Source organism: Dipodomys spectabilis, unplaced genomic scaffold (genome assembly GCF_019054845.1).
Source record: "Dipodomys spectabilis isolate Male_0828 unplaced genomic scaffold, ASM1905484v1 ptg000050l, whole genome shotgun sequence".
In the NCBI taxonomy this organism is placed as follows: domain Eukaryota; kingdom Metazoa; phylum Chordata; class Mammalia; order Rodentia; family Heteromyidae; genus Dipodomys; species Dipodomys spectabilis.
This window is the reverse complement of record NW_024870727.1, coordinates 8664092-8736180: the sequence shown is the minus strand read 5'-3', so window position 1 is coordinate 8736180 and position 72089 is coordinate 8664092. Positions and strand designations below refer to the sequence as shown.

Genomic DNA, 72089 nt, shown 5'->3' with positions numbered 1-72089 from the left:
TATGCATGAAATGATTGAATGATACTTCCATCCTCAAACCCCTTCCCAATATGCATAACTGAGGCTGGCATCCAGGCTAGTGAGCTTGGCTGAGTGTGGACTTCTATCATACATGTAACAGCATCCTTGAACGACCATGTGCCCCTCCAGAGTGCAGCCAGTGCACGGTGTAGCCCCGGAACAACGGCTTCTGTTTCTTGTGTGCTTGCTTGGTGAGAGGGCTCAAGGTGACTCCAGGTTTGTCACTCAGGACATGGCCAATACTTACCAAGTCCTTTATGACATAGGAAATGAAGATTAATCACATCTTATTTCTGGTAATAAAAATAAGTGTTTGGGAGAAAAATTAGAAGAAAAGAGAAAAATACAAAGAAGAAAATGCACAAACCATCCCAAATCAAGTATGATCTCAGAGGAACTAATAGTTGACATTTTATATAATTTCTTAAGTATTTATTTATTTATTATTTACTGTTAGTTGTGGGGTTTGAACTCAGGGCCTGGGCACTGTCCCTGAGCTAACTGCTCAAGGCTAGTGTTCCTCCATTTTGAGCCACAACTCCACTTCCAGTTTTCAGGTGGCTACTTGGAGCTAAGAATCTCATGGACTTTTCTGCCTGGGCTGGCTTTGAACCTCGATCCTCATATCTCAGACTCCTAAGCAGCTAGGATTACAGCGTGAGCCATCAGCCCAGTTAGTATTTATTTTTTCTCTATAAAAACACATACATTTTCATATCTAAAGGATACAATCTTTATCCTTTTTTTTTTTTAACAACTTAGTATAACTAATAAGGACTTTTGCTGTTAAACATTTTTGAACATACTTTTACCTGGCTGCACAGGGTAGACGGTATCTAACAGGACTTAAACACCTATTCTTTTGGTATCCTTGAGTGGATTCTTGAAAGCAAACCTCCATTGCTATTGAGGGAAGACTGTTGGGTTATTCTGTGGCACTATAATTAATTTACATAACTTCCATTTGGAGGCATCAGGTTGATTTTTAATTTTTTTATATTTTCCCCCATGATCATAAATATATCCTTGGCATAAATCTTTAACGATATCTCTGATTATTTATTTTCTTAGGGTCAATTTCTACAAGTGGGCTCAAAGGAGCTGACTTTTGTCAGAGAGGTGAACAGTTGAATATTTAAATAGAGTGGTAGAAATTGTGTTCTATTTTGGCAAAAACACAGGGAGGGCCTCGGGTTGATGAAGGAAAAATGGAACTTCTATTTATTCAATCCTTCAGCAAATATTTATTAAATCCGTCTTGCTTCTCAGGCTGGGCAATGGGGAACAGGAGGGAGCGGGAGAGACACATTCCCTGAGCTCTTGGCTGGGCCCCAGGACGTTAGAAATCATGAGTCAACTTGATGAAGGATGGGGAAACAAAAGCAATGGCTTGTCAGAGTTTCTGTGGCCATTGCTGGAGAACTGGATCCAAGCCTCTCCGCAACAGACCAGCCATCTCCCTGGTACAATGATCTTGGGTCTTCACTTTGGGGCAGGTTTGTGGTGTCTTTCAGCTACTACTGTATTTAGGTTTAGCTGTGCAAAGGACTCTTAAGTGAATGGGGTTCCAAGTATGTCTTTGGTACCCTGGCTTGTCCCTTCCGTCCCTTTCTGGAAATCCCCACCTCTCCCAGGCACCCTGGAACCGCACAATCTTTTCTCATGACACATGAGAACCTGCTTTCTGAGCAGGAGCTAATAGGCTCAGTCCTTCATATCTCACAGGGGATAAGTAAAGACATTGTGTTCCTTCTTCCATGGGAGTTAGAGTCCTTCTCCCTGAAGAATGCCAGGCTATGTTTCCAATGGAGCAATTCCAGTCTTTCAGGATACAGATAAGGCACAGATGCTTTTTCTCTGCTGCCCTCAAAGCCCACAGCTTGCTGTGGGAGAATCACTGGCAAACATCTCTCCTTTTCTGCCCTTTCGTCCACCAGGGTTGGCTGATCGGATCTCCATCTTCTTGCGTGATACACAAGACTGAGTGGGAGGCAAAGTCAAGGACATTGGAACTGGTCTTGAATACATTTAATCGGATTCTGTTAACCAGGGTTGTTTTGGAAATAGAGATTCTCAAACTGGGAATTCCCACTGCCAGGAATACCCCTCCTGGATACACCCCCTCCACCACACCCCCAGGTACAAGGGACCCCACAGTCTTTTTCTCATGACATAGGACAACCTGTTCTTTGAGAAGGGGATTCATTAATTAACTTCTCTTTTTTTTTTCCACACCCCACCCTGCTGGAAGGAAATTCAATCACAGTCTTTTCACCACCAGAATTGAATCTGGACGAACTGTTTCCTCTTTGCCTTCAGTTCCAAATTGCATTCTTGTCTTGGCGTTTGATGTTAATTAGAGTCACAAATCATTTATATTTCCCATTTCTGGAAGACGGCCTGCCACCATGCTTATCTCATTGAGATAATTGACTCACAGAAGGCTGATTCCTTCCTGAAAACACTTTAAATGGCTCTGATGGGTAAGTACCAGGCTTGCCCACATATGTAATGGAAGCTGGGAGAATTTGACATTTTTGGATGGCAGAAACAGGGGCACTTGGTTGCCACCCTGGATTTGATGGAGGCCAACATGCATAACAGAAGGATCTACCCATGGGTGTGACAGGAAGGGCATGTGGGCAAAGAAGAAGAAGGGAATTTAGCTCAAGGAAGACTACCAGCCGGCCATCTTCAGAGAGAAAATGTGGGAGAACTGTAAATTTAATGTTTGGGTGATGGGATGGCTTAAGTCGCTAATGGGATATTTAACTTTAAGAAGAGTTTTGTTGTTGTTGTTTTAGGTTATGGCCTAAGGAAAAATGTTTTTTTTTGTCGGTCGTGGGGCTTGAACTCTGGGCCTGGGCGCTGTCCCTCAGCTCTTCAGCTCAAGGCGAGCACTCTACCACTTAAGCTACAGCACCACTTCCAGGAAAAATGTTTTAAAAGTAGTCTTGATGTCTAATTTTTTTCACTGATGCTCTACTACTTGAGCCACATCTCCACTTCCAGCTTTTTGTTAGTTAATTGGAGATAAGACACTCAGATTTCTTGGCCGCAACTGGGTTTGTACTAAGATCCTCACATCTCAGCCCTCCTGAGTAGCTAGGATTATGTGTGTGATACGCTGACATAACCTTTTAATTTTTTTCCCGCCTTTTAAGATTATGATAAATATCCGTGGCATACACTTTGCCATCTTAGCCAACCATTAAATGCACAGTTGAGTGGTGTTAAGTACACTCACGTTGTCTTGTGACTATGACCACTACCCTGTCCTCAACTTCATCTTCAAAAACAAAACTCTGTTCCCCTAAACAACAATTTCTTCTTGTCCTTCTGAGCCCTTGGCAATCACCATGTTCTGTCTCTAGATCTCTAGGTTTCCTTTTCAATTCTCCTTCATTCCTTCTCCCCCTCTCCCTCCCTCCCTGTCTCCGTCTCCCTGCCCCCTCTCCTTTGCCCTTCCTTACCTTTCCCTCCCCTCCCTCCTCATTTTTTGCAATATGGGGTTTGAACTTAGGAGTTTGTACTTTATAAGCACTTGAGCCACATTCTCAGCTACAGTCTCTTGATTTTTATCTGCAGTGTCACTTAAGCGGACAGCTTTTGCATCTGTTTTTGTAATTGGTGTGTTTCACTTAGCATAATATCCTGTTGTGGTGTGTGTCAGTATTTCCTTCTTTTATAATGTGGAATATTCCATTGTATGTATTACTACCTTTTGTTTATCCATTAGTCCATTGATGGACAATTGGGTTGTATCCAAATTTTAGTTCTGTGAGTAATGCTGCTATGAATATGGGCGTATAAACATTTGAGACTTTGATTTCAATTCTTTTGGATCTATCTATCTATCTATCTACCTACCAGTTTTCTATATTAATAGATCATATGATGATTCCACTGTAGATTTTCTGAGGTTCACCCTATTATTGGCCACATTTGGAGGCACCATTGTAGTTCTCATCTGTACCTATAAACTCTGTCTTATGAGATTGTGTCAGGACCGTTCCCAGACACCATTTTGGAGACTAGTGACATGGATGAGAGAAAATACAGATGACTGAGAATTTATCTCAACTATCTAAATGATGCAAAATGGAAACTCAATTGTGAGTCTGTAAAGCTGACCCATTTAAAGTTTGTTTTCCCTAGGTAGGCAGCCTTTCACAAGGGAGACCAGTGTATGAGTTGTAGGAAATAAAGGTGTGATAAAGGTGTGCATTTCACTTGGAGTAGAAAATGCATGGCCCTGCCATACCCTCTACCTTTCCTCCAGATATCAACTTGGAGCAACAAAAGATAAAAAAAAATTAAGTCATCATTAGTGGAACAGTATTGGGTTTGGGACTTAGGCAGATCATGTGTTTCTAGTTTGTACTTTAAAAGAATGGTAACAAGTCATTGAATGTTCTGTCTTAACTGTGAGATGGTGCTGAGGATGAAGAGGGCCTGTGGCTTACTTATTTAGGAGTCGGCACCAGGAAGTGATTAGGTCACAAGGCAGCTCTAGTCCCAGTGAGAAGAAAATGGCCAGAGGGCCACGGAACCACGCCAGCTTCTCCCAGTCATCCACGAAAGTGTAACTCTGTGTCATCCTCCCAGAAGTGAAGTAAGTTTACACAGCTCAGATGTCACTGACTTCCTTCAAATTTAAGTTTTATTTAGCCCATGAGCTGTGCTTTTTAAAAAATATTTTTATTCTGAAAAGGAATTTTCCACAATAATGCCAAGTGAACGCATTCATCTGCTTTTTTTTTTTTTTTTTACAAAGGATAATCGAAACTCTTAAGGCAGGATTCACTTACATATCTCTTTTTCAGCATGGAAAAGAAACAGGCTGCAGGTGCTGGGTAAAGGTCAACATAATGTGGGAAACCTCTGTCTGTCTGTCTGTGTCTTTCTCACAAAAGCTTTACATCACTACGGATATTTTATACTAAGACACTTTGCTCTTGTCTTACTTCATTAAGCCTTTTTTGAATAAAAGTTAAAGGCACACAGTAAAGCTTTATGCATTTATTAAAATATACACATTTTGGTAAATTTATAATTTTCCTTTAGTGTTTTGATAAATCAATATATTGTCAACACCACAGTCATTTGAAAATAAAACACACTCCATAATACATCGGCATATTGTTTCTTTCTTCATGGTACATTACAACACCCCATTGTACAGTGCACCAATGGGAATTTAAAAGTCACGAAACGAACACACTGTTAACAAATACAGCAATTTCATACAAAAGAAAACCGCAGAGAGCAACAACACCAGAAATTACCGTCTGCCAAAATGCAAGTTGTACTTCTTAAGGACCAAACAGAAATGAAACAAGTTAGTGAGATCTACAAGCCATATTTATAACTTTGGCTACGAATTAGACACTTAACAGTTCTGTTCCACAGTGAGAAAAACTAGGATGCAGGTTTGTGTTGTCAGATGGGTGTGATGACATGGAATGAGGGCAGTAGCTGCTCTCTTTATAACCTGCAGCTCCTTCTCTTAGCCCAGACAGTTGAGGTATTTATGTGCCTTCACCACATTGTCACTGCTTTGGAACGTGGGGGGTCCTGATTTCCAGCGTAAATTCTCAACCTCAGGACAAGGGTATCAGCAACTACCAAGCCCAATCAACTGACAGGCCTACAACACAGTCTGCACTTCCTGAAAAATCCACATGCCCCAAAATTTCCTTTAGCAAAGATGGTTGGGGTCAATAGCAGGAAAGCATAATAGGAAACAAAAAAAACCCAAACCTAACCTCCTGCTCCCCAGGAAATCCCTAGCATAAAATCGAGGTTGCCTTTAATCCCCAGTTCCCATAGAAAGCCTTAGGAAGGGTGAGCGAATGCAATCACCATATTCAATGTATATATGTGAAAGTGGAATCAGGCAAGTGGAGGGGCAAAGATGGCGTTGGGAGAGATGGGAGCAAATGATGGAAGGGGTGTCAAGGATCAAGATGCATTGCACTCAAAAACTGACACGTTGAACTAAAACCCTTCCACACAACTATTGAAGGATAATAAATAAATAAATAAATAAATAAATATATAAATAAATAAAAATCAGAGCAAAAGAAAAAAAGAGAAGAAAGCAATTTTTTCTTCTAAGTAGGCCAATATGTATGGAATGTTCTGAAAAAAGTAAGAAATCAGAGCTGTCAAAAGATTTCAAGCCCAGGGCTGCTTCAATGTAGCTCCATGCATGCATCAAGAGTGCTGTTGAATGATTTCTACACTATGCTAGTTGACACTGAAGAATGCATATTCACTTCTGATGGGCTTTCAAAAAAAGAGCGAACATTCTTTATTTCCTCAAGAAATCATTTTGGCAAAAGGCAACTGCCTAGGTATTTCAGAATGAGATGTGTGTTGAGGCAGCACAGCAAGACTAGAGAGCTAAAACAAAGCATTTTAGAAAGGAAGATGCTCTCCAGGAGAAAATAAATATATGAAACAGCATCTCCTCTGAAGTCTTAGAGAAAATCAAAGTAGGGCCAGGACTAAGAAGATGTACAGGCAAAAGGGAATTTGTGTGCTCATCACAACCCAACTGAGAAATACATCAGCTTCTGAGGGGAACAGACTTTGGGTCCCTACTTATTGTAGGTTCTGTGGATTGTTTTGACTATCATAAATAGGGGCTCTTTCATAGCCAGACCACCACTGGCTGACTGCTGGAGCCTCACTCTTAGGGTCTCCAAAGGGCCTGTCTAGACAAATGGGTCCTTAGGATTTTTAGAGGTACATGGAAACAGGGGAAGGGGATGCTGGGTAAAAACTGATGGGGACATGTCCACTGGAAACTTCTTGCTTCAGTCTCTATGGAAATGGAGAGTGCTCATACTTCTCTTCTACTGGGTAGCAGTGGCCAGCTCGGTCACACACTTCCTCTGCTCTCTTCTCCCATAAGCCCTTCAGGCTATCTCAAGACTGTTCACCTGTGTCTGAATCTATCACATTGTCTCCCTGGGACCCCGAGTGTGTCTCTGGCTTCAGAGATATTTCTTGATTCCTGACTTCACACCACCAATCATTCTAGTGTGAGCGACAACATTAGTGAACCTGCCCTGGGTTCTCTGGGAATTCCCACTGATATCTCAGGCCCCTTGTATAATTGGGTGGCAAAAGAGGCAGTGATTTCCTCTAGGCTTCTTGGTGGATTTCTCCATTGGCTTTAATTAGTTAATTAATTAGCTTCTTCTCTTTTTTTTTTAGGTCCAAGACCAAGACTTGGACTCAGTACTTGATGTTTTCACTCATTGGCTAGCACTCTACTAATGGAGCCACACTTCCAACCACTTTTAGCTTTAATTAATTAAAAGAAATTTTTTTTTGTTGGTTACTGGGGCTTGAACTCAAGGCCTTGGTATTATACTTTAGCTCTTTTGCTCAAGGCTGACACTCTACCACTTGAGCCACCCATGCCTCTCCTTTTGGGCTTTTGGTGATTAACTGGAGAGGAAAGTCTCAGAGATTTTCCTGCCTAGGCTGGCTTTGAAATACAATCCTCAGATCTCAGCCTCTTGAATGGCTAGGATTACAACTATGAGCCAACCAGACATGTTGCTTCAATTTATGGTACAAGGGAAAAGAACAGACTTCAACAAGCACAGATGAAAGGATAGCAAGTTTGCAAGACATTTCTTGGTGTTTTGCCTTCTAAAAATTACCAGATCTATGTCCTGACCAGTCCTGAAGGATGGATTGTTAAATCCAGCAACTTTATACACAGGTGCATGATGAGCACAATAGAGATGCGTGACAGTTTACTAGCTATTTACATTACTAAGAAGTAGAACAGGATTCTTTACCTACTTCTATCATTCAAGGTTCTTTTCTTAGTTCAAAATAGCCTAGCACTCAAGTTGAGAGAAACTGAGAGCTAAGGTGTAACCATTTAGAGTAAATAGTTCCAAAAAATGGCTAGGTTTGGTCGTTGAAACTTACTAAAAAATTTAAAGTGGCTGTGAATATCTTTTTGGTGTATTTATGTTTAAAGACTATCCCTCAGTCCTGTTAACTATGAAATCCAAGACAGTAGTCAAAGGAAAAAATCATACATTGCTTTAAGATGGATGCCTTTCCATCCACTTGAGTCTGCATGTGCTTTGTTAGCTCCTTGCCTAGATAATGAAGCCACTGCCCAACTGTCTTCAAGTCTATCCTTCATGGATTCATATTTCCATCACTTCTCAAATAATTTTCCACCCAAACAGAGCCAACCGGCTTGACATTTGTGTTTGTATGTGGGTCTTTTCCTACCTTTCTGGTGGCATTTAGTGTTCTTCAACCTGTAAATCAACCATGAATTTCAATCTCCAGTCAGACTAGCTCTTTGCTTCCCCTTGACGGAGGCAGAGCGCCATGTGTAAGTCAGAGAGCAGGTTGCCCACTGTCTATGTCTTCCCCATTCTCATCTAACCTGTAACCTTCAATATTGTTCTGTATATATGCCATTTCCTCTACTTTCTAAGAGCTGAACGTCTATTTTATTTATATCACTTTATTATATTACTCTATGCCGTGGCACAGAATAGGCACTCTGCAAATAAGTGATGGATATTTCACTTTCATCCATTCATCCATACAATCATTACATACTATACACCAGGCACATGTAGCTGGTAGAAATCTAGCTTTAAATGTATCTCTGGATATTAGTGGTCTGTGCTATTTTTATCCTCTACCCTCATCATGGAAAGCTTTGTTCTTATCATGAAAAGGTACTTCTGGCCATTATTACCAATTCTAGCATCTTTTAAAGATGCCCCTTCACTGGGCAAATTTAGTTAGAGTACATTAAGGTTCTGCATTTGTGCACTAAACACACTTTTCATTTTGCATTGTCCTGTTTTTGTTGAATTCCTTACTTAAATACTTTTGGTATAGTATAGAGTATCAACAAATAAAGGGAATAAAAATTGAAAAATCAAATAATTGGCTTCAAATCATAAATCCTCACACTGGAACCTCACAGGAAGAGCTCTTGCTGTGAGGAAATGTTTGATAAAATAAAAGTCTCTTTGACATCCAATCAAGAGGTCTAAGTTTTAAGATACTTATTATAAGACGATCTTACTTTTTTATTTTTTGTGCCAGTACTGGGACTTGAACTCAGGCCCTTACACACTCACTTGGTTGTTTTGCTCAAGGCTGTTGCTCTACAACTTGAGCCATACCTCCACTTCCAGTATTTGCTGGTTAATTGGATAGGAGTCCTGGATCCTCAGCCCTCAGCCTCCTGAGAGGCTAGCATTACAGGCATGAGTCATTAGCACCCAGCCGTAACCTTAATTTTTAATGTCGTCTCACAAACATAGTGTTTAGATATTGGTTAGGAAGACCCTTATTCTGTCCATCTGGTGGTTGATAGCATTTGACAACTGCTTTGGAAAATCTGGGACTATATCACAGGAGCCAGGAAATATGAGGGAAACCACATTTACCTAGCTTAGAAAGCTTTTCCTGCCAGGTTGAGTTGTGTTGAGCTGAGATTTCTAGAAAAATGACCCATCAGTTTTAGAAAACTAAAGAGAGCAAAGCTTGAAACATATAAGGATACTCTGAGGGTGGGCAGAGGCAGGAGAATGGCTTTGGAGATGAGTGTGGGTCATAGGACATGCAGGAATCAACTAACTAAAGCAAGTGTTCTCCATTCCTAGGTTACCAGAATCACACACACCAGACACCAGGTTACTGCTCACTAGTGACAGGATTAAAAAAACAACAACGTTTTGTCCCTTGGTATCCACTTTTCTTTTGAATTCATTTAAGAAGACACGGGGGCTGGGAAGGTGGCTCAGTGGTAGAGCGCTTGCCTTGCATGCTCGAGGCCCTGGGTTCGATTCCTCAGCACCACATAAGCAAAAAGAAAAAAGCCGGAAGTGGTGCTGTGGCTCAAGTTCTAGAGTGCTAGCCTTGAGCTGAAGAGCTGAGGGACAGTGCCTAGGCCCAGAGTTCAGGCCCCACGACTGGACCAAAAAAAAAAAAAGAAGACACGGATCTTCCCTCTATCTACATACATAACAAACCCGATAGATGGCAAAGCAGGCAGCGCTCTTGAGTCCTGAAGCCAGTTTAAAATTTTGCTTTCCCCCAAACAGTGAATAATTAGCTTTACAATTAAATCCCCAAGGATACAGGTCAAAAACTAGGCACTGAAACTCGGTGGTTAAACTTTAGGGAAAAGTTCCAACCAATGATTATAAAGGAATAAAAAAAAAGAACTCTAAGAAAACTGTGGTTCTTTGAACTTCATTGTATGCATTAGTTAGGAGTATGATAGGGAATTTGTTTTAAATCCTGTTTTATGACAGCTAATTTCAGATGATTTTTTTTAATGTTAGGTTACATGCAGCTCAGGGCCTCAGTTATGCTGGCTTGTTAAGTTTGGTAGTTTTATCTGTCATTATCTGGTATCAGGGGGGCTCCTCTTTGAACTGCTGGGGCCCCTGGGTAGATTCTGTATTTCTCAGGCCTGCCACTAGCATGTGGCTTTTTCTCAGTCACTGTTAGTGAATGGAAACATTGGACTTCTGCCTCCTCTTTGGGACCCTACAGCATGCCAAGAAGGCACAAGTTTCAAACTTGAAGAAAGTATAGACTTCAATGTTCTGGAAAACCTTTAGCAGGCTGATAAACTGAAGGAGAGAGAGAGAGAGAGAGAGAGAGAGAGAGAGGGATTTGCTGTGCCCTCCTCCCTTTCAGATAACTTTCATAGATATTTTAGTATGGCCAAATTGTCTTCAGTTACATTGAGATGCACACAGGGTAATCATCCAAGAATAGAATTCCTGTGGTTTTCCTGCTATAAATGTGCCTATCCATCCAGTTTCTAGAAAGTTCCTTTAAGAACCCTTCTTCTAGCCCCAACTCAACTCTTCTCAGGTAGTTTTATCTCTAGGCTTCAGTGATCTGACCTAGCTTTGGGAAATAGCAGGAAAAATACTCTAAAGGTAAGATAGCACCCTTTCTTTCCCCAGGGACAAGGTCCAGAATTGAAATATGAGCTCATGGAATGTTATTACTTAAATAGCTGGGCTTCAACCTCTTTTTTGTTGTTTGTTTTCAGAGAAATAGCCACCAATGCAATGGATAGATAGATAGATGATAGATAGATAGATAGATATTGAGGTTAAAAGAGAATTTAGAATTTTAGAAACATGAAGTAGAATTTGCAAATGATCTCAGTGTCTGGGTCACTGGACACTGTGAAGATCTGTATCTGATTAGAGAACAAATAGCCTACTTCTTCCAGACATATTAGTGCTATGAAATCATGCTCTACCTTCGCCTTCTTTTCACGGGCAGGAGCTGAGCATCTGGGCTGAGGGCAGGCACGACAGGGGGTGAATTGTTGGCAATGCCCTTCTGGCCTCCACTGCTAGAGACAATGTTTGTTTCTGGACATTTAGGTATAGTTTTGATGGTGCTCTGATTTGGGTGTTCACCCTCCTGCTGGAGATTCAAGCTTGCTTTACAGTGAACCTGGAATCTTCAAGGCAGACCGGAGTCCTTGACAAATTGGTTACATCTTAACATTATATTTTAAAAATTATGAGAACTTGGGTGAATAAAAAGAAACATGTTTCCTGAATGATTATTTTTGGTGTGTGTGTGTGTGTGTGTGTGTGTGTGTGTATGTGTGTGTGGTTTCAGAACAAATCTGTTTCCAGGAGCAGCTCAGAGCTCAGCTGGGAATCCAGCTTTGCTTTCCTGAGGTCAGGTGACTAAATGCTGCATTAGGTCCACAGTGGCCTGCCTTGGGGGTGGGGGAGTCATCCCCAGGTGGGGCCTCAGAAGGGGGACAAGACGCTTACCACTTTCTTCCTGGGGTCTCAATAAGAGGTAAAAGGATTCCACCATCAAGGCAAAAGGCTAGGGAAACATATGCTGCCATCCCCTCGGATGGCTTGTCTAAGATGGAATTCTGTACAGCCTCTTGCTTATTATTGTGATTATCATTATGTTCACAAAGGGACCCGATCGAGGTCCTTCCACAGACTTATCCTGAAGAGCAAAAATAGCAAATGATAGGCTATGACTGAGGACTGGATTTGTGAAGTGAGAGTCCAAAAAAGTGTTCCCCCTTCTAGCCCGCAGGTTATGTTTCGGAACATCTCCATTGCCACCCTCTGGCTTGTTTATTCTACTCTGGAGAATAATCTAACTCATCATTTGCAATCAGGGCCTCTGAGTTCTGTTTGTGTTTGCTTTTGCTCTTCGCTTTGCTACTCGTCCGGGTGTTTGCCTTCGCATCTGACATCTGCTGGTAACAGAAGCCTTTGTCCTCGCCCGGCCCCCCCCAGTCGTCCAGGCTCTCCCCTTCCGTGGCATAGGAGAAGCCCTCCTCCACGGAGAAGGGGTCCTCCACGTCATAGCGCTGGTAGGTGCTTTGGTGAAGGGCTTCTTCCCGGGCGCTGATTTCCAGGGTGCTGTTCCAGATGCCATAGCCAAAGTAGATGAGCATGCCTGTAGGGAAAGACACAGAGGAATGAGCAGCAGCCTGGGGATCCACAGCAAACCCAGAACTGGAGGTGATCTGTGAGCCTTGATCTACACAGCGCATTGGTTTATTAATTTTTTGGGGGGAGGGGTTGCCAGTCCTGGAGCTTGAACTCAAGACTTTGTTTAGCTTTCACTCAAGGTTGATACACTACCACTCGTGCTACACCTCCACTTCTGCCTCCCCTCCCCTCCCCGCCCCAGTTAATTGGAGTTAAGAGTCACTTGGATATTTCTGCTTGGGCTGGCTTTGAACCACAACCCTCAGATCTGGGCCGCCTAAGAGCTAGGATTACCGAGCATGAGCTATGAGTACCTGATTACCTAGTGTTCTGAAAACACTTGAATTTGATACTCGTGCAAAACTGGGAGATCCCATAACCAGGTGCGGTGGTGCACGTCTGTAATCCCAGCACTGAGGATTACAATCAGGAGGATTGCAAGTTCAAGGTCAGCCTGGGCTGTTTTGGAAACCCTATCTTAAAAGAGCAACAAAAAACCCAAACCAAAGCAACAAGGAACAACATCCCCCCAAATGGCACAACAAAGTCCTCCAAAACTGGGGGGAGCTTGCATTAGACACCTCAAAATGTGCAGTTTTCCTTGGAGACCTGATCTCATTGCCTCTACATTCTGATGGGGCAGTTTTTGGCTGGATGCGAGATCTACCCTCTTCTTTAGACAGGATAAAGCCTTCGAGATCCCCTCAGAAATCCACTTCATCATTCACATGGCCGCCAGACAGAAATGTGCATGTTTTTCTGCCCTGGGTTAAATGTGTTTGGATCAGCAACAGTACACTCCCAACCTTCCCATAACATTTATATTATTTATTACCTCTATTAAGGGCTCATACTTCACCTCTTAGCAAGATGCATATATTATTAGATGATCTCTCTTGCCACTTTTCACTCACTAAGAGCATCCCGTATGCCTGTCACCCCAGGCTGTCTACTTTCTGCTGGGTCGTTAGACTGGTATGGGTCCCTCTTACAGCCCTTAGAACCTCTGTCTGTGTGATTACCTGCACCAGTATTTCTATTTTATAGACTCAAAAAAAAAAACCAACCAAAAAACAAACCCAACAAAGCCCTTGTCATTTAATGTTTGGTACATGAATGATTGAGAACATTCAGTGGGCAAAAAAAATACCTACAGATTTCTATGCTGATACCATTCCAACCAAAGTATATTCACCTTTTTAGTATCAATTATATAACATTTGTATGGACCAATAGCTGAGAACCTCTGGACTGAACCATGCCTGACACTCATTCTCCTCCACCAGATCATGCCATGCTTCGCCACTGAGGACTACTGAGACAACTCAGTTAGTTATGCAACCCTCTTGGGGTCCCTGGCATCCTCTTCTAAGAGATATCAAGGTGGCATCTTATCAGCTGCTTTCCCTTCCTTCCTCCCTCCCTCCCTCCCTCCCTCCTCCCTCCCTCCCTCCCTCCTTCCTTCCTCTCTCCCTCCCTCCCTCCCTCCATCCTTCCTTCCTTCCTTCCCTCTGTCCCTCTCTCTCTTTCTTTCTCTCTCTCTTTCTTTCCTTCCCTCCCTCCCTCTTTCTTTCTTTCTTTCCCCCCTCTCTCTTTTCTTGGTCATAGGGCTTGAACTCAGGGCCTAAGCGCTATTCCTGAGCTTTTTTTCCCCTCAAGGCTAGTGCTGTACTGCTTTGAGCCACAATTCCACTTCCAGTTTTAGGTGCCAGGGCTGGCTTCAAACCATGATCCTCATATCTCAGGATTACAGGTGTGAGCCACCAGTGTCCAGCTTCTCATAGAACCATGAGATTTGCTTTCCTTCTTCTTTGGAACTTTTAGAACGCATCCTCCTTTTTGAATCTTGTGTTGTCATTTTAAGTTCTCATTTTTCCTTCTTTCTCTCGGATGGCTTTCTCCCTCTCCCCTGACCCCCCCAGTGAAATCAACTTTCCGGGAGCCAAAGTAAGCAGAGATTTAGAGTCTTAATTGGTAATAAATCCTGGAGTTAATCATTCACAGATGTAGCTATTACTGCTCAAATAGCCACTTCATTTTTGGGGGGTATTTATTCTTTGCTGTCTGGAGGTGGGGTGGTCTTGTGCAGAACTAGACATCACATTAGGCCCTTTTCTCAAAGGGCCTGTGTGCAGGTCTTGGGGAGTGTCTGTTTTTGAAGCAGGTCTGGGGCCTGAGAGTGAATTTCTAGGGACCTGGTAGATCAGCAGGCGTACACTTTCTGTGGGTAATTATGCTCTTCTGTTGGTTTTTCTTCTAGACAGCCAGGGCCGGAGCCAAATCTTACTTCCTTTTTCTGCTTCAGATCTATTCTGTAATTATTTTCTTTTAGATCCCCTTCTCTGACCCGGTTTGCACCATTTTTGGGCTGCAGCACTGAGATTTGAACTCAGGGTGTTGTGCTTGCTAGGCAAGTGCTCTCACTAAGCCATGCCTCCAGTACCCCCCTCCCCCCGCCCCTCTTTTATTTGCTCTGCTTATTTTCGTGATACAGACTCACTTCCTGTGTGGAATGTGCCGGGATTATAGTCTGCCTACTTTTCACTTCCTGCAATAGCTGTAGTGCACACCACCATACCTAACTGTTTCTGTTTCACTGGAGTCTCCTGAGGCTTTCTGTGCTAATCTGGAATTGAGGTCCTTCTGATCTCAGCCTCCCAAGTAGCTAAGAGGACAGGCATGAACCTTCACAGCCAGATCTCCTTTCCCTCAACTTCTCTTGTCTGCCACTATACAGGTCTCCACAGCTTACTCATGAGCTGATACCTAGTTTTGCTCAAGTTCCTCTGCCCCATCAGGTATTTGGGTAACGAGTAGATTCACATCATGGGATTATCTAAAAACCTTGATGCAATTACTCATAAAATCATAGATACTTGAGTTGGAAAAGACTGCATGTCACCTCTGTATTTTTTTTTTTTTGGTCTGAGACTAGGACTCGAACTCAGTACCTGACATTTTTGCTCATTGCCTCGTGCCCTACCAACTGAACCATGCCTCTAGCCCTTCATCTGTGTATTCTAATTGCTTCATTTTGTGGAACAGTGGGTGTGTTGTGTGGGTCTGAGTGGGCAGAAACAGCCTTGAATAGAGGTAACGAAGGCCTCTTGCATATCCAATCTTCAGCCTTCCCTTCCCTGAGCTGGCTTATCGACTATATTCATTGCAGTAAACATTCAGTAAAGTTTAGGTCTCTATTTGTTCTTTGGGATCATTGGGCCTGGAAAGAACACGAGTGCATGTACACACACGCACACACACACGTGTGTATATTCACAGGTGTGTGCATGTACCTTGACTATGACCGCTTTGAAGAAGTGACTCTGTACAGACCTGCCATGTTGTGTTAAGTGTTCATGATGAGCTAGTACAGTTTTAAGAGTGTGCTATTATGTCTTTCGATAAACTTTTCAAATCCAGGTGCTATGAACAAGATCTGTCTGAGCATGACTTGACAAAGTTGTTCTAGAGTGTTCCATTCTGTCTTTAGCCTTTTTGCTGGCTTTGGAGTCAGCAGGGGAAAAGGAAAGACAATCTGGGAAAAGTCCCTGTGAGAGGCAGGAGAAAGGATGGTGCAAAGAGGCCAGTGGGGTGGGGCAAAGAGACAGAGAGGAACAAATGGAAGGGGTGAGGGGAGGAGAGAGCAGAGAAGAGAAACATGTAGGGCCATCTGTCACGCATAAACAAGGGCTTTGTGTGGAGGAGTAAACAGAGCTGCTAAAAGCCTCCTGTGTGGAAGCAGAGGGTTTTGTTTCTGCGCCTCTCTGCAGTTGGCGGAGAGAATGATGCATGAGGTCTTTTCTGAAAACTTGGGGTGGGGGTGGGGGCTTCTGGGAATCCTGCATCTTTCAAACCACGTTGCATACAACGCTTCTGTGTGGGGCTGGCTGTGGCCAGGCCGCACCTCTGCTGTGTCCAAGGAGCTCAAAATGCACAGATGTACACAGAGGGGATTGTGTTTCCACTGTTGGCCTCTGTGTGTGTGTGTGTGTGTGTGTGTGTGTGTGTGTGTGTGCATGTGTGTGAGATTATGTGCTGCTCACAAGCAGGAAAAAACTTGGGCACCAAAGAATAAAGGACTGTCCATAGCCATGAGATGTTGAATCTTTCCAGAACTTTCCTTTTCCTAACTCAAGGATTTGGGACCTCTTTGGTTTATTTCTCCCACCTAGCAGGGGAGGCTATGAGGTGTAGATTCATGGGAAGCAGTTTGGGTCTGTTTTGAGAAATCTGAAAAACATACCGAAAGTGGAACAAATAATAGAATACATTCCATGTTCTCCTCTCCTTCCCCCCCGGCCTCCCACCACTCCCTTGCTCTTTTCTCTTGAGGTTATTTTGAAACAAATCTTTCCCATCATAGGTTTAATTTATACATATTTCCATATGCATCCCTGAAATGGACTCCTTTTAAAAATGTAACATTATCACGCTCACATCTAAAATTACTAAGAATGTTTTGATATTATCTGATATCCAGCAGTATTAAAATGTCTTCAGAGTTACTAAGCAGCTGGGTAAAATTCTCTACCTTACGAGTCTACACACTCACTTCTGTAACATTCTCCTTGCTTGAAATAGTTTCTGGAACCTGTTATTTCAGCTCTGCACTGGAACTGGCATTGAGTTCTCTGTTTTTATTTTTTGGTGCTGGCCCTAGGGCTTGAACTCAGGCATGGGCTCTGTCCCTGAGCTTTTGTGCTCAAAGCTAGTGCTCTGCCACTTGAGCCACAGTTCTGTTTCCAGCTTTCTTGGTTATTGGATATAAAAGTATCTTTCTTGCCTAGGCTAGCGTTGAACACAATTCTCAAATCTCAGCCTCCTGAGTAGCTAGGATTATAGGGGTGAGCCACTGGCTCCTAGCTTTTCAATATATTTTAATTTTCTTTAAGTAGTTGTACAAAGGAGCTGCCATTCAACAAAGCAGTTTATGAATATAATGCCTCTTCATAGATTGGCACCCTTTGCAACCTTCTCCCCCATCCCTCCCAACCTTCCCCCTTCCCTCAATTTTCTTAAGTTTATAGGATATGCATTGCATTTTTATTTTATTTCTTTTCTTTTCTTTTTTTTTTTTTGTCGGTCATGGGGCCTGAACTCTGGGCCTGGGCGCTGTCCCTCAGCTCTTTGGCTCAAGGCTAGCACTCACCACTTGAGCCATAGAACCACTTCCAGTTTTTTCTACTTATGTGGTACTGAGGAATTGAACCCAGGGCCTCATGCATGCAAGGCAGGCACTCTACCACTGAGCCACCTTCCCAGCCCTGCATTGCATTTTTATGACTATGATTGCCTTATTTTATGATTTCCTTTCTTTGCATTCTCTTACAAACCCCTGTAGATAGCATAAGTTTATCTTTTGAGGATGGTTTGGATCATTAGCCTAAGCCAGAAGTGTAACCAAGCTTGGAGGAAAAGGTGACTGATTCATAAATCTAATATGCTTTGATTTGAGCATTTAATTCTGCTCTTTCTCAAACACATTGATCTATGGCTTTGCAATCACACATTCTATAGCGTGCATTCAGGGACAAAGCTGACGAGCAGAAGGGAGCCAGTATTGGTGCTGTGGTGTCTGGCTCGGTCCTGATGGGTTGGCTGTGCTGCTCTCTAGGGGTGTTGCAGGCTCCCTGTGGTTAGTAGTAAGCACAGAACTGTATCAGCATTTCAACAACAGACACAGCTGTGCCATGAAATACAAGATAAATGGTAGGCCTGGTGCAAGTCATGGCCAGGAGTCCTGCGACAGGCTGTGGGAAAGGGATGTATACAAAGAAGCCATTGGTGTCTTTTCCACACAGCAGTTCTGTGATGCATAAAGTGCCTTGGAGAGTCTCAGGCTAGACAAGAGGACGGATCATGCCTCTAGAAAGTGAATGGGCTTTCTTCATGGAGCAAGATACCTTGTGGCCTCACAGCCCTTTAAATACAGCTCTTTTATAAGCATGTGTCATGTCAGGCATTGTCTCAGAGAAGCTAAGACCACAACAAATCAGCCGTGGAAATAGCACTGGGACTTCTCTTAACTCTGAGTGCTGTTCCTATCCCACCCAGTGGTCTCTGGAGGAAGGTTCTGGAATGCCAAATCTGCCTTCAGATGCTAAGGTACCCCAAACAAACACTGACCGAACACTTGCTACTTAGGCGAATCCAGCCCTACTGTGAGAGAAACAAATGTCCCAGCCTATGAAGGAAAGAGGACTCCATGATAGGGACAAACCCAGAGCATAAACCTCAACTCGAGCGAGACTGGCTGGCATAAGCAATGATGGCATATTCCCTATTCCACAGGAACAAACGTGGGTGATCTTGAGAGTCCCCGGGGAGCGCCTTAGTCCTCTGCTCCTCACCCAGAGCTCCGGGCAGTGGGGAGGTGGGCACCTGACCTCAGGCTGGGCAGAGTGGCCTCTTCGTGAGATGCACTTTCCATGCAGGAAGCCCTACCCACAGATAATCCAGACACTCTGTGAGGCCTGGAGCGCTTTTTATTTGGATTATTCGGAGATGAGCTTTCCAAAACAGACATTCAACAATTCAGGAATGGTAATGAGAAGGTGTTTTCCCTTTCCACCAAAACCCCTCCTACTTTCACTCTTCCCAGCTCTGTGTGTGTGTGTGTGTTTTAAAAATACTACCATGAATTGTTTGGATTATAATAACATTGCAGTTTGTTTAATATGGTGACCCCAGTTCTGAGGGTGACGGAGGGTGGGTGCGTTTCTCTGGTCCTGCAACTGATCTAATATAAAGTCACGTGATTCTATGCTCAGTCGTCCATCCATAAAATAGAGGTGGGGCCTATTCTTTGTTTGAGGTATACAAAGGCCATGGCAAGTAATGCAATTTTCCTCCAGGAAAGGAGAACCAGGAATTCTGTTCCTAACCTAACAGAAACCCAAGATCAAAGTGCCCACCTGTTCACTAAAGACACAGGAGAAGCTCAAAGCAGCAACTCCGAACTGGAAATCACCAGAAAAGTCTGGGAGCTTGAGAATGGAAGCAAGCAGCTAGCCAACAATCTGAACTAATAATGACAAGCCAAACCAAACCATGACAAGCAACAACGTGAGTGATTGTAATGCTGGAGGAAGACAAATGTCATCTGGTTAGGGCTTGAAGGCTATGTAAGCCTACACACCAGCTCCTGCCAGCTTTATACTGCTCTTACTAACTCAAGGGCCTTCTACCTCTGCCAGTCCTTTCTCCCTCTATCCTTTTGGCTCAAAGGTAGGTCCACATTTTGGCTGCCAGAGATTTCCTAGCCCCTTCTTGCCCATGCATCTGCCTGAACATCAGCTCTGTTCTCCACTTCACTGTAGTCTTCATGACTTCAAACATTTTTTAAAAGATATTTTTATCACATTAGTTATACAGGAAGGGGGATTTCATTGTAATCTTTCCACACATGTTTATTACAATGTATTCTAATCAATCTCAATCCTCTATCGCTCTTCCTTCTCGTTTCCCAAAACAACAGGGCGCATTGTTCTCTTTTCATAGTTGAAAGTCATCTATTTCCACTGTAGTCAACCTCCTTTGCCCTCCCCTGTGGCCCCATCCTAACTTTCTTGCTCTTCTTTTTGAACCTGAAAAGTTTGAAGTTGAAAATGCTGTTGCTTTTCTCCGCTTTCTGACATTGCAAGAAGAATTTCAGACTTATTTATGAGACATATCATCATGAGTTTGCTTATCCCAAAGGAAGAGGGGTAGAAGAGGGAAAGGGAGAAGGTGGGAGAATGCAGGCATGAATTTATTGTATATAACACAGAATTGGGAAAAATAAGCGAAGGGGTGGGTCGAAGGGTATGTGTGTGAAGATGTTGAAGGGATGACACAGATCGAGACGCATTGTATAGCCAGGTGCTGGAGGCTCACGCCTATAATCCTAGCTACTCAGGAGGCTGAGATCTGAGGATTGCAGTTCAAAGCCAGCCTGGGCAAGAAAGCCTGTGAAACTCTTATCTCCAATAAACCACCAGAAAACTGGAAGTGGTGCTGTGGCTCAAGTGGTAGAGTGCTAGCCTTGAGCTGAAGAGCTGAGGGACAGTGCCCAGGCCCAGAGTTCAAGCCCCAAGACCAACAACAAATTCATTGTATGCATAAATTGCTTGGTTAAGTGGCAAAAAAGGTAAGGAAAGTGAGGGAAGGGGAAATGGGAGGGGTGGGTGAGAATGTGGAAAGACACTGATCAAGAGGCACTATTTTCATAAATTGCTTTGTTGAATGACAACTCATCCATGCAACTACTTAAAGAAAATAAAACATATTTTTTAGAAAGAGTTTGATGATTATCCTCTTTCCAAATTCCTGGCTCTTCTCCTTGCTTTCCTCATAGTGACCATTTCTAGTAAATTTCCAATAGGACTAAAAATGGTATCACAGGCAAAGACCACAACAGTGTGTCTTCTCTGTAGAATATATCTTGATAGAGGATTCATGAGGTGCAGATTTCAAGCCCTGTCTCTTCTCTAAATACATAGACAAGAATTCATCTTCCTCAGAGGGACTGAAAAAGATTCCAAATGAAAACCCAAACGGGTGCTTGGTGAGTTAGGTCACTAGACAAACTACTTATAAGAAAGATCCACAGGGCTCATTAGGCCTGAAAGGATCTGGAAAATTCCATCACAGTGTCCTTACGCCCTGAGACTCTGCTCAAACCCTTGAGTTCTTTGACAAATCAGTTGTTAATGGGAAGCGATTATGTAGGTTGCTTTGTACTCATTTTCTTAGGATTAATAAACATTTAGGTTAGAGTTATTTCTCGTCTGATGGAAAAGAAACATGTGCTGGGTAATCTTGTTGGGGATTGTACCGATTTTACACTGCAAATTATGCTTTTCTGAAGGTCAAAAGCTTAGCAAAACATTGCTACAAAAATGTTATAATTAAGATTCATTTACAGAAAGTTGGAGCAAAAAACTGTGTCTAAAAAAGATTATCAAGCTATGACTCAGCCTAACCATATAAATCTTCATTTTAAAAAGTAGTTGTTTCATAAGAAGCTTCATTTTAAAAATATCTCACTGTTCTCAGGAAACATATAAAGAGATTAAGAGGGGAGAAAATCGGATGTGTTGAAGCTTTAGAAGTTTAGAAGTGGCATCTTTATTGTATAAGATCATTAAAGTTTTTATAAGCCAATTCGAGGTTGTGAGAGGGATTCATTTTATACATGCGAGAATTTCTGTTTGGAAAAAAGTTTGATAATTGGAAATATTTAATTAAACTATCTGTCCCATTGGATAATCTCTTCTCTCTGGAGCAGTGACTCTCCAGCTAGAGCACACATTAAAGTCACTTAGAAGGCCTGCCAACTCTCCCACAGAGATTCTGACTTCGTAGACTTAGGTACATTCCACAATCACATTCTAACCAGTTCTCTGTGAGATTGGTGCTCCTGGTCTAGACTTCTCTTGAAGAACCACTGATCTAGAGTGTTGTAAACCTTCCTGTACATTGAAATACCCCAGGAAGCTTTGATGAGTATCCTCATTGGCTGCACCAGCCTCACTGAATCAGAAAAATCTCTGTGTAGAGGACTTGGACTTAAAATGTTTCAGATGCAAACTCTAGTATTACTGATGTGTAGCTAGGACTGCTCACCTTTGTTCTGGGTGAAAGTTAGTCATATGGCCACTTTTGGAAATTATGATACCAAAAGTTAGCAGAAGGTGCCTGGAAATGCTATCAATTCTTCCCAAATGTGGTTTGTGGGCTGTGCATGATGACCAACTGGACACCAGTGCCCTCTGGCTGGCTGGCCTGCTCTGCTAGGTGGCACCTCCAAATCCAGTGAGGAGAAGTTTCTGGAGGAGTTGGGAGTCGGTGTTATCTGTGAGATTATGGCAATGCCCGGGAGTTTCCTCTGCTTGGTAACTCGGTCAGCATAGCACACACTGTGCTCTACTATGTGAACGCCAGCCAGTCTACACCGGTGGACAATGAATCATTTTAGATTTTAAAAAGAAAAACAAGGAATAAATATTTCTCATTGTTTCCCCCCAAAGCTTTTCTTGATTGAGCCCCCAAACAGCAATCAGTTCAAGGACAGCAGATTTCTTGGCCTTTTTATAAAAGAGGTCCAAAAAAGTTAGGTGATTTCCCAAAGTTATAATACAGGGGTGTGTTTTGGAACTATTATTTGAACCTGGAACTCTTTGATGCCAACATTAGGACCCTAGTCACCTAAAATGCTGCCAAATGCAGGGGTATTGTGTAGAATCAGCTATGGCCCAGTGAAAAATCTAAGTATTTGCATGCTCAGAAATAAAAAAAAAAATAAAGAATTCTTGCTCAGAAATAAAGAATTCAAGATGGCAGCAATAGAGCAGTAAATGAAGTTTGAGACACTGTGTACTGGTGGTATCATGAAGCAGGTATGAACAGTATTAACCCTACCAAATACTCTTATCAAATAAGAAGCAGCTTAGAGGCATCTGGTGGGGTAACAGGAACCCTGGATCTGTAGGTATATTGGATTCTAGGCAAAACTCTTCCAATAGTTTCCTGTTGACTTGAATATACGACCTAATTTCTTGGATCTTTAGTTAGTTCTTCTGTAAAGATAAAATGGTGCTGGATGTTGGTGGTTCATGCCTATAATCCTAACTATACTCAGGAGACTGAGATTTGAGGATTGTGGTTCAAAGTCATTCTAGGAAGGAAAAGCTATGAGACCCTTATGTCTAATTAACCACTCAGAAGACCAGAAGTGAAGCTGTGGCTCAAGTGGTCAAGCACCAACCTTGAGCAGAAAAGCTCAGGGACAGCACGCAGGCTCTAAGTTCAAGCCCCACATTAAAGAAGAAAGAAGGAAGGAAAGAAAGAAACAAGGAAACAAAAAAAAGAAAGAGGGAAAGAGAGAAAAAAGAAAGAAAGAAAGAAAGGAAGGAAGGAAGGAAGGAAGGAAGGAAGGGAGAGAGGAGGTGGTGACAACACCAATATCTTCCCAATCCTGGTGCTTTGTGTGACACATTTTTAGGTTAGTTAAAACAAAGGACTCAGGTCCCAGTTCTAATCTTGCCCCTGCTATATTCTGGTTATATGGTTTTAGGCAAGGACCTTGATTTCTTCCTCTATAAAACAGATTATCAGGATCACTAAAGAAACAAGAAAAATAAATTTAGCATCGGTACTAGTACTAGAATTTTTTTTTTTGGTTGGTCGTGGGGCTTGAACTCTGGGCTTGGGGGCTGTCCCTGCACTCTTCAGCTCAAGGCGAGCACTCTACCGCTTGAGCCACAGTGTCACTTCTGGTTTTCTAGTGGTTATTGGAGATAAGAGTCTCTTGGACTTTCCTGCCTGGGCTGGCTTTGAACCGTGATCCTCAGATCTCAGCCTCCTGAGTAGCTAGGATTACAGGCCTGAGCCACCACACCTGGCTCAGAATTTTTTTCTTAAACACAACTCACCTTTTCAATAGTAAAAAATATCACCTCTAATCTCTTTCTAAGAAAAAGTACTTGTGAAATAACCAGATCCCTGTGTATATGTAGTGAAAATGTATAATAATCATACAATATTCTAGAAAGTTCATTCAAATTCCAAAAGCAGATGTAACAGTACTGGCCAGATGGCACAACACTCGGCTGACATATCATTAGATGCCACACACACACACACACACACACACACACACACAAACCTTGATTGAGAACTCACAAGGCTGCAAAGGAAGTTGCTTACCTACAAAGCACCAGACCGCAAACCGGATCCAGGTGATGGTGGAGAGCTTTAGCATGAGATAGATGTTCACCAGCATGGCAAAGGCCGGCACGAAAGGCAGACAAGGCGCCATGTACGGCAGCTTCTTGGGGTTCTCCGGCTGCTGTAAGATCACGAACACCAGGGCGCTGATAAGCAGCACCATCAGAACCACGAGCAGGATGGCCCACCAGCTCTGCCCCGAGATGTAGTCGGAACCGAAGATGATGAAGGAGCAGAAGATGAACATGAGGATGAAGAGCAGCAGCACGCAGATGGTCACCGTGCGCCCCGTGGCTGCCGTGGGCCGATCCATTTTGCCTGGAAGGCCCAGGCGGATTCTCAGGGTGTAGTAACGGGGTCCAATCAGCTTCTTCAACTTGATGAGATAGATGTTTTCAGACTCATCCGCTTCGATGCCCGTGGTCATGTCCACCGTGCCGTAGTTGGGGTGGCTGACGTTGTAGGTGGACTTGTCTGACTTCCCAATGAGCATCTCATTGTCCCCCAGCGAGGGGAGGTTCTTGGCCCCACAGGGGTTGGTGGCTGGGCCAGAAAATTCTTCCCCTTCACTCACTGGTGAGCACACGTCCTTCTCGCAGTCAGCCAGAATGCCCTCCTTCTTCTTGGTGTGCTCTTCGGACAAGAACTTGACAAAGCCATCGATGTCACTCTCGGGTTGGTAGCGAAGGAGCAACACACAGACGGAGACCAGGGTGTAGGCCAGGAGGGTGCCGATGGACATCATCTCTATCAGGTCCCGCAGGCTGACCAGCAGTGAGAGGAGAGCTGCCAGGAACCCGGACACGATGCACGCCACCACTGGTGTCTCTGTGTAGGAGCTGACGTGGGCCAGGAATCTGAGGGCAGATGCAAGCAGAGTTAATAGTGTGCTGTATGGTGGTTGATTTGTGTGTGTGTGTGTGTGTGTGTGTGTGTGTGTGTGTGTGTGTGTGTGTGCGCACCTGTTACCTGGTGCTTGAACTCAGGGCCCCTGGGTGCTCAAGGTTAGCACTCTACCACTTCAGCTGCAGCTCCACTTACGGCTTTTTTGGTAGTTAATTGGAGATAAGCATCCCATAAACTATCTTGCCTGGGCTGGCTTTTAACGGTGATCTTCAGATCTCAGCCTCCTGAGTAGCTCCGGTTACAGGTGTGAGCCACCAGCACCCAGCTGATGAATCCTAACCTGAACACTGTAGGGGACCAGCATGCCAACAGTTTGGTGTAATTTTTTCCTCTGTCCTGCCCCCTCCAATTTGCTTCTTTCACTGCTTTAATTCTGTCTGCTACTCCTACCCCAGACTGTGGCTCCTGGAATCTAACTTAGAGAGGAATCACTTTAATTCCTTGGTTTTTGAGGCAAGATTCTTTCCTAAAGTGTCTACTCACTATGTGATGGGAAGAGTTGATTGAATCTAGGGAATCTGTCAGATTTAAGTTAAAGCGTAGCCTGTCTTCCTTCCCTCCCTCCCTCCCTCCCTCCCTCCCTTCTTTCCTTCCTTCCTTCCTTCCTTCCTTCCTTCCTTCCTTCCTTCCTTCCTTCCCCCCCACTTTCTTTCTTATCTTAAGAATGATTGGTAAAAGCCAGTCAGACATCTGCTTGTGGCCTCTCAAATTGTGGATTTGCAGTATTGGCATAATTTCTAACTTATTAGAAATCTTTGTTGGTCACCAGTGGCTTGTGCCTGTAATCTGAAGTTCAACTCAGGCAGCAAAGTTAGTGAGACTTTTTAAAATCTCCAGTTAACAACTGAATAGCTGGAAGTGGAGCTGTGGCTCAAGTAGTAGCCTTGAGTAAAAATAATTCTAAGGGACAGAGCACAGGACCTGAGTTGAAGGCCTTGTACTAGCACTACACACACACACACACACACACACACACACACACACACACACACACACACACACACACACACACACACATTCAGCTTTTACCAAAGATCTACCACATCAGAACCTCTGAGGATGATGCCCTGTAAACCATATTTTTACAAAACCCCAAAGGATTCAACATTGCAGACAACACACTGCCAGGCAACAAATGTAGAGAGACTCAGTTGGCAAAAGAGCATAACATTTAAGAAGCTCACAGACAACAGGTTCAAATCCAGCTAGTCACCAACTGAGAAAGACATCCACAAAGACAATTAAACGGCAGGTGCTTTGTCAGCAGTTCCTGTAAATCTTAGGCTTCTTTCCTCCTTCCCTTCCTCTCTTCCTCCTGGTCCTGTCTCTCCATCCTCTTCCATGTCTCCCGTGCTTTCATGATTCACACAGGACCATGAATATGTGCAGTTCTAGCACCTTTCCTCTCGCTTTTCTTTGACAGGAGGAAAAGTGCTTTGCAGGTGATATGTTGTCATACCGTCTTCACAGTTGTCCCTCCTAGTTCTGTTTAGCAACTCAAACACAGCAGCTGTGACTCGGTGAGGACTTCAGGGGGTGTGCAGAGGAAATAGAACAGAGATGACAGCAGGTGGCAGAGATGAAGTCCTTGATCCAATTCTTTCTGCTTTCCTAAGAGCTCTTGGCCTTCCATGGAGGGCACTGGGGACAAGAGATGGGACCCCCCCTCCTTCATGTCACAGGGAACAGGTGGCTTCCTGGCTAGAGCTCTTAGGGTCTGGGTTTTAGAGTGAGATAGCTCTGCTTTCAAATCTCTGCCCTGCATTCAGCCTCTGGGGGATAGGAGGCAAGATTTTTCTTTTCAATCCCTCTCATTGCTGACACGCTCATCTACAAAGCAGAGTTATTATGCGAACTCAATATTGTGTTGTGTAACGGAGCACACAAGACACACGTGTGCAAAAAAAAATGCTGGCTATTGTTGCTCCCATGGCTAGCTTCTCTTCAGAGAGTGTTACACTCTGATTGGTGATAGTTGTCTTTTTCAACTTCATAAAAGCTTTGGAGAGAGGGGCCAGTCCAGCCCTCACAATGAGGGCAGGCCTTCGATGTCCCTTTGGTGTCACCTTCCATGAATCAGTGGCCCCCGCCATCTTCACAAGGGAAACAAGTGTCCAAGGATGGAGAAGGGCCACTGGGGGAAACCTATCCATCGGCATGGGATGGAGGGACCAGGATCAAACCAAGGTGCTGTTTCACGATCTAAGTTCTTTTCACTCACACTTTCTTCCAAAATCTATTAACAAGATCCCCAGTCTAGGGGCAAAGCAGTCCTCAAAATGACTGTCAGGCTGTGAGTGGGTAACAATCTCTTGATAGGTGTAACAGAGCAGAATAGACTTCATGGAGCACAGCGCTTACCTGAAAAGGAGCCCATCTCCAGCCATGGCGTAAATGACCCTCGGCATTGGGAAGAGAGAGCCCAGCAAGCTGACCGTCAGTCCTGCAACTGACCCAATGGCCACTACAAACTTCGCAGCATAGAAGCCATGAGCCACGAACATCTCCATGAGTGGGGATTCCGTGTCAATGGCGTAATACGGCACCATCAGTGTTAAAATCATGCTCACCTGTTAGACAAGAGAAGAGATGGCTGGAGGGGACTGGCGTGGAGAGCATGGGTGGATACACCAGGGGAAAGGGAGGTGGGAACTGACATGGAACTAGGGGTCTGCGGCTAACTGGCCTGCGGCTTTGTTTTGAGCTGGTCATTTGGCCTCTGCTGCTCGTGGCTTCCATGTTTTCTCCCCACATGTGATTTTGGTGGATTGGACCAGATCAGTTCCCAAACTTCTCTGGGGTTCTTTCCTATTTGAGGACTAAATCTACAAGTATGTCCCCCTCTTGAGGGCAGAACTACAAAGACACCCCCCCCCCCCCCCGTCCCGCAAGGACAAGATTCTCATTTCTTCTAGTCCTTCAGAGTTCTGCAAGATCTGCCTTTCTCTCCCCCTCACCCCCAACACTTGAGATCAAAACTCCAATGATAAAGTCAGGTGCCAATGGCTCATGCCTGTAATCCTAGCTATTCAAGAGGCTGACATCTGAGAATTGAGGCTCAAAGCCAGCCCAGGCAGGAAAGTCCATGAACCTCTTATCTCCAATTAACCACCAAAAAACCAAAGTGGTGCTGTGGCTGAAGTGGTTAAAGCACTCACCTTGAGCTGAAGAGCTGTGGGACAGTGCCCAGGCCCAGAGTTCAAGTCCCACATTGACAACAAAGCCAACCAAACAACAACAAAAACCCTCCAAAAATAAGAGTTTAGGAAGTCCACAGACAATTAACCAATAGGAGCCTAGTGAGAACTTGCATTCCAATCCTCTCTCTAGCTTAGTTCTTGGAGTTGTGCGGGCCCCAAAGAGATGATCATATCAGGACTGAATAGATGTAGTCTTTCTCAGAGCTACAGACAACTGTGACTTTTGCTTAACTAGAAAACACTGATCTGGGGGCTTCCAGAATCTATCTCCCACATCAGTCTCTTCAGAATCAGACTCCAACAGTGTAGCCAATAGGAATAGGCTGAGGAATCCCCAAGCCTATGGTAACCAATCCTGACACCAAGAAGAGAGTTCAAAACCTGAAAGGGAAATAACTTCTTTGCCTGTTCTGCTGTAGCCTGATCCTCTAGGAAAGTCGTGGGCTGCCAGGGGAGAGAGTAGGTTGAATCAGCACAGCCCTGCAATCTGGCTTTTCTCTGGTGGTGGGGTAGAATGTTCCTTAGGGAGGAGATGGGGGCTGATTCTTATAACAAGTCATAAGTCTTCTGGCCATGCAGGTCAGGGTAGAGAGTCCAGGCTAGTGGATGCCTGGAAGGACTTTGTAGCCTATAAAGTATATTCTAAGGCAGAGGCTGAGTATATGAGCAGTCATGACTCCTAGGGAAGGATGGAGGCATGGGGGAAGAAATGCAGGGTAGAAGAGCTATCTCTGCTGCTCCTCCTGTCCTACCACCTCCTTTAATTCTCTGCCCACAGGGATAATCAGGATGGGGCTGGAGAAAGTCACCTGTGAGTGCATAGAGGGAGATGCTACAATGACTAGATAGACAATCGAATGTCTACCAATCACAGCTGAAGCTACTCTCATGTTTTTGTGAGGCCTCCAGACAATGCCGTCTGCAGCCTGCCTTAACTATCACCTGGCTTGCTTTGATAGCAAAGATGGGTTTGAGAGAACGAAGAAAGGCAGGGCTGACGGGCCATACCCACAGCTGATAGCACCTGTCCTCACAGTGACCCACAAGTCACTTGGCGTTTATTAGGAATATATATTTCTCAGGATTTAGCCAAGATTGACTGCAACAGAAGCTCTGAAGGAGTTGTCAAGAAAATTGTTTTTTTGTTTTTGTTGTTGTTGTTAATTTTTAAAATTATTATTATAAAGGCGATATACAGAAGGGTTATAGTTGCATAAGTCAGGTAAAAAGTACATTTCTTTTTTTTGCCAGTGAACTCTAGGTGCTATCGCTGAGAGTCTTTGTGCTCAGGGCTAGTGCTCTACCACTTGAGCCACCGTGCCACTTCTGGCTTTTTCTGAGTACTCTATTGGAGATAAGAGCTTCATGGGCTATCCTGCCCTGGCTGGCTTCAAACTGTGATCCTCCAATCTGAGCCTCTTGAGTAGCTAGCTAGCACTACAGGTGTGAGCCACAGGCACCCACCTAAGAGTACATTTTTTTTTTTTTGCACAATGTCATTCCTTCTTACCCACAAACTGTTTTAAAAGCACCCTTAGCTGGGTGCCCTTAGCTGGCTCATGCCTAGTTACTCAGGAGGTTGAGATCCGAGGAGTACAGCCCAGGCAGGAAAGTCTGTGCGACTTTTTTTGTTTTTGGTCGGTCATGGGGCCTGAACTTTGGGCCTGGACGCTGTCCCTTAGCTCTTCAGCTTAAGGCTAGAGCTTTACCACTTGAGCCACAGCGCCACAGCTTTTTCTGCTTATGTGGTACTGAGGAATCGAACCCAGGGCCTCATGCATGCGAGGCAAGCACTCTACTGAGCCACCTTCCCAGCCCCTGTGCGACTCTTATCTTCAATTAACCACCAGAAAACTAGTGGCTCAAAGTGGTAGGTGCTGGTCTTGAACACAAAAGCTCAGGGATAGCACCCAGACCATGAATTCAAGCTGTAGTACCAGGATGCATCCACCTTCCTCCCCCACTTGCTTCCAGATCTTTCCATGTTGTGGTGACCAAAGTGGGAGGACACTCAGGATGGGGAATGCTTGTGTGACCACACACAGAGTGGCTGCTCGGTGGGTTGTATTTTCAGGGACCAGGGAGATGTTGAATGTGGTGGAGCTATTTCTGTGATAGAAATTCTGTCATGGGGACCAAGAGATGAAACATCAAAAGTATACAGAGGAATGACGACATTGATCAAGATGCATTGTATTCACCAATGGCTTCATTTATCAACAGACAACCACTTAATGTAAAAAATTATATTAAAGGGGCTGGGAAGGTGGCTCAGTGGTAGAGCGCTTGCCTTGCATGCCTGAGACCCTGGGTTCGATTCCTCAGCACCCGATAAGCAAAAAGAAAAAAGCCGGAAGTGGCGCTGTGGCTCAAGTGGTAGAGCACTAGCCTTGAGCTGAAGAGCTGAGGGACAGCACCCAGGCCCAGAGTTCAGGTCCCACGACCGGACCCCCAAAAAAATATATTAAAAAAGTTCAGAAGAGCACCTTGGGGGATCCTGAAGAGACAAGGCTGAAAGTTGAAGCCTGGGGCTTGTTTTTGGCAGGGGGAACCCCAAGGATGAGTTTAAGCTGGGATTAGAAGACTGAGCAATAGCAGAAAGAAGTTAAACTCCTCCCCTAATTTAAGGCAAAGAGAATCTCCAGAGGACAATGTATTCTCTCTCCCCACTCTGCCAGAGCCTTGTCTCTTTGCTTCTGGGAAGCTCTCAGAAGACAGAAGAGCATTGAGGGCTGCTCACAGAGCAGTGTGCCTGTGCTCCCACACCGCCCGTTACTGCCAGCCTATGACCTGAGCTCCTTGGATGGCAGCCAGCTTTCTGCATACCCATCTCCTAGGGCATGGAGGATGCCGGGAGCTGGTGCGGGGAGGGTTAGGGATGGAGACTCCAAGGCCAAGGCTGAAGGGAGGGCCTGAACTTCAATTCCTCTCTAGTCTGGGGTTTTGAGTTCAGTGGATAGGGTTTAGGGGGCACAAGACACCACCACACAAACATCAGGAAGACACAAGGAAAGGATTGTTCATGGCAGAGGAGGAGACAATCCTAAGGGCATGTTTGAGGGTCAAATACAAGAAGGTAATGAGGAGGGTCCAATTAGCATCGGTACTTACAGAAACATATGCTGTCAGGCAGATGACCAGGGAGGCAGTGATAGCATAAGGGATGGATGTGTTAGGATTCTTGGCTTCTTCTCCAGTGGTAGCGATGATGTCAAAGCCAATGAAAGCGTAGAAGCACGTGGCTGCTCCTTGTAGCACCTGTGTGGATGAGGGCACTTGTCAGGCTCAGAAAACCAGTGCTCTTAAATATGGGGTTGACGACCGCAGACCTTACAGAGGGTAGAGGAGGGAATATGGTAGAGCTGGTGAGATGTCTGTGTTCCGATCTACTCGGCTTTCTTGCTCTGGGACCCTGGGTAAGTTCTTCCTGAGTAAATGCTCACGTCACCATGGGAGTTGAGGAGCACTGTAGACTCCAGGAGGAAGCCAAACCATGCATGTTGGTGGGATTGGGTTTGTTCAGAGTGGTGTGTGTGTGTGTGTGTGTGTGTGTGTGTATGTATGTGCGCACAATCCTGGGGCCTGGGACCTGTCCTTAAGCTTTTTGCTCAAGGCTAGCATTCTATCACTTGAGCTACATCTCTACTTCTAACTTTTTGGTGGTTAACTGGAGATAGGAGTCTCATGGACTCATGCCAAGTTCCTATCCTCTTGGAGCATAAGTTTCTTTATCAGTAAAATGGAGACAATTATAGTACTTAGTTTGTAGGGTTGTTATAAGGATCAAATGAGATAATACAATCTCAGAATATAATAGGTGCTCAACAAAGATTTGTTTTTTACCACTACTATTACTATTATCATAACCGAAGGGCACAAATTCTTCCTTCTCCCTATCCTCTTCTTCCTCCTCCTCTCTCTATTTTTCCTCCTTCATTTAAAACTTGGCACATGTATATGAGGTACTGCCAGGGGTTGGGCGCTGTGATGAGAATACATACCGAACACAAAGGGTGCTGAGCTTGATGTTGTGGGACTTGGGGTTTGGAGGATACTGAGAGCTCCCAGATGCAGCCTTGACTGTGGGACAAACTGAATGAGACTGAGAAGTATCATTAACTGCAAACACAAATGCTTCCATTTCTTAAGGGATACAAGAATGGGTGGCATTTATTGATAATGGTTAGATGTTACAAAAATTATGATCGAGCTGGAAAGAGGATATTCATGAGCCTACAGTTGCACCTATAGAACTAGAAAGCAAGTATAGTTGAAGAAAAACTGGGCAACTGGGAGAGAGCAAAGGAAGGGGTGACATTGCCCAAAAAGAAATGTACTCATTACCTGACTATGAAACGATAACCCCTCTCTCAATAAAAAATTTAAAAAATCCAAACAAAATGAAGAAGGAGGAGGAGGAGGAGGAGGAGAAAGAGGAGGAGAATGAGGAGGAGGAGGAGGGGGACTGGATAGATCAATGACAAGGAACTCTAGGGTTCAATGGCATTAGTCCGCCAACAGAACCTAACTCAGATGATTCCAGTGAATGGATCATCAGTGAAGGGATACCAGTGAGCATGTGGGCAGGATCAAGGGAGTAAACTAGGGGGTTGAAGCAACCTGTGAGGGACAGGATGGTGTTTCTGGAGTCCTTGAGAGGTGGAGGGGTGGAGCATGGCTACCCACACAAGACAGTGGTGGGCCACTACTGGGCAGGAACATGCTTGTTCTTGCTCTCTACCTGACTGCTTGATAACTCTTCCCACCGACTCACCCAGCCAAGGGTCCTCTGGAGCATGCATGAAGGGCAGAGATGGAAAAAGACCTACATACCTACCAAGGTCAATAGACCCTGTCAATAGACTGGTGACATGAGCAGATGATCACAGAGAAGGCAAAATCAGCAAAAGGTCATTTGTAAACTTGAATTAGGTTCTTCATTTTGATTTTTTGTTTTAAAGACAAGATCTCACTCTTTAGCCTGGGTGGGACTTGAACTCACATCCTCTTACCAATGCCGCCTAAATCCTGAGATTACAAGTAAGTACCACCACACTAGGGTATGGGAGGTGATTTGAATGGTTGTTCTTCCTGACAGGCGAATGGGTAAGTACACAGAGGTACCATGAAATGATACTAAATGTAGGTATTTCTACAAAAAATAACCACTAAAACTGTTTTCCACTGTGCTTTCCAGATTTTTGAGCTGGCCAGGAATGGATGTGGCTTCCAAGGGTGAGAATCTCTGTGAACAACATTGGTGTATGAGTGAGTGAGTTTGCATGCACGTGTATGTATGTTTCATGGTTCACTGATACTTTATCTTCTTTTTTTTTAAACATTATTTATTTATTTGGGTCTGTACTAGGGCTTGAGTTCAGGGCCATGGTGCTTTCTCTGTTCTTTATTTGCTCAAGGCTAGTGTTCTACTACTTGAGCCCCACCTCCACTTCTGGCTTTTTGGTGGTTAATTGGAAATAAAGAGTCTCATGGACTTTCCTGCCTTTGAACTTCGATCCTAAGATCTCTGCCTCCTGAGTAGTTAGGATCACAGGTTTTCGTCATTAGCTCCTGGCTTCTTTAGTAATTTATATAATTTAAATAGTATTACACTCCATTCTGATAAAAACAAAACAAACAACAAAAAAAGCTAAAATGTCTTCCCAATTTGAGCCTGGTATGGACGCTCAGGTAGGTGCTCTGGAGAAGGTTTGTCCTGCTCAGAAGCTGCCATGCCTTGGTTGCTAGAGGGCTGCTGCTTACTTAAGTTGTCAAAAGCCAGGCCATTTGTGGACTCAGGGTGGGGCTCTGGGAAAGCTTCCCCTTTGCTCCTTGCTGACAGTTGAGCAGCCTTCGGATGAGGCAGGCCTCCCATGTTCTGTCTTGGCCAGCCTGCCAGATGCTAGGAGCTAATTAGGCACCTTTACACAGTGCACTCCCAAGGTAACAAGACAAAATTCCAACGTCAAAAGCATTGTTGGGTGCCCTCATGGCCCGGTCTATCAGCAGCCTTGTCTGCAGCCACAGTGGAATGTGCTAATAAGTTCCAACACATGGGTTCAGATGCGAAGACCACGAAAAACAGCTTTTCCTTTGTTTGAAAGCTGTCTGAATTTCCTGCAAATTCTTGCTCTGACCATTTTCCTGGGAGGTATTTGTGCTGCTAGAGTATCTTATTTGGATACAGAAAACCCATCAGATAGCATCAAGAACAAATAACATAAAGGGCACACACATCCAACCATGTTCAAGGTCTGAGAAATTGCAGATGGAAGAAGAGGTTCAGCTGAGGGCCAGAGTCACTTGATATAGGGGAAAATGTTTGTTGTTCTTAAGTTCTTCAAGACCAAAGAAGCAATTGACCCAGAACCTGTAAGTGAGTAAACCATTCCTTAAGCTATTTTCTTTGGAAGGGAAGGGGCTGGATCAGGGGGAAAGGGTAGGCTTTTGAGGGTTCTATTGCCAGAGGATTGATTTTTTAAAAAATTAACCCTTTCAAAGCACTTGGAAATTATTTGAAGTCATGTAGTGGTGACATTATATAATCCCCTACATGGTGACTTTCCCCATTTCATCCTATGTAAAGCTATGGAAAACCAGAGTGTTGGACTTCTGTATTCATCTCCTAATTAGCAGTACAGGTCAGGTTTCCCCATGGAATAAAGAAGAGTATATGTCATAGTTTCGTTGATGTTTGTTATGTAGGAGTGGAAAATGTGTTCCTTATCTTGGTGCATGGAATGATCATAGAAGGTCGACAGGCCTTGAAAATTAGGATTTAAGTTTGCAGTGGCCTTGCTGGACTGGAAAACTGACCTGAAACCAAATTTGAAAAAGAACAGGGCTGGGCCTGCTCACCAGGAAGGATATGTACTATGCTGAAATCCAAGGCCAAGCAGAGCAGATAGGATGAATCCAGCATCTTCACACTGGCCTGTGCTTTGTGCTCAAGCAATGTTCTCAGTTATGGCCGCTAGGACACAGCTGAGCTTTCTTCAGGGACAATTACTTTGCGCTGAAAATCCAAAATCCAAGCCAAGCATTCTGGTGACCAATGACAGATCTACTTAAGAGAGTAGATGTAGGTTGGAGTGAAGTCACATGCAAGAAGAAGGAAAAGGAAGAAGAGGTGGAAGAGGAGGAAGAGGTGAGGGAGAAAGAGGAGAAAGAAGAAGGGAAGGAGGAGAAGGAAGAGGAGGAGGAAAAGAAGGAACAGCAGGAAGAAGAAAAGGAGAAGGAGGAGGTGGTGTGTGTGTGTGGGTAGGGTGCTAGTGTCCCATGGTCCCATGGGTCTAGTGTCAGGTTATTCCTTTTTTATTATGATATTTAAGAAGGCTTAGAAGGAAGGGGTCAACATGTCAGACATGAGGTACTCTATTTAAAGTAGAAAGGGCATTGGAGCCACACAGCACTGGACAGAAAATTTAGTCGTGATATTGACTCACTAAGTGAACTCCAGCCTCTTTGAGCCTTGCAATCTCCATTGTGGGTGTGTGTGTGTGTGTGTGTGTGTGTGTGTGTGTGTGTGTGTGTGTGTGTGTGTGTGTACTAGGGCCTGATCTCAGGGCCTTGTGTTCTTGTTTGTCTTTTTTGCTCAAGGCTAGTGCTCTACCACTTGAGAGAAACCTCCACTTCAGGCTTTGTATTAGTTAATTGGAGATAAGAATGTCTTGGATTTTTCTTCCTGAACTGGCTTTGAATTGTGATCCTCAGATCTCAGCCTTCTGAGTAGCTAGGATTACAAGTGTGAGCCACCAGCATCTGGTATGTATTCTCCATTTTTTTTTTTTAAATTTTGTATTCTCCATTTTTAAGTTGAGGATAAACCATTACTTGCTTTCAAGTTTCCTGGTAAGAGAAAGGTAACATTCACAGAACACAGACCCAAGCAGCACAGGAGAGTCAGTAAATACGGTCTCCTTCCTCTTGCCAGTACAACAACTATTTTGAACTACAACATTATGGCCATCAAACAGTCAAGACTTTGTTCTTTCTATTTTTTTCTAAGCATTTGGTGCAATTTGTTTTTTAATAGATGAAAAATGTGGGAACACTGAAGTGATCTGATTGCCAAGGTCTTACAGTAAGTCTGTGACCCAATATTTCTTAAATGGTTAAGAAAATGGTGAGAACATTTCCCCATGAGCTACAATAAAAATGCATTTGAGTTCCAGGAAAGTATTCTTTCTTTTCATTCTTATAATTTGTTGTTTGTCTTCTGTGATAGGAAAGGAATCATTTGTTGTTTCTTTTATGTGATAGGAAAGGAACAATTTGTATCATTAGAAAATACAGACTAGAGGATCCAGAATGGGGTCAACAGTATTTCTTTGTCTCTTTCTTCTGGTTTTAACCAGTTATTCATTTCAGAGAGGGAAGACAAACCTTGTGGTTCTGTGGAATTCTTATAGATAAGCAGAAAAGTGGAAATGTTGGCTGTAGTTGCTTACCTCTCTCCATCGAACAGCATGCATGGTTTAGTATAAACAGAAGTTATTTTGAGTGTTCTCCCAAGAGTGATTTCTGATCTCTGGGTAGAAATCTTGGAGGAAAACCAGTCCAAGCAAAAACTACACAAGTCAAAGCCAGTGGAATTGTGGGCTTCTTTCTGCCCTCAAGCACTAGGCAGAATGCCTCTCGTGGTCTCTGGTTACTTCAACATCTCTTAAACAAGAACATAGAATCTGCCAGCTGAAAAGCTTATGATTCATGTTCTACTGAGAAAGAAACAAAAACAAGATGCACTGGTGATCTTTACAAACAATTGCATGACACGAGCATGTTAGGTGATACTAGAGAAAGAAACCAGGTCTAACTTAGAATCACTGGCTGGCATAAAGAATCTGCCACTCAGACCTCCTTGTTCATACTCCTGGGTCTTGGAGATGAGATGTAAAGTGTCCTTTTGGTTAGCCAACACTCTTACAACTCCCCAGTCCACACGAACTATGCCTCTGGAATGGGATTTCTACCCAGAATTCTACTAAATCAATTCAACTGTCCTTTGACCTCAGTGGAAGTCTCTTCTTAGGGTCAGATGCCTGGACTGGATTAAAAATCATTCTCTGGGTGACATTGATCAAGGTGCATTGTACTCATAAACTAACATGTTGAATTGAAACCCCTTCGCACAACTACTTAAAGATTAAAAAAAAAATACTGTGCTGGGCTCCGATGGCTCACGCCTGTAATCCTAGCTAATCAGGAGGCTAAGATCTGAGGATCATGGTTCAAAGCAGCCTGGGCAGGAAAGTCTGTGAAACTCATCTCCAATAAACCACCAGAAAACCAGAAGTGGCGCTCTGGTTCAAGTGGTAGAACACTAGCATTGAGATAAAGAGCTGAGGGACAGTGCCCAGGCCCAGAGTTCAAGCCCCCTTCCAAAAAAATATTGTTCTTTTCCTCATTTTATACCTAGGCAAGACTCAACTCTTCCCTGGTCATCCACTCTCCGTAGGGCCTTGTGGTACATTGTGTATTTGTGTACATGCCTACCTGTCTTGGTACACTGGAGAGAGATTTACAGAATTGAGGTGCTTCTGTATAGGATTTAGAGTGTGAGAGTCCTGATTTTGGGTTCTAATTCTGCCACTTATACTGTGAGCTTAATAGCAACTTCTGAGTGTGAATCTTGAAGACCTGAATGGAAATATTTCTCTTCCAAGATTACTGGGACAATGGAATGAGATATTATGTCAGAAATAGCACAGTGTTAGCCATATTGTAAGTAGTCACAACATTGAGTCTATGTGATTAATTTGTGGTGTATATGTGTGTATGTATACAAGTGTGTGTATGCGTGTGTATGTGTGGATGTATGTATGCATCTGTGTGCTGTTAATGGGGCTTGAACTCAGGTCAGGTCCTGGTACTGTTCCATATCATTTTTTTTGGGGGGGGGGGTCCAGTCGTGGGGCCTGAACTCTGGGCTTGGGCGCTGTCCCTCAGCTCTTCAGCTCAAGGCTAGCACTCTACCACTTGAGCCACAGTGCCACTCTGGCTTTTTTCCCCCTGCTTATGTGGTACTGAGGAATCGAATCCAGGGCCTCAAGCATGCAAGGCAAGTGCTCTACCACTGAGCCACCTTCCCACCCCCATATCATTTTTTGTTCAAGGCTATCACTCTATCACTAGAGCTATACCTCTGTTTCCAGTTTTTGAGTGGTTAATTGGAGTTAAGTGTTTCAAAGACTTTCCTGCCCTGGTGGGCTTTGAACCACAGACCTCAGATTTTAACTTCTTGAGTAGTTAGATTACAGGTGAGAGCCCTGGCACCTAACTATACTTTGTTATTTAGATAAAACAGACCTCAATGAATGCTTGGGAAACAAGCAACTTTACAGCAAACCAACACTTTTTCAGAACACTTCCATTAATTCAGATAAAATGGATGAAAGAAGTACCACTATGATTCCTGAACAAAGCAGCATGTTCTTGAAATCTGTCATCCCAATGTGCAAGGTGGAGTGTGGGGCAGGTACACAGCCTGTAGGAATGAACTCACCCCTGACCAGCCGTGGGGCAAGAACTGGCCCTCTGCCCAGTATTTTCCATTGATGAAGAAGAGTCCTGCGATCATGATGAACACCCACACGGCCAGGTTCAACACGTTCAGGACATTGTTGAAGCCCACGGAATTCTTCACTCCCAGTGCCACAATGATGGTGACAAGGACAGCAATCACCAGAGCCAGCAGGTCTGGGTATGATTCTTCTCCTTTCCCTAAAGGGGAAAGACAAGATTCATTACTGCCCAGAAGAAACATGGGCCATGGAAACACCTGAATCTACTGCAGTCCATCTGTCCTCAGCTCTAACCCTACAGGGATGGTCCATCTAGCAGAATCTGTGCATTCTCTGCGTGTGTCCAAATGTGTGTGAGCACGTGTGTGTTTGTGTGTGTTCCCTACACAGATCTAGGAGTCTGTTTTCAGGTGGTATGGTGGACAGGTAAGATGATCTGATATTCTGGAACCTACATTGGAATATGCGCTAAGACAATGACAAGGGATGGATGGAAACATGGCATTGAACATTCTGGTCTGGACTGTCCTGAGATATTGGAGATGTACAGAGAGCTCTACCCTATTCTTGAAAACTGCTTTATGACTTCATTATTATTTATCATATAGCTGGTTAGGTTTCTATTACTCGTTAGCAAATTTAGAAATGCACCTTTGAAAACCATTGTAGGAGGGGATTCTTTTTTAAAACAATTAATGCATTTTTATCGTTATTCCAAAGGTGATGTAGGGAGAGGGGTTACAGTTATATAAGAGTTATATAAGTCAGATAAAGAGTACATTTCTTTTTGGGCAATGTTATCGTTTCCTCTCGCTCTCTCCCAAGTTTTCCCTCCTGACCCCACACACAAATTCCACAAGTTGTATAGTTCATTTTCAACACAGTGCGTACCACTGATACATTTGTTCACCCTTTGTCTCACCATTTCTATGACCCCTTTGCACTCCTAAAGACAGATAGATGAACAAACAAGACAAAAGGAAAAGAAAACAAATACAGCAACATGTTTCCATTTCCTGGCATTCATTTCGATAAATATTATTTTATATGATCAGATGCACATAGGTATTGTGCTTTTGTGTTTGTCTCCTAAGAATATCCTGCAAGAGGGATTTCTTTCTGTGTGTGTGTGTGTGTGTGTGTGTGTGTGTGTGTGTGTGTGTGTGTGGTCACAGAGGGAAAATGTGCAGGTCCTGGCCTCTTGGCCTGGCCAATTGGCAGGGGGACTCCTGCCTTCCATGGAGGGAAAAAGGCATTGCTACCACAGCCAGGGGACTAAATTCTGTGGAACTTCTTGCCAAAGCCAGGGGTGGGGCCTTGGTTCATTCCTCATCTTTCTGGACTTTACCTGTAAAATAAAGAGATGACCAGCCTAATTTTGGGGCCACAGGAGGCCTAAAAGCTTATGAACTCAAGCATGGTCTTTGTACTTGTAATCTTTTTTATTTTATTTTGTTCTGTGCTGGTACTGGCCTTGAGCTCAGTGCCTAGGTGCTATGCTTTTTTACTGGAAGCCAGAGCTCTCCTTCCAGCTTTTTGGTGGTTTAATTGGAGATGAGAGCCTCAGGGACTTTCCCACCTGCTATGAACTAGCTATGAACTGTGACCCCCAGATCTCAGCCTCCTAAGCATCTAAAATTACAGGCATGAGCCACTGGAGCCTGGCTTTATGCTTATAATCATGTCATGGTATTTGGTTCCTCAGCAATTTTATCAATTAGATTCTTCCTAATTGTTATATTACTGTAGGATGAGCTTTTCTACTCTGAAATTTTAAAGTCAGAAGTGGTCTTGAGTCTGCACATTTTTGAGTGCCACTGTAATGTCATGGGTGGAGATTTCAACACCATAAAATCTTGTTCCATGCACAAACATATCATAAGAATCGAATAAGATTATTTTTAGGTTATGTGTATAAGAGAAACAAAAAAATTTTGTGCTGTCCCTAAGATATGTAATCATGTTTAGGCAAATATTCTCAAGCTTGGGGAAAAATTTTAAATTCAAAGAATTAATTATAAACATTTCAGATAAAGAATGCTTAACCTCCTTAGATAAGACTGTGGTGAGGGCATCAGTGGCTCATGCCTATAGTCCTAGCTACTCAGGAAGCTGAGAGCTGAGGCTCATGGTTCAAATACAGTCTGGGTAGGAATATCTACGAGACTCTTATCTCCAATCACCAAAGAACCAGAAGTAGAGCTGTGGCTCAAGTGGTAGAGCATCAGCTTTGAGCAGAAAAGCCAAGGGACAATGCCCAGGCTCTGAGTTCAAGCTCCAGTATAGACAGACAGACAGACAGACAGACAGACAGACAGACAGACAGACACACACACACACACACACACACACACACACACTGTGCTCAGGATGAGGAATTATTTTGCAAAACCAAACAAGAGTATTTAAAGTTCTTGGCACATTTTGCCAAATTGCACTGGGAAAGGGGAAGGCATTCATTTGGCTAAGTTTCTGTGCTGGGGAGAGAAGATGTTGGGGTCTCACCCAGGCCGTTGAGCGTTCCCACCGTGTCTATCATCCAGCCGCTGATGGTGTGATTCGCCAGGGAGTCAAACATGCTGCTCAGAGCACTGGCGCCAGCTGCGGTACCAATCAGGTACTCCAGGATCAGATTCCAGCCAATGAAAAACGCCACAAATTCCCCGACAGTGACATAGCTGTAGGTGTAGGCTGATCCTGTGGTCTTGGGGACTCGAACTCCAAACTCAGCATAGCACACACCTGAGAGGGAGTCAAGCACACACAGATGGCGGAAGTCAGGAGACAAAGTAATCTCTTGGTGGTTAGTGATCTTGGTAGGAGATATTGGGAATGTCTGGACTCTAAGAACATATGCACAAAGATGAGAAGTTTTATATGCAGGCAGACATCCCAGGACATATTATGAGAAGTGCATTCTTGGATGTTCCATTGTTGGGTAACTATCATAGAACTGTACTCACATAAAGCTATGATGTAGTCTACTACTCCCCTAGGCTATATGGTGTGTGTGTGTGTGTGTGTGTGTGTGTGTGTGTGTGTGTATTCATACATAATACATATGTGCATGTGTATATATTCATACTCATATGACTGAGACTGTTGAAGAAAACAATATACGATTATGTTTAGCCAGGGGAAAATGATAGAACTAGTAGAATGAGTGAATATTAGATACACAAGGCTGCTGCTGGTGTAAAGCAGTACATTGCTTTACAGTAAATCTTATTAAAAAGAAGGCCATTCTAAAGTACAAATAAAACATATACCACAGTAAATACATATGCTAGCAACAGTTATTTATTATCATTATCCAGTATTATGTGCTACACATAATTGTATATGCTATACTTTTTTTTGAGACAGAGTATCCCTATATAGCATAGATTGGTCTTAGAATTTATGATCCTTCTGCCCCAGCCTCCTCAGTGCTGGGATTTCAGGTGTATACCATCACACTTGGCAGTGTTGTACGTTTATAAACTGGCAGCAGAGTACATTCATTTACACCGGCATCACCGCCAACAGTGAGGAATAGACATTACAATGTGAGTAGCAGCTACAATATCATGGTCAATGGGGATTCTCCAGGTCTAGAATAATCCTACTGGACCTCAGTCACACATATGTTCCTTCATGGCCCTAAACATTGTTATGTGGTCCGTGAATGTATAATGAATCACTTTGAGTGCAATTCGAACCACTCTCCTTTAAAAAACACTTTTAAACGAAGGCAATCAGAATATACTTGATTCCAGTATTGAAAAGCTGGTATACCATGGGGGAGGATGTAGGAGACTACAAGATAAACTACCTCAGTCCCAATTTTGTTGAGGGCCAACCCTGAGGTTCTTGACCAGACAATAGTTTACTCTTATGTGAATAGAGAGAGCACCTTTCTTTTCTTTTTTTGAAGGGAGTGAAATGCAAGCAAGCAAGCACACAAATGTCAAAAACATGAACACAATAAGTGATTCACTGCCATGTGCTCCTCTCTCGCCTCCCTGTGGAAGGGGCACAGGCCAGGTGGGCTTGGCTCTTGGGTTGGTTCTACCCTTTACATTCAGTTTTCTTGTTTGTCAAATAAAAGTACTATGTGAAGTGCTCTCTTAAACCTCTCCTATGTGGCTGGGTGCTGGTAGCTCATGCCTATAATCCTAACTACTCAAGAGGTTGAGATCTAAGGATTGAGGTTCAAAGCCAGCCTGAGTAGGAAAGTCCATGAGACTCTTATCTCTAATTAATCCCCCAAAACTAAAAATGGAGCTGAGGCTCAAGTTGTAGAGCACTAGTCTTGAGTGAAAAGCTCAGAACAGTGCCCAAGCCCTGAGTTCATTCTAGGATGGGCACCAAAAAATCAATCTATCTGTCTGTCTATCTATCTATCTTTCTCCTATATGACGATATCTGTTGAGACTTGCTGCAAAAAAGACTGATATCACTTAACTCTTCTTTCATAGCTCATGTGTTGTCCTGTGTTATGGAGATGCTTAGGGGAATGGTCAGCTTCATCCCCACATTAAACAATGCAGGCTTCTATTTACATTTAGTTTGCAGGCCAAAACTCTTTACTTTGTAGGAGTTTTCCAAGTTCTTTCCTAGACTGTCAATTGTTACTTCTTTTTTTGGTGATCTAGGCGTTTGCCTGGAACAATCAGACCACCTCATTCCCAAATTGCCGCTTCTGATGTTCAAATTCTGAAATGTAACCATTGGATGCTTCAACTGTTAGAAGGAGCCTAAAATTAAAAGGAAGTAGTCTGAAAGTAGGCCCCAAAGGCCTCCTCCATGAGAAGGGCAGTGATCATGTGAAGATTAAGAATGCAGGCCAGGTGATATTTTCCTGAAGGCTTAGAGGACTTTTTTATTTGTTTCAGGATTCTTGAGAGTTGAACTTGCACATCCAGATTAAGTTGATTTTCAGTGTTATGTGAAGAAGGATTTAGAAGGAAAAAATTTCTCCTCTTGGATAGAATTTTTCCAACTGATACTTTTGAAACAGGCATGGATTTGACTCTTGATTTAACTTGTATTAAGCCAGTCAGTACTGTAAATTTATGTAATCAACATTCTTTCCACAGTACCCAATGCGCAAAATCAAATGTTAAAAACACCCAATTCACCATCAGAAGTCACTTGCCCAAAGTAATCAGTGAAAAGCCAAGTGATCATTAGGCCTTGTGAGAGACCAACCCCTTCTTCCTGAGTCAGAGGAAGAGGCCGTGGCTGAGCCTAGAGGAGGCCGACTTTGGAGCCTGTCAGTTACTTCTCAAGGGCCTGCTGGGTTTCTGATGACTATAGCTTGGAGTGAGTATGAGAAAAAAAAATCAGTCAGCCAATTAACACCCAAGACAATTTTTGCTCCAAAAGCTCTGTTATTTTGCATATACTGTAAAGGGCCGTATAGTATTTTCAAACCCTTTTGAGTTGTTTGTATACAGGAATCCAGGCTTTTAGCGGACACTAGAGGTTATTACACTTGACATTGAAGCTTAGTGATGAAGAGTGAGAATTTATAAGCCCAAACATCTAGGGGGAAAAAAATGGGGAAATTTTTGTTAGTCCTCATTGATTTCAAAATTACTGTAACATCAGAGAATCTGTTTTATTTTCTGGAAGAAATAAAAAAGAAACACGAAAAGGGAAACTTTGGTTTTTTATTTTATTTATTTATTTATTTTTTATTTTTATTTTTTTTTTGTCGGTCGTGGGGCTTGAACTCTGGGCCTGGGCGCTGTCCCTCAGCTCTTCAGCTCAAGGCGAGCGCTCTACCACTTGAGCTACAGCACCACTTCCGGTTTTCTGGTGGTTTATTGGAGATAGGAGTCTCACGGTCTCTCCTGCCCGGGCTGGCTTTGAACCGCTATCCTCAGATCTCAGCCTCCTGAGTAGCTAGGATTACAGGCGTGAGCCACCAGCGCCCGGCAACTTTGGTTTTTTAATCTTAGATTATCTGGTAACTCAATGTCCAAGGTTGGATTACTTACCTTCACACAGGTGACTGGAAAGGACCAAGTAGGTAAGCAGAGCTCTGTAAATTCATCAGTCTTTGGTTTCACAGCTTGAGGAAACTCTTACTTATTTGAGTCAAGAGGTAACACTCTGGAGAAAATACTGCAAACCAGTGACTCTCCACAAAGGTATGCTGACTCCCAGGGAGATTTTGGAAATCTTGGGAGCATTTCTGAGTCTTAAGATGGTTATAAACACTTGTGGGATTAAATCTATAGTGTTCTGGGTTGTGAGCCATTCTGCTCGGCATGGAGTTGTCCCATGGAGTTAAAGGATTCCTTTTAGTCACACATTAACTTCTCAGGGTCCTAATGGGTATCTAGAAGCGCAAACTTGTTTATAATTTCTGGATCTGAATTTATGCCACTTTAGATATAAACACAAAACTTATTTTTTCATTTGGTATGGCGTTGGACACATTTTCTAGGATTGCAACAACTGGGGAAATGGAGGATTTGCTGTAATTTGTTTTGGTTGGAATATCCTCAGAATTGGCCATCATTTTTGAAATCATGTTATTAACAGCAACTATACTCAGAGGGCTCAAGCAACCTGGGCACTAAGGGGGTTAGCATTTGTCATATTTGTGTTCACTGTGCTTCTATAAGGGGCTGCAATTTGCTGAAGGCTTTGCTTTGTCTCCCAATGTCCCCATGTCCAGTATTTACACAAAGAAATAACTATTGCTTTTGTTTTTGCTGATCCTGGGGCTTGAACTCAGGGCCTGGGCCCTGTCCTTGGGCCTCTCTGTGCTCAAGGCTAATGCTCTACCACTTGAGCCACAGTGCCACTTCCAGCTTTTTCTGAGTAATTTACTGGAGATAAGAGTCTCATAGACTTCCCTGCCCAGGTTGGCTTTGAACTGTGATCCTCAGATCTCAGTCTCCTGAGTAGGTAGGACTATAGCGTGAGCCACTGACATCCTGCTAACTATAGCTTTTATTAGCAATGCCTTTACCTTTCACACATGGGGGATATTAATTAAGAAAATTAAGTATACAAGAAGACAGCATCACTTCCAGTTCTCAGTGGAGAATAGTAAAGAAAGCATTACAAAATGCTATTATAAAAATGGGGGAGGGTTACACTAGGATGGAGAATCACTATTCTAAATGAGAGATCAATATATAAATAATCTTCATTTAATTTGATAATTTATTTAAAATTTTTTAACCCAAAGTTACCTTCCTAATCATTTTTGCCTTGCATTATTGGCAGAGTGATGTCACATTTCTTGAGTGATTAGAGAGGAAGAGATGCATTTATTCCAAAAGGATCATCATGTAGCTGGAGAAAATTGATGTAGAATGCAATAACCAAGGTGCAAGCAGCCATCAGAGGGACCTTAAGACATCTGAAGGATTAATTTCAGCAGGTCTTCCGGGAGTAAGAGAGATTCCTAGTAATTCGAAACTCTGACATATTCACAACCACCACTCTTTAAGTAGACTGTAAACACATCCCAATTCATATTTTGTCATATCCCTAGTATTTTTTTCTCCCAGAGTTGAACATTGAACTCAGAGCCTTATACATGCCAGGCAAGTGCTCTTCTGCTGAGCTAAATCTCCAACCTACCCTAGTGTTTTGATATACTTCGATACCAGTTTTGCTTAACTGGACAAATTGCCAGCCAATGAACCATTACACTCAGAGAGGACTTACATATTGAAAAGAGGGTTGGGAATTTTTCTGTTTGAAATAGTCACTGAATTCCCTCTTGTGTCTTTCAGGTAATGTGTGATTTGAGGTCTTTTCAATGTGCAGGTCTTTCCAGGTCAAAAGTTTATGGTTCTATAATATGTAGGAAGAAAGAGCCAGCCCGAGATTCAATGCTCCTGGGCTGTCTTTGTTTGACGTTGAACTTCTAAATGGTGCCCCAGACTGACCAACAGCAAAGAAAATCTGTAGATTCTTGCCTTGCCTCTCATCTCCGGGTGTTCATGGCTATCCTGGCTCTCTATGACTGTCCTACAACCAGGGGGTGCATTGTCTACCCTCAGCGGCAGTCAAGGAGAAAGACCCAGATGGAAATGGGCAAAGGGTGAAGAAGAGCTTCTTCTCCTTAAAAGTTCTTTAAGGGGGACATTAGTACCTCTACCTTTCACTAAAGAAACCACCAAAATATAAATATTTTTCTCTTTCTTGTTTGTCATTTGTGGGGCTTGAATCGGGGACTGGGTGCTGTCCCTGAGCTCTTTTGGTCAAGGCTAACACTCTATCACTTTAAGCCCTAGCTCCACTTCTGGTTTTCTGGTGGTTAATTGGAGATAAGCGTCTCACAGACTTTCCTGCCTAGGCTGGTTTTGAACCATGATCCTCAGATCTCAGCTTCCTGAGTAGCTAGAATTACAGGCATGAGCCACCAATGCCTGGCAATATAAGTATTTCTAAATAGGTATTCTTTTCACCTGGAAAAAAGAAATCAGTGCTTATTTACATTTGCATGTTAATTATTCTGCACATCTAGGCATGTGCATGTATCTCAGTTTGCTTTGGCTAATTCCCTAACCTAATTACCAACTAATTTAACAATTTCTTTCTTTCTTTCATCTTTTCTTTCTTTCTTTCTTTCATTTTCTTTTTTTGTCGGTTGTGGGGCTTGAACTCTGGGCCTGAGCGCTGTCCCTGAGCTCTTCAGGTCAAAGCAAGCATTCTACCACTTGAGCCACTTCTGGTTTTTTGGTAGTTAATTGGAGATAACAGTCTCATGAATTTTCTTGCCAGGGCTGGCTTTGAACCACAATCCTTAGATCTCAGCCCCCTGAGTAGCTAGACTTAGCCATTTCTTAAATAACTTCTGACTTCCTAATGGCCTTATTTTATGTGACATACATTGTTAAGTACCTAGTGAAGTGAGCACTGCAGTCAATCAATGCTAGAGACACAACCTGCGGGTAAGGTAGACCTTAAAGCATCTATTCTCCAATCAGGAGGGACTTAATAAACAGCTGACCCTATTCTCCAAGAAGTTAATACTACTACAGAGTATTTATGAGGTGCTTTTGGGTCTAGTAGGGAGTGAATGTGGCTGTTGGGGCGCATATTATTTGGCTCCTGGAGAAGCAGGGAGGAGGCAGAAAAGTGGGGTAGGGAAAGACTTTTGAGCTGCATCTTGAAGGGAGAGCTAGGATTTGCCAGTCAGAGAAAAGTTGGGAGCAAGGGGAGGGTGGAGGGCGGGGCTAGAATGGCAGGTACAGGGCCTGTGGGAATTACCCAAGGTAGGTTACAGAATAATGTTATTCTTGGGTGGGGACCTTTTTAACAGATTGATAGGATCTAGCTTCAAAAGATCATGTGCACACTTATTTCCTTAATTGAACAAAAACAGAGCTTTCTCTTGGTCGTAGAACTTTTTTTTCCACTTAAAGTCTTTTTTTGAGCCCAGTATAGAACTAAGTCAAGTTGGGAGGGTCTGCTCAGAAACTCCTTTCCCTCCCACTTCTTCAAAGGACCTTGAGCCTCTTCTGTAGACCCACAGAGCTGTACTGAGCAGGGGAACGAAGTGGAGGTCAGCTGCTCATCCATGTTATTTCCTATCTCGTAGATGGTGCAATTGAGCCCTGAAGCTGAAGTTGCATATTCATTTAATGGCAGAGCTGGGGCTAGAAGTAAATCTCCTGATACCCAATTCTGGTCACTGTCCAATTCATTCATTCATTCATTCATTCATCCATCGGAAACATTGGTAAAGCCTCTATATATCTTTGTTAGATTTTAGGGATTTAAAATATGAATAGGGAGAATGGAGTCCTGGGGGGGATTGGGTCTTGTTGTCTAGTGGAGGAGGGTGTTGTAAAGGGAAGGAGGATACCAAAAGATCTGAGCTCACGGTGGAGGAGGTTCTTGGAAAACCAGCTCTTTGATTTCTTGCAGGATTCTTGGGATGTACAAAGACTTAACCATTTCCAAACAAGAACAACAAAACATAACCATTTGCTCTGGGGTGATGGGGCGGGCTGATCTAGCCAATGGATGAAGTGAGTCTTCATCCCTGAGGTCGTTCACTTCTACATGACAATTATCAGCCATCTCCTGGGGTCTAGCACTGGACTGCATTTATGTGACTTGCCACTGAAGCCCAAGCTTGTCTTTAAAAATATCCTCACCACGTGGGACCTATATACAATGGAATTTTACTCATCCATCAGAAAGAATAATATTATGTCATTTGCAGGGAAATGGATGGATCTAGAATAAGTCATATTATATGAGCTCTGAGAGACAAACAGCACATGTTTTCTCTCATATGTGGAAGCTAGATCTAAAATACAACTAGGTATGATGACACACATAGGGCTCAATGCATGTACACACAAACTGACTAGTGGATGGTATACTTATGTACTGCTAAGAGTACCTGCTAATGTACTCTTTTAGTTGTTGGTGATGGTCACAGGGCTTGAACTCTGGGCCTGGGTGCTGCCCCTCAGCTCTTCAGCTCAAGGTAAGCACTCTACCACTTGAGCCACAGTACCACTTCCAGTTTTCTGGTGGTTTATTGGAGATAAGAGTCTCATGGCCTTTCCTGCCCAGGCTGGCTTTGAACCATATACCTCGGATCTCAGCTTTCTGAGTATCTAGGATTATAGGTGTGAGCTACTGGTGCCTGGCACACTAATATACTCTGTATCAAAAAGAATACCAGAAAATGTGTGAGGGAGGTAGAGGGGATCACAGGAGGAAGGAGGAAGAAGGATTGTATTCAAGGTACATTATATAAAAAATGAACTATGCAACTAGTGGGTAAGGATGGGAGGAGGAAAATGGAGGCAGAATGAAGAAAGGGGTAACATTGTCCAAGAGCATTGTAGTCATAACTTCACTTATGGAATTGTAACTTCTTTGTACAACTCCTTAAAAATAACAACACAAAATAAATAAAATAACACTCAGAAGTCAAAAAAAAAATCTTCACCAAACATGGGTTTGGCTGAGATGGTTGTTACCCATTTTCTTCATTTTCACAAAGCATCTGCTTTCTTTTGTAAATGCCCAGCAAGCCTAAGACATTGTTGCATACATTGCTATGGTGGCTAGTCCTGAGGAAGTGTAGACTGGGAACAGGATGAGATGAGAAATCACAGGGCCTCAGAGAGAAATGGAGTGTGAATTCTCTTGGAAGCATTTGTGTTTCGTCATGAATTCCAGATGGCAGGTAATGAAGTGTCTCCATCACTGCTGTCTCCCTTGAGAAAGAGCTTACTGGATTCAGAGAAATACCCCGCTAGCTTCCAGCCATAAGGAGTTGGGCCCAGCCAGCCTACCATTGTGTCCTCTTTCCAATGCTCTTGGTTCACCAAGAGCATTGTGGGGTTCTTTTTCAGGGGGGATGTAAGGCTCTCTCTCTGTCTCTGTCTCTGCCTCTGTCTCTGTTTCTCTCTGTCTAGTCTACCTAAGTAACCTTGTTCACTTCATTGACTGTCCGAGAAGCCGACGCAATTTTTACAAATGTGTCTGGGAGAAAAGCAATTTGTCTGGGACTGCCAGTGTTTCTTTGTGTCCAAGAAACGACTTATGATTTCTCTGCCAAACCAGAGTCCAGGTGGACAGTAGCAGCTATGTTCAGGGGACGGGCAGCGTGATCAGTCAGGGAGGGCAGCACATCATTAGTTACTGAGCCTGACAGTGCTCCAATTAAAGTTGGGAGGGAACAGAGGGCTGCCGTGTCCTCTGAACCACAGCCTCTATACATCAACATTTGAACAAGAAGGAAAGAAGCTGTGCTTATGGCCAGAGAATGCCCTCTAATATGGGTCAAGGAATCATGTACTCTCTTCTCTAGAAGGCCCTCAAGGAAAATCTTTCAGAGACTATGGTGAATTGAAGTATTCTACAGTATGGTCACACTACTGTTAATAATTATAATTGATGTGATTCTCTTGTATCTAACTAAAAATATCCACAAGCTGGGGGATCAGTGGTTCACACCTGTAATCCTAGCTACTCAAGAGGCTGGGATCTGATAATTATAGTATGAGGCCAGACTGGGCGGTGAAGTCTATGAGACTCTTATCTCCAATTAACCAGAAAAAAAAAAAAAAAGAAGTGGAGCTGTGGCTCTAGGGGTAGAGCACCAGTCTTGAGCAACAAAGCTTGGGGACAGTGCCCAGGCCCTGAGTTCAAGAAAAAAGAAAAAGAAAGAATCCAGTTATCTGTTCCTTGAGTTAATCCAATGTGGCTCAGATTGGTCCTTTCCAAGCCCTAGCGCCCTCTCCTGGAAAATGGCAACAGTGATGCCTACTACCAAGACAGTTTTGGGTCTTCAAAAGACACATGGACAGTTCCTGACATAAGGTAGGCACTTCTTCAATGGTAGCTATGGATTCTCTTTACAGGTAAGGAAAAGGAATCTCAGAGCTGCAGTTAGCAGACACTTCTGCAGTATTTTTTTTTTTTTATCAGAACTTTTGCTTTAGAGGTCAGACAAGGACAAGGGCAGGTATATTGGGAATCATCTAAAAAAGCTAGGCTAGGTCCTGTGCCTGTTCAATGCACTTTTAAACCAGATGTAAAAGTTCCTTCTTAGGTTTTAAATATTGAATCTGGGATTTTTATTCTATTCCATGACCTTAACTAGAAATTGTGACTGAGCCTGGTGTCAGTGGCTCATGCCTATAATCCTAGCTACTCAAGAGACTGAGACCTAAAAGTTCACGATTTGAAGTCAGCCTAGGCAGAAAAGTCTGTGGGTCTCCATCTCCAATTAACCAGTAAAATGCTGGCCTAGTGGCATGGCTCAAGTGGTAAAGTATCAGCAGATCAAGAAAGCTGCGGGTGTGAGGGGCCCTGCGTTCAAGCCCTAGTACTAGCACCAAAAAGAAAGAAAGAAAAAGAAATGAAAAGAAATTGTGAGAGTGGAAAGATTTCCTAATTTTTTTTTTTTACAAACCTCTCTTCGTGCGAGCTGGTGCCCCTTTGTCTGATAATGGAGCCACAAAGATTTTTTTTTTTTTTTGGGTCCGGTAGAGGGCCTGAACTCTGGGCCTGGGCACTGTCCCTCAGCTCTTCAGCTCAAGGATAATGCTCTACCACTTAAGCCACAGTGCCACTTCCAGCTTTTTTTTTTCGGGCTTATGTGGTGCTGAGGAATCGAACCCAGGGCCTCATGCATGCAAGGCAAGCACTCTACCACTGAGCCACCTTCCCAGCCCGCCACAAAGGTTTTGTGTACAGAGGATAAGAAGAATGAGAATGGAGCTGAGAACCAGCAATTCTTTATCACCCACTCAGATATTTTTTAAGCTCCTCCTCCTCCTCCTCCAGGAGCAGGCAATGGCCATTTCTTAAGTAGATGAATGTTTCCTGGAGAGATCACAGCTGTATATGGCTCTGGCACAGGGACCAGGCCGCACCCCATTTCCTGACAATGTAATGAGTAAAAGTGTTAAAGATGAGTGCCTTGAAGACACCCTCTTTCGTCTCCTCAGCTCACTTGAGGAGCATGTGAAACTGGGATTCCATGCAAGAGAGACACATCCCCAGCAGATGCCCAGAGAAGGTGAGAGACACCTCTGCAGGACCTTCCTAAAGACAAGAGAAAGCCTGCATGGAAGAGATGACATCTCACCATCTTCCAAACTGGGCCAACACGCAGGGAAGAGAAACAGAGAGCCAGAGACTCATTGCAGAGAGTCCTTTGGGCCAGGAGACTTGGTGATAGCTCTTCCTTCTCTTTCTTCTGTCTGCTGCTCTACCTCTTTGTTTCTCCCCGTAGGAGCTGGCATCTACAGGGCATAAGGACTGATTTTGTATTTTAAAAGAAAGTGTTGCCATCTGCTGGTCTGTGGGGCAGAAAGGCTGGTCTTTTGGGTGACTTGGGATGGTAGTCTCTGTCACGTACAGGAGAATGTGTTTACTCTTCTTCTCACTGACACAATCCTGATTGTTTCCAAGTTGGCAGCCCCTGCTGAATGTAATGGCACAGTGGGTTGGTAGCTGCTTGTTGTCTGAGAGGATGACAACAAATGAAAGAGTGGACATGTTGGACATATTGGTGACTTCTTGAAAAAGGGAAAACATCTAGTGCTCTTGATACAGGATTTATAGTATTCAGCCACGTAAAGCTCTCATCCTTATAACATCCTTAGAACTGTTTTCAAATGAACAGACATTTTTGTAGATTACACATATAAGAGAAAAATCCTTTTTTTTTCTTCTTATGTTGGTCTTGCAGCTTGAACTCAGCCTGGGCACTATCCCTGAGCTCTTTTTGCTCAAGGCTGGCACTCTACTACTTTGAGCCACAGCTCCACTTCTGGTTTTCTGGTGGTAAGTAGGAAATAAGAGTCTCACAAACTTTCCTGCCTTATCTTGGAACCACCATCCTCAGATCTCAGCTTCCTGAGTAGGTAAGATTACAGGTATGAGCCACTAGCAGCTGGCTGAGAAATCCTTTATATTACTAATTTTCTTTCTAAGGCTAAAAAATGCTAAGCTAAGGACATTTGAAAACCAGTCTAAAGGTAAATAAATATAGCCCCAAACTATCACTGCATTTATTCTAAAATAAGAATTGCCTGGAGTTAATAGTCTCCAAGGACATGTTTTGTATATCTATGCCTGTATACATACATGTAAATGTAGTGTTGTGTATTTATTAGTCTGTTGTACATACTAATTTATTTATATTTATTAGCATTTTATATAATATATGTATTTTTAGTTCCTTTGTGAGGGACCTTTTGGTCAGGGGGGAGATGTCACATAATGATCTAGGAGATATATAACCATGCAATTTGTCTGCATGGTTCTCAATGAAGCACAGGACAAAGGTAAATGAGGAATTCATTCAGTTAGTTGCCTGCTGTCTCCTTTTCTCCAAGTTTCTACCAAAAGAGAAAGAGAGAGAGAGAGAGAGAGAGACAGACAGACAGAGGCAGAGACAGAGAGAAAGACAGAGAGAGATAGAACTCTGCAGTGGTACCCCTGTTTATTTTCCAGGATTTTTACTCATTGTGTGCATTGATTTGCATGTTTTCATGGCACAGCCTAATCATGTGTTTGAAAGCACAACCCTCTTAGAGCAGACTATCCCCTCAGTGAAGAGTAATTCATCTTGGCTAAGTACCTTCAAGGCCCACAGTATTCCCTTTGTACCAGGTTCTCCTAGAGAAAGGGATGCAGGAGGCATGCTAGGAGTAGATGGAGAACTTCAGATTTGGAAGTAGTGACTGCTTATTTGCATTAGGAAATTCCCTCGCTTTGTTAGGTTGGGGCTAATGAAGGTTTTGTATAGAGAGGACAAGAAGGAGAATAGAGCTGAAAACCAGCAATTCTCTATTACCCACTGAAGTACTTTTTCAACTCCTCCTTCTCAAGGAGCAGGCAATGGCCATTTCTTAAGTATATAATAATCAGGACAGGCATTGCTGAGTACTTACTACATGCATATGAAGCTCTTTGTATACACATCTTCCCAAATAGTCACGATGTAGAAACTTAGAGATGACACACGAAGACAGACAAGTAATTAGAACTTCTTAATCTTCTTTTACTTCCTAGAATGAGCCCAGGAACGATCCATGAAATGGGATGAGAAGGGAGCAAGGAAGAAAAGGGCGAGGTTGCTCACTGGAGGGTGGGGCCAGCCTGGGCCTCTGCGGCTTCCCAGGTGCCCTGAGGGCTGACAGAAACCCCTGGAATCTTCAACCTGCTTGACAAGCTCGGGATTAAAAGCGTTTGCCAAGTCACACAGGAGTTAGTGACAGAGCAAGGCTTGGAATAGGATTGTTCAGCTGCAGGGACTAATTGCATCTGGCTCCAAGATGCTAGGCAGGATTGGAATGTGTGTATGGCAATAGGTCATAGGCCATAGACCTCTTTATTTTATTTTACTTTATTTTAATAAAAGATCTCAGATGTCTCACTTCAGACTCAAGCCTGATGTCCTCTTGCAGCATTTGTAACTATTTCCCAGGTGTCTGTCTTCTCTCTGTGGGTAGATGTCCAGCCCTTTGTCCCAGAGACCTTTCTCAACATGCTTGTACCCCAGCAGGTAGTCAGACCTGCCCATTGCCAAACTGGGCGCTCTTGCTGTGCATTTTCTGCAGAGGGTATACTGCAGCAGATAGAAAACAAGCTGAGGCTTTCCTGCATTTGCTGGAGGAAGCTCATTCTCACCCTCAGCAATTTGAGAAACTGGTAAATTTTGGTTAAAAACTGTGCTCACCTTCTCTGACCTGGCAGCTGACATCTTTCCTCCAAGGCTGTCAATGGAGCCTGAGATAGCAAAGCTTTGTGAACTTGACAACATTTCTTCTCAGGGCTGCCAGGTGTCAGAAAGACACGGAGCTTAGAAGACATTTTCATGATCCAGATTACAAAGGTTTTTGGCCTTGCAAAGTGTGCTCCTCATCCATAGCGTAGAGTGAGGTAAGGCTCAATAAATGTGACGATTTCCTTGATTCTTGGATGAGTTTTTCAATTTGGAACTGTGACTCACTCTACAGTCCTCTGTACACACCACCATACACTGACTTTGGGGAGAGAATGGTTTGGGAGGTAGGCAACTTGATGAAAAGATAGAGAAAAGAGGCAGTAGGAGGAGATGGCAGAGTGGAGACACACTCCAAGAACGTTAGAGATCGTGAACTGCAAGAACCACAAGAAAAGTAAGCTTCACAACTCTCTAGCCTGCCATGGAAAATCAGAGCCACGATTAGTTGACTATTTCAGACCAAATTCGCCAGCAAGCTGGAGGCCTTAGGGCTCAGGCACCCTCTGTACATACAGCTGTGTTCTCTTTTTTAGTTCCACTCCACACCTGGAATACTGGGTTTGGCAATTTATTCAGAGCATTTGGCAATTTCTATCAGACATTTCTCGGTCACATTGGCTGGGTCCAGGTGTTCAAATAACTATAGGTCAAAGTTGCAAGGAAAGACTTCTGAGAAAACGTCTTAGATGAGGGGGAAAAGCTGGCGAATGGTCTGCTGCAACTTCCCAGACATGCTGAACTTGAACATGCTGACTGCACCTCCTGCAGCCATCTTGTGTCTTAAAGTCACTTGCAGACAACACCAAGGGTCTGAATGGCACAGGAGAAGATAGAGCAGAGCAAGTTCCCAAGACTGTGAAGCCACAGTGGCTGCCTCCCTCTAGATTTGTTGAACATTATAAGAAATTAAATGATCTCATTTTCTTTCTTGGGGGTAGGTAGGCAGTCTTGAGCATTAAATTTAGGACCTTGTACTCATTTAGCTTACTTGCTCACAGTTGGTGGTCTACCACTTGGACCATACCTCCAGTCCAACATTTTGTTGGTTGATTAGAGATAGAGTTTCACAAACTTTGCTGCTCAGGCTGGCTTCAAACTGTAATCCTCCATGTCTCAGCTTCCTGAGAAACTAAGGTTCTAGCTTTCTGGCTTCCAATATATTTTTACGGCACCATATTTTATTAGCTATCTTTTGCCAACTATTTCTTACAGATAGATAATTTAAAAATGACTATATTGTGCATGAAGCAGAGGATGGATCCTGTGCATATTCACTGTTATTTAATCCTTACCCAACTTTTTGAGATTCAGCTTTAAAGGGTTGTGGTAGTAATTGCATGCATTTAGGAGCCATTGGGCTTATATTATCTTGCCATTCCATTTTAATACTATTTAAATGAGAACTGGAGAGGGGGCAGGAAATCAAACCTGACACTCTTCTGCTCCTCAAGTTCATAGGAGCCTCTTGGGGCTAAGAATGGCCAGATGGCACTGGAATGGTAGCCTGGCTTTCTTTCATCTCCACCCAGTGAAATCAGAGAAAGTTCATAAGCCATCCATCTTGCCTCCGCCCTCAGCTTCTCCACAATACTGTGGATGAGAACTAGGAAGAAGAAGTGATTTCCTTTATCTGGTTTATATGCTGGGCATTTTATGGAAGCATATTTGGTCTGGGTGTGGGCATGAGGTCTGGCTGTGGCCTGTTGAGCTATTAAAGAGTTGATGGGTCCCTGTGAACAAGGAGAAAGGCCCCAGCCCAGCTGCTTCCTCTGATAAGTTTCCCCCACTTGGGAGGGCTGTGGGCAGACCTGTTAGGGCCAGCTTGGGAAGTGACTGTGCTTTTAGAGCTTGTCAAATGGGAGAGAAAGTAAGCTCTCTCTGAGTCAGATTTGCTCCATGCTTTGAACCGGTTTGCAAAGCAGGGGGTGGGGGATAAGGACATCATGGCCAAGAAAAATCTCCCAGGATTCTGCTGACATAAGAAGTTTTATTTTAAGTTTGTTTCCTTCTTTGTGTGATTATGGCTGCAGTAGAAGACAGGTCCTAAGCTGGGCGCTGGTGGCTCATGTCTGTAATCCCAGCTACTCAGGAGGCTGAGATCTGAGGATCACAGTTCAAAGCCAGCCTAGGTAAGAAAGTCCGTGAGACTCTTTTATCTCCAATGAACCACCAGAAAACTGGAAGTGGCGCAGTCACTCAAGTGGTAGAGTGCTAGCCTTGAGCTGAAGAACTCAGGGACAGCGCCCAGTCCTAGAGTTCAAGCCCCACAACTGACCAAAAAAAAAAAAAGATAGCTCCTGCACCCCAACCTTTTTCACTTCTTTCTCCTTCCTTCTTTCCTTCCTTCCTTCTTTCCTTCCTTCCTTTTTCTTTCTTCTTTCTTTCCTTTCCTTTCTTTCTTTCCAATCTCTAGGCTCTACCCTCCTCTAGTTGAAGTAAAATTTTTGGGAGTGGACCCTGGGCATCAGTATTTTTAAAAATCAGGCACAGAATTAGAAGAAATTTAGAAGCAAGTATTAAAAGAAATTGAAAGGAGGGCTGGGAAGGTGGCTCAGTGGTAGAGCGCTTGCCTTGCATTCATGAGGCCCTGGGTTCGATTCCTCAGCACCACATAAGCAAAAAAGAAAAAAGCCGGAAGTGGCGCTGTGACTCAAGTGGTAGAGCACTAGCCTTGAGCTGAAGAGCTGAGGGACAGTGCCCAGGCCCAGAGTTCAGGCCCCACGACCGGACCCAAAAAAAAAAAAAAAGAAATTGAAAGGAGAAGTCACAAATGTGGGGAAGTATTTGCAAAAATACACATCTACTAAAAGACGTGTAGCCATTCTGGACGCTGGTGGTTCATGTCAGTAATCCTAGCTTCTCAGGAAGTTGAGATCTGGAAGCTGTGAATTGAAGCTAGCCTGGGCAGGATAGTCCAGGAAACTCCATTTCCAACCCAACAAAATGCTGGACTGGAGGCATAGCTCAAATAGTGGATCCAGTTATGAGCAAGAAAGTTAAGCAAAATCATGAGATCTCATGAGACCTCATGAGACCTTAAATTCCAGCCCTGGTACACAGACACACACACACACACACACACACACCCCTTATATACAGAATTACAAAGAACATATATTAAGAACTCTATTAAAAGTTGTCAATAAGAACATCATAACTCCAATTTTAAAATGGGCAAAAGATCTAAATAGACACATGCTGGCCAATAAAAACATCAAAAAGAAACTCAAACTCATTTGCAATGGAGGAAATGCCCTTCTGCTAATTTATGTGTCATTATTTTCCTTATCTTATCTGTCTCCTTCCTCCACCCTTTCCACTGAGCAATTCAGGAGAGTTAAAATAAAATGACAGGGCTGGGAAGGTGGCTCAGTGGTACAGTGGTACAGTGCTTGCCTTGCATGCATGAGGCCCTGGGTTCGATGCCTCAGCACCACATAAGCAGAAAAAGCTGGAAGTGGCGCTGTGGTTCAAGTGGTAGAGCGCTAGCCTTGAGCCTAAGAGCTGAGGGACAGTGCCCAGGCCTAGAGTTCAAGCCTCACAACTGATGACAAAATAAATAAATAAATAGAAATAAAATTACAGCCATTAGAACACAACAGGGAATGAGAAACTGGGAGACACCTATATCTGTATTCAGAGACCAAAGAAAGGAGAAACTATTACAACTGAGTCACAGCCTAACTCTGATCTCCCTGGCAGCCAAGGCCAAAAGGGAGCACAGTGAAATCCTTCATGAAATTGATTAATCACATATTACTTTAGATGAGAAAGCAGAGCAGACCTCCCTTCCCCCAGGACCTGCGCACCCTGACCCTCACCTGACAGGATAGAGGCCACGGCGGCGATGATGAAGGACACGATGACGCCAGGCCCGGCCATCTCCTTGGCCACCAAGCCAGACACCACGTACATACCGGTGCCCACGCAGCTGCCAACGCCAAGCGAGATGAGGTCCACGGTGGTGAGCACCTGGGCCAGCTTGGTGCCGTGGGCTGAGGTGGCCCCGGTCCCCTCCAGCATGGACTCCACCGGCTTGGTGCGCAGGATCCTGGAGTGCATGGCGTACCAGGCCGCCCCCCACTGCACCCGCCTGGGGTCCAGAGAGGCCAGGAAGCTGCTCATGATGAGCGATGGGATTGCAGCGAAGGTCAGCTGATGAGAGAGGGCCGGAGGAAGGCTCAGTGGATGCTTCTGGAACTCATGGAGTGAGGAAGGGGGCTTTCTGTCTAGGAAAGGTCCACAGGGACCTCCGACAGCCCTCTTCTGGGCATGAAGGTCTGCAGGAAAAACACAGAGGAGGAGAAGGTGAGTGCATGCTTGAAGGTGACCACCACCTTGCCCTAACAGGTCTGGTGTATCCATGGGGACTTCCACCTGCCCCTCGGTGTCCCCTGCAGTCCCGATGACAGCTGAAGCATGCGCTGTGTGGATTTGCCATTCTCAAGAGAGGGCTGAGTCAGGGCCGTGGTGCTTACTGTTTTAGGACCTTCCTGGGGTAAGCACCTTCCCTTCTTTGGCTTTCATCTGAACTCTCCAAGGGGTACCAACGTCTCCCCTCTAGTGCAGAGGTGAAGATTGGATCTGTGGGTGTCTCCTCAGAGCCTGAGACAATGTCCCACACAGAGACAGGACTCCTTTGTCTCAACTCTTAAGTATGTCTTACTTGGATTTACCAAGACTTTGTGATTTTTGGGTTTATTCTCTGGGGATGCAATCCCAGTTTTTTTTTTTTGTTTTAACATAAAGATGGAACAATTGGGCTATATTTCTCAGGAGGAAATACATGCCATCAGAGGGGTTGTTTTTGAACTTGACTTTTGGCCAAAACAAAAGATGTTTAGTTACTTATGATTGTTAAATTTACAAATGGTTGTGCAAGAGGGTTACAATGAACATGCCCATTGTGTGTTCAATGTCTGTTATGTCTCCACCCTTTTCCTGCCCCCTCCCACCTCCCACTTCCTCCACCAATCACACTAAGTTTCCCACTTCCTTTTCCACCTATGTGCATTGAGTATGATGATTGTATTGGTCCACTTTCCTTTCCCATTCATCATCCCCTCTCATGCAAAGTACATCTCAGAATCATTTTGTTGAACTGCTAAGACTTCCAAGGTGTACACCATGGGATTCTTCCCATGCATACACTATACTTTAGTATATGCATGTGCCCTTGTGTGTGTTTACCTAGGAGGTTGTATTTGGGGTCTATGGTTCACATATGAGTGAAAACATGTTCCCTTTGACTTTCTGGGCTTGACTTACTACACTCAGTATGACCTTTTTCACCTCCACCTGTTTTTCTGCAAATGACATTATTTCATTTCTGCTGACTGACTAAAGTTCCATTGCATAGAACTAGGTAATTTGAGGGGTTGGGAGGGATGGGTGGGGTTGGGAGAGAGAGGGAGAATGATGGAAGGGGAGACATTGATTAATATGCATTGTATGTATAAAATAACCCTTTTGTACAACTACATTAAGGTAATAATAATAAATTTAGACATTTCATTGTATACACACGTGTGTGTGTGTGTGTGTGTGTGTGTGTGTGTGTGTGTGTGTGACATTTTCTTGATCCATTTCTCTGCTGGAAGGCCTCTGCAATGTTCTATAGCTTGGCTATAATGGATTAAGCAGCAATGAGTGTGAGCCTGCAGGTGTGGGGTGTTGTTTCTTGCTGTCAAAGATGAAGGCTATGAGGAGTGGTTCTGACACGGGCTGAAATGGTAAAGGCATAGGACAGTGTCACCCATCTTTCAATATCTTGCTTATCTTTCCTGTAGTGATGATCTGAACTTAGAACTTAACTTAGCTTTCACATGCATACACACCGAGAATATTTCTGATGGTCTTAATATAAATGTACAATGAACTTTCCGGGAGAACCACTGTGGAATAAATCAAAGAAAGGTTGGGATTTGTTTAGTTTAGAATTTAAGTGGAGCTGTCCATCATTTCAGGAAGCCAAAGCCCACGGGGAAATGCCATGGTATTACATTGCCTAGGCAGTGCCCCTGCACTGCCTGCCATTCCAGACTGGCAGGTTTACAGTGGTTCTTTATGTACTGCAAACATCAGACAATGTCATCTGGCTGGGCCTGGGCATTCACATATGGAAATATTTTGACTATGGGCAGGTTATCCCTGAATTTCACTTCAGGGAAGTGAAAGCATGGAAAAGTATTTAAGATGGCATGTTGGGTATGATAAGAGTTGAGAACTATGACATTAGGTGATTCCCTTCCTTCCTTCCTTCCTTCCTTCCTTCCTTCCTTCCTTCCTTCCTTCCTTCCTTCCTTCCTTCCTTCCTTCCTCCCTCCCTTTTACTTCCCTTCCTCCCTCCTCCCCTCCCTCCCTCCCTCTCTCCCTCCCTCCCTCTCTCCCTCCCTCCCTCTCTCCCTTCCTTCCTTCTTCCTCTCAATCTCTCTCTCTCTCTCTCTCTCTCTCTCTCTCTCTCTCCCCCCCCCCTCTCCCTCTCTTTCATGGGTACTAAGACTTGAACTCAGGGCCTCAAGCTCTCTGATTTTTTTGCTGAAGGCTGATCTCTAATATTTTAGCCACACCTTTACTTCTGGCTTTTTGGTAGTCAATTGGAGATAAGAATCTCACCACCTTTTCTATCTGGGTTGACTTTGAACCTTGATTCTCAGATCTCAGCTTCTTAAGTAGCTAGGATTATAGGCATGAATCACCAATACTTGTCTGTGTTTTATAAAGTTTGAAAAAAATTCAAATATTTTATGAATCTACTTTCTTTGGAAGCCAGAGCTTTATAAGATTCTACAAAGAATTTCTGGAAGTATAGTCAAATGTTGATTCCAAGTGTTGTACTGATAAGTGTAGAGCATTTACATGAATAATAAGTACCTGCTTATGTGATCTCATACCCTTCTCTTCCTGCTAATGAGACAGTGTCTCATTATGTGACCCAGACTGGTTTCAAACTTGCAATCCTCCAGTCTTGGCCTCTGAGTGCTAGGATTATAGACATGTGCCACCACAGCTGGCTAATGCTAATAATTACTAATATTACTAATTAGCACTACTTAGCACCGAATGTAGCAGTTTTCTGTTTTTTAAGGCATTGCAAATTCTAACTAATTAGGAGAATCAGGTGAGATGTGGCAGTTTGGTTCACAGGGTTTGGGTGACAGCCCTCTGGTTGAACTTCCTTCTATAACCTAGAATATCTGAATTCCTCCTCCTCCTCCTCCCCTTCCCCCTCCCCCTCCCCCTCTTCTTCCCCCTCCTCCTCCTCCTTCTCTTTCTCCTTCTGTTCCCGTTCCTTCTTTCCAGATTGGTAAAGCAATATGACACATGTATACTGAAAAAGCTGCTAAAATAGCTACTTTGGTTGCAGTCATGGGAAAATAAATGTAAATACTCATTTCATTTCAATTCATCCAGCGTATATTGAGTGCCTGTTTTGTAGCAAGCATGGTGTTTGGCTCTGGGCTCTGTAAGTTTGGTTATCAGCCTCCATCATCAGTCTAGCATGGGAGATGATGCACACCAAAGTCACATAACAAGGGAGAATGTTTGTCTTGGGGTTTGGGGGGTAGGGTGGAACTTACCTTTTTATTATTTTCTTATTATAAAACCTTGGCATGTTTATTTCAGAAAAATAATACAAAATAAATAACAAAAATTAAAAATGAGTAGAGAAATGTTACTCACTAGCATCAGTCACCAATTTGTTAATTTATATTCTTTCAGACCCTTTTCTACATGAATATGTGAGCACATCTATTTATATTGAAGTGTTTTTTATAATATGATCATAAGCTAGGCACTGATGGCTCATGACTGTAATCCTAGCTACTCAGGAGGCTGAGATTTGAGGATCACAATTTGAAGCCAGGTGGGACAGAAAAGTCCAAGAGACTCTTATCTTCAATTAATCAGCAAGAAGCAGGACATGGAATTGTGGCTCATATGATAGAGCACCAGTCTTGAGCAAAAATCAAAAGCAAACAGATGAGAGTGTAAGGCCCTGAGTTCACGTCCTAGTATTGGCACTAAAGAAATAAACAACAGGATCATATAATCTATTCTGACTAAAAACTTCCTTGTTTTGCTTTATAATGGGTGTGAATATTTCCTCACAGCTATAGTTTGGGAAATACTTTTTAAATCATTGAAGAGTCACTTTACTAGTGTTACTCAGAAAATTGGATTGTTGTCTTAGTTTTAGTTTGTTCATTCATTCATTTAAAAAATGCACAGAGTGGCTTCTTTGCATCAGTCCAGCCAGCCTTGGCAGCATTTGTGACAGTAAATCAGGCATCCAATATCTTGCTTATTTGGAGCTGACATTTGGTGTGGTGAAACAAGACCATTCACAGTCGTCCCAGAGAGGGTGAAGGATATCTTACAGGCTGAACTGTGTCTCCTGGAAATTGATATGTTATGTCCTAACCTTGGGTCCTCAGCATTGTACTTTATTTGACACTACAGTCATTACAGATGTAATGACTTGAGTAAGGATGAGGTAATTCATGTTGGACTAGGGTGAGCCTACTGGAGTATGCCTGGCATGCACATACACAGGGAAGATTTGAACACATGTGCACACACACATGCACAAAGAGAACACCTGAATATGAAAGCAGAGATTGGAGAGGCTCCACAAGCCAGGGAACACCAAGGATCGATCATTGGGAAACAACTAGAGGCTAGAAATGAGGAGCGATTCTTCTTATACTTCATTTCACAGAACGAACCAATGTTGGGATACTTTGGCCCAGGCTTCAGCCTCTAGAACTGGAATACTACACAATTCTGTCATATAAACCACCCAGTCTATCATACCTCATTATGTCAGCCCTAGCTGACCAGCGACAGCTATAGAAACAATAAAACAAGGTGCGAGGGTCTTTGCAGACAGGACATTGGTTCCTGAGCGAGAAGGAGACAGTTGTACCAGGTGTGAGGAAAGAGTGCTCCTGGCAGAGCAGATCCCCTAGGGAAAGGCTTCTTCCTGAGAGAGTGTGACTTGTACTTGTACAGGGCCCTGTCAACTCATTCCATCCTCAGAACAAACCTGCCTTTTCAGGGGAGGCAAGGTGTAGTGTGGACACTTATCTGAGGCCAAGCTCTTGAGGGGCTGAGGCAGAACTTGAGCATCTGTTTTTGGGTTTTAGGTCTGTACTTCTGGCTTTCCTGCTTGAAATACACAGAAGCTGGGACTGCTGAGGCTGGTATGCTAGAATGAGCAGTTTGGATTTGACTCTCAATACAGTGCAATACTATTAGAGGGCTGCAGTCAGTGAGTACCAGGAGATAGTCTACTTTTCTAACAGCTCTGTAGCTGCTGTACGAAGTTTAGTTGGAGAATCAAGGCCTGTGTGGACAGAGGTAAAAAGGAGTATAGGGTATGGGCCTGCTGAGGACGGTGACTGACAAGTGAACAGAATCTACAAACTAGTGCCATTCAACAGTTGAGGCATGGATGGAAAAAGCCACGGTTATTGGCCTTATGCTACTGGCATTTCCAGGGCCCGATCCGCCTTTCTGAAGTCTCCATTCGGTCCATTCATTGTTCCTGGATGCTTAGGAGCCTATACCCAACCATTCTTCTGAGGAATTTCTTATGTCCTGCCTACCACCAGGCTTCTAATGTCATGCCTGGAAACACTGACCCTTCTCATGTCTGGAGGAGGAGATAAAAGGAGACACGCATACCCCACTCCCAGCAGCCAAAATGGACTACCGATTTCTGGGTCACATTGCCTACTCTGCTGGGCAGTCTTTCTCTTTTGCTTTGCAATAAACTCTCTTTGCTTGAGTTGTTCTGCTGCTGCTGACTTTATTTCTCTACTGTTCCTGAGGACAAGGACCCACCTGCTAGCATGTCAATAGTGCCTGCAACACAAGAATGTCATACACAGGACGGAAGAAGACAAACTGTCAGCAGGGTCAAGACTGGCTTTCTGGGCCATTGGAAACAAGACAGTGGCCCTGTGGCGTCAAATGCCAGTGGCTTCATTGCTGGGGTTGTTTTTTGCTTATTCTTTTTTCCTCCTCTTTCTCCTCCTCCTCTCCATTTTTTTGGGGGGGGGAGGGGTGCTGGTACTGGGCTTGAACTCAGGGCCTTGTGTTCTCGCTTCTCTTTTTTGGTTACGGTTGGTGCTCTACTACTTGAGCCACACTTCCCCTTCTGGCTTTTTGCTGGTTCATTGGAGTTAGAGTCTTGTGGACTTTCCTGCCTAGGCTGGCTTTGAACCTTGATCCTCAGATCTCAGCCTCCTGAGTAGCTAGGATTACAGGTATGAGCTACTAGCTCCTGGCTCATTGCTAGTTTTATGAGAGGCTTTCACAGTGTCTCTCAGAAATATCGGTGCCTATGTGCCACCCCAGAATTCTGATTCAATCCCTCCAAGGTGGGTGCATCTACATGCGGGGATTCTTCCAAGTTCTAACACAGCAGGATTGCATCTCCATGCCTTACACCAGGCACAATGACTCATTAGACTACCGCAGACTCAAGTACAACAGGTTCTCCAGTTTCCTTTCCCATCTTGAGCAGCTGGCTTTTGTCAGCCCCCCGTACAGGCAGTGACTGTAAATGCTTCTATCTCTGGACACTGGAGCCTATCTCTAGGACACTTATCCTGGTCAGTCTTTGATCAGATACTGTTAAGTGGACAGTGAGAAATAAGCCAGGCTTACAAGGGGAGGCCACAGCTTCTATTTGCATTCCATATTCTGAGTAATTAGAAATTAAGGTGAAAATTGTGGCTCATTAATTAGAACACAGGGTGGAGGTGTCACAAATTCCTTCCTGATTCAGTTTCTTCCACACAATTCCTCTGAGCCCTTTGCTTTATTGATACAAACAGGGGCTGGTGATGGTGGAGGGGGGTTGGCGGAATTTCCTTTCTCTGTAGGAAATTTACTGACGAGAACAAAATGTACAAAAGAAAATATGCTCTTAGGTGGCTATTGACAATATCCATATTCATCACCCCCAGAGTATGTTAATCAAAGATAGTTTTGGAAGCTCAGTGCTGTTGTCTTTCCAAGATGAGCAATAAACATGTGTTATGCTTTCTCTAGCACTTTAATTCAAGTTTTTCAAAACACTTCACAGCTCTAAGGAAGGCGGGCACAGCCCTTGGGAGGAGAAAGTCACCATTGTGGGGTTCGCTGATGAGTCTGAAGACTCATGGGAAAAGTCGGGTTTCAGGATGAAGATGATTATGGCTTAGAAGTTCACTGAATAGGTAGGATTATAGAATTAAATGGAAGCCTGCATTTGGAGGTGAGGAGAGGAAGGGAAGCAAGCCTTGCAAAACAACAAACAGCCCCAAATCATTGCTGCCTGATTTTGTAAACACACTAAGGGATGACTTACTGTCAATCCTTTCTTGATATTCCCACTGAATGGTTGTTCTGCCATTGCTGGGGTATCTAGGGAACTCTGGCTGCCAGAGGCAACTTGTTCACATGGTTGGACGATTCTCATTGCTACAGAAGTCCTTTCTGATCAATGTTCCCAGACAAAAGCTAGAGGGAAATGTCTCATCTGGCTGGACAAGATTCCCCTCTTGACAAGATCCCTCCCACTCCTGTATGGAAGTCTATGGGTTCCCTCTCCCGCAGACTTAACTGCTGCTCCTCCTCCAAGCTGAGCACCTAGCTCCCGGTGAAGGACCCAGCTCAGGATCCGGGCTCTCTAGAGTCATGGGCTGCACTGGGCAGAGCCTCTCTGTGCTTCAGTTCTGCCATCTATAATAAGAGAGGACATTGGCGCCTAGTGCCCAGCGCTGTGAAGAGATTGAAGTATGTAATGAGGCTTTGAGCAGAGTGAGAGCCAGCAAAATGTCCTTCGGCTCTAGCCTTGATGAGGCCATTTTGTTCTCTACTGCGGACTTCTACTCTCCTCTATGGCCCCAGGAAGCTCTCTCTCTCTCTCTCTCTCTCTCTCTCTCTCTTTCCTTCTTGGGTTACTTCAAGGACTTGAACCCAAGGCCTCCCGCTCTCACTTGTTTTGTTTTTCTTTTCTCCCTAGGCTTTTTTCCTCCAGGCTGGTGCTCCACCACTTGAGCCATACCTCCACTTCCAGGTTTTTGCTGGCTAATTGGAGACAAGAATCTTTTTGAGGATTTGTCTGCTGGGGTTGGTTTTGAACCATGATCAAATCTCATCCTCCTGAGTAGCTAGGATTACAGGCAAGAACCACCAGGACCTGACTTCTAGGGTGTTTTCTGATGAAACTTTTCTGGGTCCTTCCTGGCTGCAAATTGTACAATTTGGTACTTGGACTTGAGGGACTCAAGGTTCCTTTTTTCAAACTGGAGAGTGGCTTTCTTCTTCCTGTTCCTCTTCCTCTATAGGGGCTCCTCAGCAGATTCCTTGGGCCTTTGTTCGTTCCCCTGTTCCCCTTGAGTTCTTCCTCCAAGATGCACTGGTGGGCATCTGGGATGTGGGGGGCCCATCTGCAGTTAACCACCATCCCTGAGATCATGATCCCCCTCTGACCTTGGTATCTGGAGCTGCTGGCTCAGCCATGTTTGTTGGTAGTTCTTTCTCAAGGTCCTTGCTCCTGTTACTTTTCTCTTTCTTCTGAAGTCACCAGATATGGCTTCCTGTTTACACCCCATCTGTGGATGTGCTGGCATATCAATCACGCTGACTGTGCACCGGCAGCCAGGCACAGGCCAGTTGTAACTGAGTCTCAGGGGATGCTCAGCCCTAACAGAGCACTAGTAAGTTGCTTTGAGTTTTGAGCCTCAGGAATGCTTCCATTGTCTGCCGTTTTGCTCTCTGTAACTGTTGATTAGCACCAATCTGCTTCTAAAGCAGTCATCATGTCTATGAATCGGGTTTTGAAGCAGTATCAGAGAACTCCAAGTTTCACTCAGTTACACAATGACATTCGCCTCTTGCTGTGGCTTTGTTCCAGGTTGTGGGTTGGCTTTAGGGCTTTTCCTAAATCTGGGTTGTGGGCCTACTCCACATGTCTTCTCATTCTGGGATTCAGGATGAAGGAACAACCCCTACCAGTCATATGCTTCCCTCTGAAGGCATAGGCCAGGGCCAAGGGCCTGGTACCTCTTCTGCTTTTGATGGGAATTACCACTTCTGCTGATTCAGTATTGATTCTGAAGTAAGTCCTTGGACAAGATCAGATATATTCTCCTCTTAAAGGAGGCAGGTGAATCTCAATACAAAGAGTGAAGAAGAAATGAGTAGTAGTGAAGAGAACATCTGACAGAGACTATTGTATACAGGGCAAAGCAATGTCATACAGGGGTGGTTCATTCTGACACGTTCATGTATGTATAGAAGTACCTTGATTAGACTCATCCCTTCCATCACTCTCCCTCACTCCCTACCCACCTTGATATTTTTATCTTGAGGCTATTTCCCCCCCCCCCAAAGAATTACAGTAATCTGTCTGTGTGTAGTATGATTTAAGAGTCTAATGTGGTCTTGTGGTGCTCTATAATGATTCTTTAAAGATAGAATTGGGGCTGTGGCTCATGTGGTAGAGCGCTAGCCTTGAGCATGGAGAGACTTGGGGACAGAGCCCAGGACCTGAGTTCAAGCCCCAGGAACAGCCAACAATAAATAAATCAAGATAGAAGCATTGGTTTCCCCTAGTGATACTTTGAATGAAAAACTCATTTGTTCTAGACACCAAGCAGAACAAAACGAAGAGAAGGCAGTGTGTATCTCTGTTTGCTTGAAATAAATAATTCTAAAAAAAAACTCATCAGGATAATCAACAGGAGTTGATACAACAGGAGTTGGGGGTGTGATCTGTGTATCTTCAGGGGACTTATCTGGCACCTATTTTGAGGTGTATACATAAGTTCATGCAGAGATCTGGTGGTATAGTGTTGAGATGCCGCCATTTTCTGCCAAAGTCACCAACAATCTCACAAAAGTCTATCTCCTCTTCCATGCATCCTAGGTACAGGAACCCCAGGTCTCCACGGGGGGGGGACAGTCACCCCCACATTGTGATGTGTGCATGGTTTAACATTACTTTCCAGTCATCGTCATCCACTCTACTTATGCTCGGATCATAGGACTCTGTGTGATATCATGTGTTAGTGACTGTACATATAGTAATATTAACAGAGTCAAAGCCCAGGAAATGAAAACATTCTCCACCAATCAGATTTGTACTATATGTTTCAATCAACAGAAGCTATTAGGCCAGTAAGAGAAATTACAGTAAGACACAGCATATTGGAAAATCTTTATTCAAGGTGATGTCAGGGGTACAGGTGTGTTCCAGATCCTCTCACCAGCCCATTAGCAGTATCCTGGGGAAACAACTGGCATGGAGCCTATCAAAAGCTCCTTAGCCCTGTGGTTGCATTGGTCAGTGCGGGAAGGACTGATCAGGAAGGCAGAAGAGAAGGAGGTGAGGTATTTATACCTCACTGTCCTTTCCATGTAAGTAAGTGTTGGCTGTGTCCATCCTTTAGAGACCACACCTCCTTCCAGGAGGATGTCCCCACAGAGCTCCTCTTTCTCTCTGGTCCTGATAACTTTTTACCCCTTCTTCTTTTTGGCAGAGAGAGGTATTAATGCTTCTAGTCCTTGTCACTGAATTTTTCCCATGGGTTTCTACCTACAACCTGCACCTTTCTATACAGGTCATGAACTTTGCTCAAAATACCAGAGTGGAGTATGCCGAGTGTTTCTTGGTGGGACCTACAATGCATATTTTGAAACTGGGAGAGACTGACAGTCGTCAACCCTGCCTTCTGCATCTTCAGAGAGACTCAGTTTGAAGTCAAAACAATGTCTTTGAACAGTTGGGATTTTGACTTTACTGGGCTATTTGGGGCAGTCTCTTTTAAAATTGTTGTTATAAAGGTGATGTACAGAGTTGGGGCCATCTCTTAAAATCTCTGAACTGTAACGTTTTTCACTTGAAAATTGAGAGTACTATGGAAGTGAGTACCTTCCTCTGGAATTTGGGGATCAGAAGTATTCTGGGTTTTGAAGATTTTCAGACTGGGATATTTGTACATACTTAATGAGCAACCTTGGGGACAGAATATTAAGTCTAAATATGAGATTAATTTATATTTAATATACATCTCATATTCAAAGCCTGGAAGTAATTTTATAAAATATTTTAATGAGACCTTGAGTAAGCCGTACAGATGATGAGGATTCTGTTTTCTCATTTAGAGAATGATGATGATTTACGGTGTGTATGTGTGTGTGTGTGTGTGTGTGTGTGTGTGTGTGTGTGTGTGTGCCAGAACTGGTGCTTGAACTCTAGGCCTCTCACTTTTGCTTGACTTTTTCACACATGGCAATGCTATACCACGTGAGCCACAGCTACAGTACAGCTTTTTGCTGGACATGTGTGGGGTACACTACTGCCCCTACATACCCTCTAAAAATTGCTCTTACCTTGAGTATATATTTCTATTTCCATATTATTATTTTTTTGGTTGGTCATGGGCCTGGGCACTGTCCCTCAGCTCTTCAGCTCAAGGCTAGCTCTCTACCACTTGAGCACAACACCACTTCTGGCTTTTTCTGCTTATGTGGTGCTGAGGAATCAAACCTGGGGCCTCATGCATGTAAGGCAAGCACTCAGCCACTAAGACATCTTCCCAGCCCATCTATTTCCATATTCGATGGCAAACTGTCACCTCTCCTTTTTTTATCCAGAGAAAACGTTTTTCCACCTATTCTCTTCAAAATTAAAACAAAAACTTAACCAAAATCTACCTTCTGTGTCTCAAAAATGCAATCAGTAGACCTATCCTCCCTGCTTCTTGCAGACATACAGCTCATGGGCCTGTGCACTGAAATGATTTACCCTCCACCACATGGCAGGCAATGCAAGTGTTCTGACCTCCAGGCCGCTGCTTTCCCTTCTGATCCGTATTCAGGAAGGTCTTGTATTTTTTTGGTATGTTATTAAGTGTGGTCTAGGCATGGGATAATCTCTAGAGGAGATTAGACATCTGTCCACTTGTGATGTTCTTTGTACATTTTTCCTCGTGGGTGCCAAGGGAAGAGAAGAGAGTGATCGAGTGGCCCTCAAAAACTCTTCCAAGTAACTTGACCTCAAATGAAATTGCCTTTTCCCAGTCTAGAAGCTCTGGGTGTCTTCTAAATGTGTTTCTTCATATTATGTCCCAGCTAGTTTCCTGAGGGCTGCTCAGGAAAATTTTTAAGTGGAGAAAGCTCTGCAGCTACTCGCCTGGATATATTAAATAGAATCTCACTTAGAGAAGCTCCAGCCTAAACAAGCAACTGAATTTGCACAGACTTAGAATGGAAACTTGTTTTTTCCATTCACTGTGTCTCAGTTTGTACCCAGGCCTCGGGTATTTTGGATTTGGTAATTTTAGAGCCATCTCTTCAGTTCATTTTCATGGTCCTCAAAGAAAACTTCTAGCATTCTGGAGTTTGAATAATGTTAACCAAAAAGGTTCCTCGAATTTCGAGAGTGGCCATTTTATGTGACACAATCATCTGCAGACAAATGGCATTGTAATTTTCTTGATGTAGGTTATTACACATGCTCCATGATAAAGTGTGACTCTAACTAATCCACTCCACTCTGCTCTTGGTTTATACCAACATATACCATTTGCCTTAATGGGTTCAGGTGGATTTTCTATAAATATTTATGGAGCACCTGGAAAATATCTTGTAAGTGCAAGATGAAAAGATTTTCCTGGCTCTTCCAGAGTTCTCAGGCTGGCTGGGGCGACAGGCATGCAGAGATCATCTGATGTGGTGGATGCTGGCCTTTTACTCACTATCATGCTTCTCTCTTTCCTCAACTTCTTGTCCTGTTTTTTTCACCTTTCCCACTAAAGCAATCCATTCCGCTATGATCCCTTCAGATTCAGCTTTATCCCAGCTATTATTAAATATATGTGAATGACTTGAGCCTCCTCCTCTTTCTGATTTTCTATGGAACTATTAACTGAGTACATACACCCCCCTTGTCTAGTACAGATTGTTCAACCATCAAGGG

At 43.7% G+C, this 72089-nt stretch overlaps 1 protein-coding gene across 1 annotated transcript; it reads right to left on the bottom strand.

Moving 5' to 3' along the window:
* Window positions 1-12037: 12037 nt before the first annotated feature.
* Window positions 12038-59383, bottom strand: Slc7a14 (solute carrier family 7 member 14). The gene is made up of 7 exons (XM_042678908.1): window positions 58930-59383; window positions 41383-41619; window positions 38859-39076; window positions 31466-31612; window positions 27516-27724; window positions 24228-25105; window positions 12038-12504 (listed from the first exon to the last, which is right to left on the bottom strand). Exons 1-7 carry the CDS (start codon window positions 59231-59233, stop codon window positions 12182-12184), a joined length of 2316 nt encoding a protein of 771 aa, XP_042534842.1. The 5' UTR covers window positions 59234-59383; the 3' UTR covers window positions 12038-12181.
* Window positions 59384-72089: the final 12706 nt, after the last annotated feature.

Coding starts and splice junctions, on each gene's coding strand:
- Slc7a14 (XM_042678908.1), bottom strand. CDS start 59,233: ATGAGCAGCTTCCTGGCCTCTCTGGACCCCAGGCGGGTGCAGTGGGGG. Junction 27,725..31,465: donor GCCTGACAGCATATGTTTCT/GTAAGTACCGAT, acceptor CTTGTCTAACAG/GTGAGCATGATTTTAACACT. Junction 12,505..24,227: donor TGCGGTCTGGTGCTTTGTAG/GTAAGCAACTTC, acceptor CTTTCCCTACAG/GCATGCTCATCTACTTTGGC.